We start from the raw sequence: 72089 nt of genomic DNA, 5'->3' as shown, positions 1-72089 counted from the left end.
ACTATTATGACTTTGTTATGTTTATATATATCTATGTGCAATTAAAGTAGAAGACTAAGTAATCTTCCTATACGAATGGTATATATATGCTTGATATATCTCTATCACGTATATGAAGAGGTTTATATAAACCTCATTGTAGAAGTGGGAAAAAATTTAAACTTTCCTATAAATATGACCTATGAATGTAATGATGTAACCTAAGACGCCAGTCTTATTTCTCAAAGAGGACGACGACGCCGGTTACGTCTAGGGGGTATCCTTAAATGTGACAAAGTTGATATTATATATTGACTATGAATATCTTTGAGTCTTTATGTCTTTCTCAACCACGTCTATGTATATTCGTACTCATAATTGTGAAGCCCGCCACACTTATGAATAGGAATCTGTGTGATGCTAAGGAAACTCTAACATTCTTGGAAGTCCTATATTGTGCCTTTTGAGTATTAGCTCTACTTACTTTTGCATCTAATCCTATTATTGTTATTATAGGTGATGAATACTCCAAGAAATGTGGCATTAAGATTTGAAAAAAATATTTCCAATGTGGGAGTTCCTCCCCATGGTTATAAAGTTCTTCCTCTTGAAGAAGAAGTGAATGATAACCAAGCCTCGGTCAATCCTCCTCCTTTGACAGATGAGAACATAAAGGATTCTATTATAAAAATTGTTAAAGCCAATACTACCCAAGTACAAGTCGCCACTACTCAAGAACAAGCCATGACGGCCCAAGCTATTCCGGAGGTTGAAACCCCGGCAAACCAACAAGTTGCTACCATGGCCTCTCATCGAAGGGATTTCACAAGGATGAATCCTCCTACTTTCTATGGGTCCAAGTTGAAGAATACCCATATGAGTTCATTTATGAAGTTTACAAGATCATTTATGCTATGGTGTTGTATACTAGTGAGAAGGACGAATTAGCCACTTACCAACTCAAAGATGTCGCCCAAACTTTGTATATCCAATGGAGGAACAATAGGTCGTTATGTGATGTACTGGTGACTTTTGAAGTGTTCAAGAACATGTCTTGAATGGTTATTTCCTAGAGAGAAGAATGAAGCCAACAACCCTAAAAATTGATATGATAAGTAATGCTTAATGTGTCTAGAATGCCAACGATTAGAGCGGGTTCACACGGATTGATGCGCGTAGAACCAGACCAAATACTTATGCATCTTGTATGTATTGCCAAGATCTAGATTTCGATCTTGTAGGCAACATTATTTTTGAAAATTTAATTCATGTATGAATTATGTGTCAATAAAGAATTTGGGCAAGGGAACACGATTTTCAAATCTCTTGAACAACACTTACATTTTTTAAATTCATTTTGGTTTGATCCATAAGGCTTAGGGACCCATGTTCGAGCCCCAATGCCTTCATTTTATTTTTCATTTAAAATCTCTCTTCATTTTTCGCTAAATGGAAATAAGAGGATGTGGGATCAAACCTCCACAACCTCATTTACTTTTTATTTTCATTAACTTTAAATTTCTCTCCATTGGCCGAGGGGTTGTGGGTTCGAACCCCCACATCCTCTCTTTAATTTCTTTTAATTTTTCTCCTTAAATCTGCCTAAGAGGTCATGCATTCTATTCCCACACCTCACATCTCTTTTCTTTCATTTCCTTTGACTCTCCTTCACTCCCTAGAGGTCGTGGGTTCGATTCCCACGCCTCACATTTCTTTTCTTTCATTTTCTTTACTCTCCTTCACTGCCTAGAGGTAGTGGGTCGATTCCCACGCCTCACATTTTAATTTTTTTTCTTTTACTCTTCCTTAAATTTGATTTAGAGGTGGTGGGTTCGAATCCCACTCCTCTCATTTCTTATTTTTTTTCTTTTAAGTTATATTTTCTAGCCAATACCATGGTTCGAATCCCTTTCACCATATTTCTTTTAACTTCTTTAGTTTCATGGTTTTTAACATGGTGAGGTCATCTTTAAAATCCTCCATGACCTCACTTGTTTTAATTCATTTTTTTAAACATTTTGAACCCTCTTTGCTGACCGAAATTCATCACATAGAAGCTGGAAATTTTCTTTAAATTTTTCAACATCCTTTTATCAAGTTACACCTTAGTTCTTAGGGGAATTTTGAAGTGCATTTAGAATGTTTTAGGTGTGTTTTCATGGATTCATTTAGCCAAGAGATTATCGCTCAAATCAGCCCCATTTCAACTCATATGAACATCACATATACATCAACATGTGTATATGAAATATAAAGAACTATCATGCCATTTTAAGTACTAAACCATGAACAATATCCACGACAACAAGCATATACACACTTAGTTATATTTTTGGAAACATCAACATAAGTCACATAATTCCAAACATACATATAAATACATAATAATCACGAAAACATGTTTCATCCCTAGTTTTCTACCAGAAAACATAACCAACCTATGATTCTATGGGAGCTACTGACAAGGACATGCAACGGGGGACAATCCTATTTTTCGGAATGAATATTCTGAATCATATGTAGTCTCTTGGTAAAGGGACGAAGAGAGAAGAAAACACATCTTTTTGACGTTCAAACCTTGAATTTCTGCCCAAAAAAACCCTCTAAATTCACGTCTAAATCTAAGACGTTCAACACCAACTTGACGGAAAAACCCTCTATTTGCCTAACGTGTTTGATTATTTGTTTGTTTATAATTTTCATTGTGAGTTCTTCAAGTGTGAAGAACTTTGGTTTAACCACTGTTTTTGTATGTTATTTGTCAGAGAAAAACGTGATTTAGTGTAATAGATATGTGAGAGAAAGAGATGAGCGTGGGAGAGAAGAGTTCCCGTAGGCATAGAAGTCTAGGTTAGGACTTAGTTAAATAAGATTTTTTTTTAATTATTAAAAATCTGATTTCCTTTTTTTAAAAAATCTCATAAGTAATAAATATAAATTAATTACATTAATTCAATAGCTTAAGTAAAAAAATTACTTAAATTCATTGCTTTCAACTAAGATCGAACCCTGGTGGAGCAAAACTTCACTTGAAGAGCCAAATTTCGGCCCTCTCTCCTCAAAATGACCCTACACCTTATTAATTAAATAATTTATTGTATATATAGGGTAATTACGAATACTACCCTTAGCCTGAAAAAAGACCATTTTAACCCTAGACCCTCTAAACCTATGATTTCCTATTTTTATGTCTGGTAAAGACTTCTTCGAGTAAATATTCGTATTCGAGAGACCTACATGATGTATTGATAATTATTTCTCTTACAAGAATTTTGAACGGATGGCCAATGTTAGAACTCGCCTTAATGCTACTTGCCGGACCAAGGAGGTAGATAATAGGAAAAGAATTATCAACATAGATTTAATGTATACTATCTAATAGTCTAGTATTAATTGGTACAAGGTAATAAATTTGTCAAATATCGAATACGATGTTTAATATGAGGTAAATAAAAGGGTTAGGATAGCAAAACACGTAGCCGGACCAAGGTGCGGAGTGAAATTTTCTAGATGCCGGACCAAGAATTTAGAAATATTTAACTTATCACTTTACATGCAAGACACTAGGAAACAATTGTTATAGTTAGAAGTATCAAGTTATGAACCTTTGGGGAACACATAAACCCTAGTTACTTTGATTAATTGATTAAACTCCAACATTCGAAGATCTTAAGTGTCGATTTAAATTTTGCTAGTTAGTTTCATTTATTTAGAAATAGAAACCCCCCTTTTATTGTTTTTTGCTTTCCAAGGAAGTAATTGACCGAACATAGTTATATTAGATTGAAGTTAAGTTTAAACTTTTTTCCTCGTGGGAACGATCCCAATCTCACCAGTAGGGTTATTTACTTGACACGACCGCTATACTTCTTATTTGAGAAGTAAGTTTGAGCGTATCAAATTTTGGCACCGCTACCGGGGATTATAGCTTTTAGATTAACTTAAACTTATTACTATAGTTTATTTGATATTTTCTTGATTTTACTTTGTTTTATTTTTTTTATTCGTGCAGAACCAACGTCCTTGTATGCCAAATACACGAAGAGGAAGAGAACCCTTGTTTCCCTACGATCACGAATTAGTGCGTACACTATGCAACATGAATAGATACTTGGGAATTAATGATGATGATCCAAACAAGAACATCCCAGCTCCGGTTGATGTTCATGGTCAGTTGTTACCCAATGACCCGGGTGACCACCAACAGAGGGGACAAAATCCCGCTCCACGACCCAAGCATACTACAGAGGATATGATAACATAGCAGACTCTGATGGGCCACTTGTCTTGCTTCCTCCACCACCAGGCCACACCTTTATGGTAACTAGTAGCCTGATGCAAATTCTCGCTGCCAGAGGTTTGTTTTCAGGTCTACCTTCTGAGGATCCACATGCCCATATAGCTAAGGTAAGGGCAGTGTGTAAAAGTTGTGTAGGGAGGCATGACATGGACTTGGATGTAATAGGGCTCAGAGTGTTTCCTCTCTCACTGACGGTAGAGGTTGCTATATGTTTCACTGAGCTCCCGTACAACTCAATATTCACTTGGAACCAAATAAGGGATGTTTTCTTAGCACGCTAATATCCGATCTCCAAGAATTTAAACCACAAAGATAGAGTGAACAAGTTTTTGGCACTACCAAGAGAGTCATTTAGTAGTTCTTGGGATAGATTAACCTCATTCTTGAGAAGTGTCCAAAATCACCGTAAAGATGATGAGTCACTGAAGTAATACTTCTATCGGGGACAGGATGATAATAATAAAGCGGTGTTGGACACTATAGCAGGTGGATCTTATGGGGAGTGTCCTTATGCTGAGATTGCTAAAAAATTAGAGAAAATCTCAGATGAGAACGGAGCTTGGGTTGGAGTACTAGGAAAGCAGATACCGGGAGAAATAACATCGCAGTGCAATCCACTCACAACCCAGCCACAAATGAGATTGCTGAAGAAATGGCTCAGATGAGAACTGAGCTTGGCTTGGTACTAAAACATGTAACTGGGGTACAGAAAACATAAATGCAGTCAACTACTTGTCGAAACCACCATCTAATGATGAATGCTATTATACGGAGGACTCCTATGAAGTAAATGAGCAGATGGGGGGGTTTCCGACCGAGCGCCCAAGGCTCAAATCATGATAATTGGCACCAAGGTCAAGAGAACCAAGGTAGGATCTATGGTAACTATAACCGTGAGGGTCATTATGTCCGAGATGGAAACTAGAACCGCAACAACAACTTCAACTGGGGTAACTACGGTAACAGAAATGATAGGAATGGGCCCTATGTCCCTCCTCAAAATCGTGCAGTTACTCCTAGGGATGGAGGAGATAGGATGGCGCGAGTTGAGGATATGTTGCACAAAATGATGAGGAAATTCGATGCTAGTGATGACTACATTAAAGAGTTAAGGTGTGATTTACCAAGTATTGGGCAAAAAGATGATACACATGCAATATCTATTAAGTAGATCGAGTTGCAAATGTCCCAATTATCTGCGACAGTGAACACACGGCAACCAGGCACTCTTCCCAGCAACACTTTCCAAAATCAAAAAAATGATGCGCACTGTATGACAATCACTACTCAGGGTGGTAAGCAAACCATTGACCCACCTATGCCGTCTTATGAGGAAAAGGTGAGAAAGGATGATATTAAGGTGGTAAAGGGTAGTGGTGAAGCAGAAGAGAGCAATGGAAAAGATGAAGAAGTCCCTATGGAGGTAATTCCCATGCCTAGACCACCCCCACCCTTCCCTCAGAGGTTAGTGAAAAAGACCGAGTATTGTAAATATCGACATTTTATAACAATGCTGAAGCAGCTTTCTATCAATGTCCGTTTGGTAGAAGCTCTAGAACAAATGCCCGGTTATGCCAAGTTTATGAAAGATCTGGTCACAAAGAAAAGATCGGTCACTTTCGGGGATGATGATTGACTGTAGCATTGTAGTGCTATTGCTACAAGATCCCTCGTATAAAAGAAAGAAGATCCGGGTGCGTTCATTATTCCTTGTACAGTTGGGTCATTACATTTTGTTAACGCATTATGTTATCTGGGGGCAAGCATAAATCTGATGCCCCTCTCGATTTACAAGAAGTTGGGTTTGGGTGACCCAAAACCCACTGCGATGCGGCTACTGATGGCTGATTGAACTGTAAAAAGGCCTATAGGGATACTCCATCATGTGCTAGTAAGAGTGGAGTCATTCATATTTCTGGCGGATTTTGTTATTCCTAATTATGAAGTCGATTTTGAAGTGCCTTTTATTCTTGGGAGGCCATTCCTTGCTACAGGTAGAGCCTTGGTTGATATGGAAAAGCTATAGATGAAATTTTGGTTGAACAATGAAGAAGCGACCTTCAACATTTGTAGGACTATGAGGTAGAGTGGTGAGCTCCAATCGGTATCCTCCATATCCCACAAAGAAAATATGAAGAAAGAAAATGAACAAAAAAGTGAAAAACAAGAGTTTATGGTTGGGCATTTGGTGCTTTTAGACAGTTTTGGGTTGCCTTGTCTTCCGGGCAAGCTCAAGTCCAAACGGACTGGCCCTTACTTGATTACCCAAGTATTCCCTCATGAATCAGTTGAGTTAAAAGCAAAGGAGGGAGTGCGGTTAAAGGTGAATAGAGAAAAAATAAAACTCTATTTTGGGCATAATGCATCGGTTAATGAAGTGATAGAGGCATACATTCTTGATGAAGTCTGAGCAATCAAGTTTCCTCAGTCGTGTCGCGACATTAAATCAGGCGCTTGTTGGGAGGAAACCCAATACTTATAGTTTTTTTTTCTAGTAATGGTAGCATTTTATACTAATGGTTTTTAAATTTGCAGGAATATCACCAGGAAATTCTACAGAAAATTACTCTGCAGCAGTCACTGACGGATACTGCGAAGGACCATTGCGCCTGCGACGGACCGTCGTGCAAGGTACGTCTTTCTGTTATTTTCAAACTAGGGCACACACGACGGAACCAATGACGGATCGTCACAATTGATACGGACCGTCATTGGGGAATCGTTGCGTCATTAATGAGGCATACCCGACCCGACCCGGTTGGAGGTTTTTAACAAAAGATCTCAACATTTAAAATCCCCAATCCTTTATTTCACCCCATTCCTTCACTCTTCCACCTCTTTCCCTCCCTTTTCAAATTCCAAAATCTCTCTCTCTTCAACCGATCATTGTTCCCCCAAAATTCTCCAAAGTCCTAAAAGTTATCATCTACTAGTCGGAGCTGCTGTTGTGGGTGTCTTCTTGATCACCAAGTACCTTTCCCTCTTGTTTTTCTCAAATTCTCAGGTATGTGTCTCTAATTTCTACTCATTTATATTTCCTTCTTTGTTTATCGATTAGTATTAGCCTTGTTCTTCTTGATATATTCATTTTTTAAATAAAATTCTGCTTAACCTAGGTTAAAAATATTCGAAATTTCCGTGTTTAAAATCCTAGAAATAGGTGCTTTAGCATTGCTAGTTTACTAGGTATTTGGGTTAGAAAGATGTAGGTTCAAATACTACCAATTCCATTTTGGTCATAGGGGATGAATGGGGCACTCCCAGTTCTATCACTGAGTTACAGAATGATACTTCGATGACGGACCATTGTACCCACGACAGACCATTGTTGGGTCCATTCCAAAAGACTTAATACCCCACTGTCCAATTTTATGCTTGTGTCCTCCAACAGACACATGCGACAGACCATCATCCATATGACGGTCCGTTCTGCACAAGCGTTCTGGTTGTCAGAGACCCTATTCCTAAGGGTTTCTCATTTTTTTCCAAGTGTCCTTCAACGGACACATGTGACGGACCGTCATCCCAACGACGGTTTGTCCTGCGTGACCGTTATGATGGCCAGAGACCCCTATCCTATGGGTCTCCATATTTTTTCAAGTGTCCTATGACGGACACCTACGACGGATTGTCGTACCTGTGACGCTCCGTCCTGCACACAGCGTCACACTTGTCAGAGACTCTTCTTCAGGGTTCTCCATATAAACAAAGTCTACGTACGAAACGACGGACCCCATGACGGTCTGTCATAGTCACGACGATTCGTCACCTGGCCCGTCGTGTTTTACTTTTACTATAGAAATATCATTTTTTTTTAATTTTTTTAATTTTATTTTGTGTTTTGCGTGCCTTTTTTGCTCTTTCTAGTACTAATATTAATTCTTTACAGGTACTATCTACTATGGCAACAAAACATGATCGAGTCTATGCACGCGAGCGATCAGATTCTGTCGCCCTGTCTGCCCACCTGGTCATTGGCTCTGCCGATGAGCGTGACCTGAGTACGTGCCCCCAGGCACTTCCACCCCATCTTGTGCTGCACATGCGGCCAGAGCCACACACGAAAAGATGGCGTCCAGCATAGTCACCGCCTCCATGTCTGATGATGAGCACACACTGACCGGCAAACCTTTTGGGTCAGCCACTAATGAAGAAGGAGCGTCTGGCTCATTAGGAGTTTCATGGTCGGAGGAAGCCTCCGGATCAGCTGAGGTTCCCTCACCCGCTACTGCTGCACCGTCGGCCTCGTCTGATGAGGCTGACAGTTCAAAATCCACACCCGGTTCACCAGCTCGTGCTCTCACCCCAGTTACTGACCAGCCCAACCGGTGGTTTGTCGATGGGCAGTTCCAAGTCAATTCCAATGCAAAGTTCCTGAATGACAAAGGAGTTATGACTCGGACACTTACATTGGTGCGGCGGGTTATATAGACCCATTAGTCTTGCATACGTTTAAAAGTAGGTGAACCTAAGATGTATGTAATGAAATGATGAAACCCTAGAAGGGTTAAGTACGAGTTTAAAATGCACTAAATGGCCAAGTGCATTGGCATATCATGAAATAAACAATGAAATGATGAAATGATCGATGAAATTATGAAACCCTAGAAGAGTTAATAAAGAGAATGAAACATACCAAATGGCAAAGTGAATTGGCATATGATGAAATGAACATTCACGTAAAAAGGAGTGAATAACTATGAAGAGCAAATGTGGTGACAACATGATAGGAGGCTAAGGTAAATGATAAGAGCAATCTCAAATGAGCCTAAGTAAATGTTACCAATACATACTCACCTATGACAGTGTAAATTAAATAAAGAGACTTGTCTCTATGAACACTATAATGAAAGTATTGAGATTAACACACTTAATACTAATGATGAGATGAGAAATCATCTATGATGTCCTCATACTAGAAGCCAGCTTCCATGACGTATGAGTTGACTATAATAGAACTTTATACAGAGCACCGATAGACTAGCTATGAGCGGTGATGCCTTCTTTCAGGAAGGGCGGAGGTTCATGTAACTCTCATGAGATGAGACTTTTTTACATGACATGTATGGGTCTCCTTATATCTCCTAGTCTTCGAACCTATACTACCAATAGAGGGATCTGGCGGGGTACAATTCCAATGTACGTTACCATATTTTGGGTAACTTTAGCTAGTGATTCCACCTCTTTTTGGTGTGGGGTTTCATGACACTAGATATCATAATGCTCGCATGATCTATAATCGGTAATGACATTAGGTCAGCCTCAATTGATGCACAGAATAAAACGAGTGATTCCAAAGGTGTTAGGATAGGATAAGTTATAGGTGAGTTAGATTCAAGTAATGACATTAGGTCATTCTTGGTCATTGCTCAATGAACCTGATGAACGTCTTAAACTACATCCTAGGTATAGCTGGTGTTTACAAGGGCCCATTAATGAAATCAAATGAGGTACGTATGAATGAATGAAGCAGACTCAGTAGTATTGGTCCCATATGTTGAGCCCTCATTTTGGGAGTTCTTGATGTTAAGTCCATGATACCAAGGTCTCATGGCATATCAACGAATGATATGAAAAGATATTATGTGTTATATGCAATATGATTTGTGCTATGTGTAAGATGTTATGTGTTGTGTGCAATATGATAAGAATGATGATGCATGTTAATCTCATGGCATGCCTTTCATAATCGAAATTTAGAAAGCTTACTGATTTTCCTAATCAAAATTTTGAATGGTCACTAACTTTCCTAATCCCAATTTGGCAAGTCCACTTACTTGATTTTCTAAAATTATGTTGTTAGGAAAGATTTATTCTTGCCCATGCATGTCCGTGGTGTGTGCTTGCATATACCCATACTTAGTACAAGTGTGTACTAACCCTATACAACATTAGAACTTTAGGTGCAGGAACAGGTGGACGCTAGACCTATAGGATCGACGTTGTAGTAATCCTGACGTCGCTCATTCATATGGACTTGGTAAGCCCTCATGATTTCGAGGATGCTTGCCTATTTACATTGCTTAGTTTTAGGATTGAGCTAGTGGAGTATGTTCCACTAGCATTTTCTTTCCCATTTTGTTCAGACAGTGTATTGGTGACATTTTGGCAAGTACATACTTATCGTTATAATAAATTGTTCCTTTAACTTGATGAGCTTAATTTTAGATGGTTGATGGTGAACAATCACGTATGTATTATAATATTTAGTAAGCATGTTAAAAAATAAAAATATCCACTAAAATTAACCTAGATGAAGTAAGATTGACATAAGTAGGCTTGTCTACAACCTTTGAGAGGTCAACGACCCCAGTTTCGTCTGGGGTCTAGATTTCGGTCGTGACAAAGTTTGTATGAGAGTGCTATGTTAAATTCCGAGGATAATAAGTTCACATCAACCAGATTGAGTAGTTTCAAATTCATGTTAGTGAAATGCACCACTATCCTGGATAAGAGACTGCATGATGCATAGGAAAAAATTTCCTTCTTCTAATCTTATCATGCCTTATCTAATGTCAGATTTCTTGGTGTTAAGAGCGTATCTAACATCAACTCTTGAAGTTTCAAAAATATTAACACAAGGGGAAAAGTAGGCGGGGAGATTGGAGGAGCAGCTACTGGGGTAATTCAAGTTTCTCCCAAGGCTCCAGCTGCTGGAATAAAGATGCATGTTAACTGAGCTGGGTTGACAGATGGAGAAGTAAGGACAAATTTGGTAGAAATGGCCAAAGCTTGTAGTTTACAAGCTCAGGATATTGGGTTTGATTGATGTAGAGAAGTCTGAGTTGGCATCCTACCAGCTAAAGGATGTATCTCAATCCTGGTATAAGGTGTGGCAGGATAGCGAAGCCTTCGGAGGGGGTCCTATTAATTGGGATCTTTTCAAGATGGCTTTTCTAGGGCAGTTCTTTCCCAGATAAATGAAGGAATTCATCAACCTTAAGCAGGGCTCGATGTCAGTCATGGATTACTCCCTGAGGTTCGTAAGACTTTACAGCCCAAGAGAGGCCACCTTGTAGGAAATGTGGCATACAGCATGAGGGAGGATGTATGATGGACTCTAACGCTTGTAACAGTTGTGGCAAGTCGGGTCACATAATGAAGGATTGTCCGAATTAGAGAAGTCAAGAACAAGGGAAGGAGAGAGTTAAACCTAATGGTCCAAGTGAAGAGGCTCCAAGGAAGCTACGGTTCTTCGCACTCAAGTCTAGGGGTGCAGGGGAAGGCACTTATGGTGAAGTCTTGGGTGAGTAGCCTTAATTAGTCCTTCAGGTATTTGACTGTTTATGGTGTTTATGCACTAGTATGAGGTTAATATGTTTGAGTCATCATGTTGGTTGCTTATTTGTATAACTTACGTGTTTACTTATGTTATACGCTTTGATGAGACTAGTTTAGGAAAGAGTTCCTTAGTCTATTAATGTGAAGCTACTAGTAGTTTTCAAGGATGTGCACCATCATGTTAATATGTCCTTCAAATATTCACCAATGGGGAGTATTGAATTACCTAAGTATGCATACATTCTACATTTGACTTACTAATTTTTAGTAAAGAGTAGTGTCATTCGGGGATGAATGTTCCTAGGGGGGGGGATAATGTAACAACCCTAATAATGTATATGCTAAGTAATGCTTAATGTGTCTAGAATGCCAACGATTTGACCAGGTTCACACGGATTGATGCGTGTAGAACCAGACCTCGAAACCCTTGCTACATCCAATAAAACTAACTAGGGGAGTTAGTTGAGCTGGGAAAGGTTGGGTCCAACCATGTAGGTTCTCTAATACGAAGATTTACTCAAAAGAGTCTTTACCGGACTTAAAAGAGGAATTCATAGGTTTAGAGGGTCTAGGGTTAAAATGGTCTTTTTCAAGGCTAAGGGTAGTATCTTGATTACCCTAAATATATAATTAATTATTTAAATAATAAAATGAATGGGCATTTTGGAGAGAAAGGGCCAAAATTGGGCTCTTGAAGTGAACAGTTGCTCCACCCAGGTTCGAGCCTAGGTGGAAGCAATGAATTAAAGTAATTTTTTTATTTAAGCTATTGAATTAATGTAATTAATTTATATTTATTAGTTATGAGCTAATTTAAAATAAAATGAAATCATATTTTTAATAATAAAATAAGACCTTATTTGACTAAGTCCTAAACTAGACTCCTAAGCCTAAGAAAACTCTTCTCTCCCACGCTCATCTCTCTCTCTCTCATGTCTCTATCAATCTCACTGACGTTTTTCTCTGCCAAATCACATACAAAAAAAGTAGGTAAATGAAAGTTCTTCACACTTGAAGAACTCACAGCGAAAATTCTAAACAAACAACTATTCAAACACATTAGGGAAAGAGAGGGTTTTTCCGTCAAGTTGAATTGAAGATCTTGGATTTGAACGTGTGTTTGGAGGGTTTCTTGGGGCATTAAGTCGTGGTTTAAACGTTAAAAAGGTATGGTTTTTCTTCTCTTTTGGTACATTTCCCAAAAGATTACTTAAGGTTCAGAATATTCACTATGAAAACTAGGATTGTTCCACATTGTATGTCCCTGCCACTAGCTCCCATTCAATCATAGGTTGGTTATGTTTGCTGGTGTAAAACTAGGGATGAAACGTGTTTTCGTGATGATTATGTATTTATATGTATGTTTGGATTTTTATGACTTATGTTAATGCTCCCGAAAATTTAACTACGTGTGTATGTGCGTGTTGTCGTGGCTATTGTTCATGGTTTAGGACTTGAAATGGCATGATAGTTCTTTATATTTCATGTACACATGTTGATGTAAATGTGATGTTCATATGAGTTGAAATATGGATGATTTGATTATGTTATTACCTTGTACCAATCAGTACTAGCCTATTAGATAGTATACACTATATCTATGTTGATAATTCTTTTCCTATTATCTACCTCCTTGGTCTGGCAAGTAGCATAAAGGCAAAGTCTAACGTTGGCCATCCGTTAAAAAGACTTCTAAGCGAAAGAATTATCAATACGTTCAAGACACTATTCTAGGATTGTTATTTTAGTTAGGTTTTACCTCATTATTTACCCATGGTTCCCACAACCCTAGTTATTGAGTTTACTTACCAATAGTCATAATCACAATATTCAAATCTATGGTATAAGAATTCATGTACTTACTTAAATGAGAAAGAGTAAAATCCAAAAATTTGCTTGATTAATCAACAAAAATCACCAACAATCAATATTAAGAATCGCAAAATAATCAAGAATCTCACAAAAGGTCTAAAAAATAATCAAGAGTCTAACAATGATAAAGGGTCCAACAATGATCAAGGCTCTAACAATAATCAAGCGTCTCAAAATAATTCAGGATCTCACATCAAAAACGAGGTTTTTCAAACTATTTATAAAAAATAAAGACCTAATTAAAAAAGGACACTATTAGCTGGAAATCTATCAAAATGCGGCTAGGTCGACGGAGCTCACGACGGATCGTCGTGGTCACGACGGACCGTAATGGAATCTGTCATTGCATACTTGTTCAATTTCTTCTGCTGCTCTCTCCATTACCCTCGATGGCAGATATGACGGATCGTCACAGGCACAACGGTCCGTTGAGGGTATCCATTCAAAAACACTTAAACTCTAGGAATTTGGGTACTGGGACTACTTCTCTGAACTTCATGATGAACCAGCAAGACGAGCCGTCCTGGCTATGATGGTCCATCACGCACTCTGTAACCCCACACATGGTCAGACTTCCACATCTTTCTTCAACAGCTGCGCTACGATGCCCCCTACGGACCATCACGGGCACAACAAATCATCACAAGCTTCGTAGATGGTACTTTTCTGTATTTCTTGCTCAAAAACCTCCGCATTCCTCTTTTAGACAGATTTCCTGCAAATAAAGAGAAACTTACATAAAAATTAGTACAAAAAGGCATTTGGACACACTAAACATAAGGGAAAAGTATTAATAATAACGTGAAACCACAGTATATTAACACCCTCAACTTAAATTCGTTGTTTGTCCTCAAGCGACGCACTATGACTCAATACAAAATCTTTGTACAATAGTATCCATGTTTTATCTTTAGCAATCATTTGGCTATCAATCCCGATCAATATCATCATTTTTATGTATGCTATCACTATTAGGCTTGAATTATGTGGAATTATACCATGACACAGACTCACCATGCACTAACACCTATCCTTTTCAATTTCTTATCAAGGTGCTAATATTTCTGGTACTGCAACTAGTGTCCTCACTTCAAAACCAAATCCTCATTTTCACACAATGATTTAAGTTTGAGTATAAGGATTACTTTTCATCACTCACTCTCAGAACAAATTCACACTCATTCATACATATTGCCATAAGCTTGCCCTTATTTTCACTGCTTTATGTTCCCTATACAACTCTTAGGATCACGATACAACTTTCTTAGCTTGTAACATTGGCTCTGCGTCAAGTAGGGTATATTTAGGCATACTTTAGTGACTTTTTGCCCTCCTTGACATATCGGCTAAACATACCATTTTCCATCATTTTATTTTGACCAGTATCTCATATTATTCACCTTGCTGTTTTCCCTTTTTTTCTTCATTCGTGTTAGTGGCTCTCTTTTTTTCTTGCTTGTATTTCTTGTATATTTTTTTCTTTACTTTTCTTTCAACTAATTCTTGTTTCACTTTACTTTTGTTATTTCTCTTTCTTTGTTATTTCAATCGCACTTTCAAAGCATTCCTCATAATAGCCACCCTCAACTCATGGCTTTACCATGAGTCAAAGTACACAATACCCAAAGTTGGCTTAGAGCCAAAAAAGGGTTGTTTACTGCATTATCCACCCTCAACTTATTCTTTTGGCATAAGCTGAGGTGCAAATATCCAAGGAGAGACCAGGGCCAACACATTATTCTTAGAAAATATCAGTTAGGGTAAAAAAGAAAGGTCTAGTTTAAGCTTAAATCATTTGGATAAAAGAAGGATAAATTTCATTTGGTTTTCTTTTATTTAGGCTAAACAATGGGCTATATTGAATAGTGGCCTATGATCCTTTCCTCATTGTCAATTACAACTTACTTTTAGCAGGACTAACCAGGCAAGTTCTAGCTCAGTACAAATAGTGGACTATCCAAATATTCCTCACACTCACTTGATTTCTCCTTACTCTACCAGATTATCAGACACCTAGTTTGAATTTTAGACTAAAAGTCATGCAGTGGTGTACCTCTATGTCATGCTTAGAGCCACAGATTTATCAATTACTATGCCTAGTCATGCATCATTTTCCATTTTATCAGGATATCATTTTATCCATGCCGGTTCAATAGAAAAAGTAATCAGTCTCTTGGGGAAAAAGAACACAGGCAAGAAAACCCCAAAAGAGGATAGTGAATTGGGCTACTGAGACTTCACCCTAGCACTCACTTTTCATTTACCCCACCCCCCAAAAAAATACATGCAATTTACCCCAATGCATAAAAAAATTGAAATACGAGAGTGGTAGGTGAAGCAAACCTGGGGCGCAAAGCGGTGACGATCAAAAAGATGGTGGGTCCGGTTCCCCAGAACCCACTACCTCTGTAATGTGGACACCCTCAGTGGTGTCCTCAACATCAACAACACTATTAGTAGTGCTCCTACTATCTCCATAGTTCTGGAGCTAGAAGCCCCAGCAGCTAACTCTCCTGCTCTCATCTAACGCTCCTCCTCCTCAGCAAGCGAGGCTCTCCTCACAGCCTCTATCTCACGGCGCTCCTTCTTCCGTGCTTCAGCTTCATCCTCTTCTCGACCCCTACACCTCTTGGAATTCTCTCGAGGAGGAGGTGGTTGAATATCTGAAGTGGCAAATAGGGCCTCCATCACTGTGTCTTCAGTAGGCTCTGTAGAAGAAGCCTCATACTTAGGAACCCTAGCCTCTAAGATCATATCAATATCTGTGCAATGACTGTCAACTGCAGCCTAAAGAGTGGACACATCCACCGGAAGGGCTGGACGGGCTAGCACCCGCAGCTCAAAAGTATCCTAGCACTGATGAACCTCAGCGATCTTCCGCTCTGTGTGTTAGACAATTCTCCGCCCAAGCGCTCTTCTGCCTTGGCAATAGACCTCGCATCGAAGGCTGGATATGATGCAGAAGTTTATCCATTTGCGCCTCTAATTTCTGGAACATAGAAAGCGGGACCAGAGCGGGTAAAGGGGCTAAGCGAGAGGAGCTCGGGGCAATGATACTACCCGGGATAGACTTGACCGGGGTAGTATTAGTGGAAGCTGTCTGTGCAGCCGTGCGGGCCTGTGCTACTGTATCAGCCAAATTGTCACCAAGTGGAGGCAACTCTAGACGAGGCCCTATGCGTGGAGCCAACTCATTGGCCTCATCCCTGATGAGGCAGATATCAACAGTGCCCAGAGGGGTCTTGAGATGATCAACGTGCCATATAGGTAGACCTGCGGACCTGCATAGAGAAAATATAATGCAATGGAAAGGGTAAGTAGTTAAGACCTTAAAAGCCCTCTCGTGTATGACCGCCTGTAGAAGCCACGCTAAATCCACCTTAAACAAGGCTATCATCGCCACCATCAGTACTGCTCGATCCCATGTGACTATATTATCAGCGCCTGTGTAGGAAAGGCAGTGGCAGACAATCAACCACAAAAACTTCGCCGTGAAATTTAGGTTGGCCTTCTTGATGGCCCCTTTCGGCTCGGTCACCCAGTCGGCACCCTCTCCATCAACGGACAAGTTCAGGGCCATCCATCTCTTGGTGGTCTCTCTTATCGATGGCTCACGCAGGAATTGGCCATCTTTAACAATCTGCCGTCGGTAGTCAAACTCAGCAGTGAAAGGGGTCCGATTAGCATCAACATTCTCACCATATAGAAACAAGTGAATGGCAGGCAGGGAGATATCCACATGAACGCCACATACTCGGACCTGCTCCAGCAGGGCCTGTTTGGCGGGGGCAGCCCGCCAATTAATCTGTGATTGGAGAGTCGCTACGTAGGATGCGTAGAACTCTTGGACTAGCTCTTCAGTATAACGTCCCAATGGATATGTTGTCCACTCCAATCGATATCTGGTGAAGAGATTGTGGATATTTGGCATCATCGGGAGACTTCCCGTACGGACCCGCCGCTCCAATGTAATTGTCCGAGTCATGACTCCTTTGTCATTCAAGAACTTTACATCGGAATAGACTTGATTCTACCTGTCGACACACCATCGGTTGGGCTATTCGATCACCGGGGTGAGAGCACAATTCGATGAACCGGGTGTGGATTCCGAACAGTTAGCGTCATCAGACGAGCCAGACTCTGCAGCGGTGGCGGTTGTGGGAACCTCAGTAAATCCGGAGGCTTCCTCCGACCACGAAACTCCTAAGGAGCCAGATGCTCCTTCTTCCTTAGTAGTTGACCCAGAAGGTGTACCGGTCAGTGTACGCTCCTCATCAGACTGGGAGGCAGTGACTACGCTGGATGCCACTTTTTTGGGTGTGGCTCTTGCAGCACATGCATCTCGGGATGGGGTGGAAGTGTGTCGGGGCTTGTACTCTGAGTCACGGTCATCATCAAAGCCATTGACCAGGCTGGTAGACGAGGCGACAGACTTCGATCGCTGCGTGCGTAGAATCGATCTTGTTTTGGTGTCATAATATATAGTACATATAAAGGATCAATATTAGTACTAGAAGGAGCAAACAAGACAAGCAAAACCACACAAAATAAATCAAAAAAGTTAAAATGTAATGACATTTCTATAGTAATAGTGAAACACGACGGGCCAGGTAACAGCTCCTCGTGAGTATGAAGGACCGTCATGGCGTCCATCGTGTCTTACTTGGGAATTTTTTATATGGAAAATCTTGAAGGAGAATCTCTGACAAGTATGACGGTATATGCAGGATGGACTGTCATAGGAATGATGGTCTGTCGTAGGTGTCCATCAGAGGACACTTAGAAAAAGAATAGAGACCCCTACGAGAGGGGTCTCTGACCATCATAACGCTTATGTAGGACGGACCATCGTGGGTATGACAGTCCGTCGTAGCTGTCCGTTTGAGGACACTTAGATAAATATAGAGAGAGACCCTAAGGAGTAGGGTCTCTGACAACCAGAACGGTTGTGCAGGACTGACTGTCATGGGAATGACAGTCCGTCGCATGTGTCCATTGAAGGACAGTTATAAAAAGTGAGAGACCCTTAGGAATAGGATCTCTGACAACAAGAGAAGTTGTGCAGGATGGACCGTCGTGGGAACGACGGTCCGTCGCATGTGGCCGTTGGTGGACACTTGGAGAAAATTGGACAGTGGGGTGTAAGGGAAGTTGGAACGGACCCAATGACGGTTCGTTGTGGGTACGACGGTCCGTCATCGGTGTCTCATTCTATAACTCAGTGACCGAACTGGGGATGCCCCATTATTCCCTTGTGACCCAAATCAAATTGGTTGTGTTTTAACCTACATTTGTCTAACCCAAATACCTAGTAAACTAGCAATGCTAAAGCAACTATTTCTATAGTCTTAACACGACAATTTTGAGGTTTTTGAACCTAGGTCAGACAAAATTTTATTAAAGAATGAACCTATCAAGAAGAACTAAGATATTACTAATTGATAAACACAAATGCAATATAAATGAGTAGAAATTAGAGACACATACCTGAGAATTTAAGGGAAAAAAAGAGAGAAAGGTATTTGGTGATCAAGTAGAGACCCAAAGCAGCAGACTCCGACTAGTAGATAGTGAATTTTAGGAATTGGGGAGTTTGGGGAAAATGATCGGTTGTAAGAGAGAGCGGTATGATCTTTAAAGTCGAAAAGGGAGGGAAATGGGAGAAAGAGTGAAAGAATGGGGTGAAATGAAGGGGTCGGAGTTTTAAATGATGAATTTTTTTTTAAAAAAAACCCAGCTGGGTCGGGTCGGGTACAATTCATTAATTACGCGACGTGTCCCCGATGAAGGTCCATCTCAATTGTGACGATATGTCGTTGGTTCCGTCGCGTGTGCCCTAGCTTGAAAATAACAGAAAGACGTACTTGGTATGACGGATTCATGCGACGGTCTGTCACAAACATAACGGTCCATCGCTATATCCGTCAGTGACTGCCAGAGTGATTGTTGGCAAATTTTCCTGGTGATGTGCCTGCAAATTTAAAACCCATTAGTAGCAAATGCAACCATTACAAGAAAGAAAAACTATAAGTATTGGGTTGCCTCTAAAAAAGCCCCTGATTTAATGTCGCGGCACGACTGAGGATTCTTGATTACTCAGCCTTCATCAAGATGGTATGCCTCTATCAGTTCATTCACTGATGCAATATGCCCAAAGCAGAGCTTTATTCGTTCTCTATTCACCTTAAACCGCACTCCCTCCTTGGTTTTTAACTCAACTGCTCCATGAGGGAATGCTTTGGTAATAAAGTAAGGGCCAGTCCGTTTGGACTTGTGCTTTCCCGGAAGAAAATGCAACCTAGAACTGTCTAAAAGCGCCAAATCTCCAACCATAAACTCTCATTTTTCACTTTTTAGTTCTTTATCCTTCTTCATCTTTTCTTTGTGGGATATGGCAGATACCGATTGGAGCTCACCACTCTGCCTCATGGACCTACAAATGTTGAAGGTAGCTTCTTCATTGTTCAACTGAAATTTCATCTGCCCCTTTTCCATATCAACTGAGGCTCTACCCATAGCTAGGAATGGCCTCCCAAAAATAATAGGCACTTAGAAATCGACTTCACAATCAAGAATAACAAAATCTACCGGAAATATTAACGTCTCCACTTTTACTAGCACATGGTGGAGTATCCCTATAGGACTTTTTACTGTTCGATCAGCCATCAGTAGCCGCATCACAGTGGGCTTTGGCTCACCCAAACCCAACTTCTTGTAAGTCGAGAGGGGCATGAGATTTATGCTTGCTCCCAGATCACATAATGCTTTCGCAAAATGTAATGACTAGACTATACAAGAAATAGTGAACGCACCCGGATCTTTTGTCTTTTGTACGAGAGATCTTGTAGCAATAGCACTACAATGCTGCATAACCAGACATTTGTTCTAGAGCTTCTACCAAAGGGACATTGATAGAAAGCAGCTTCAGCATTGTTAAAAACGTCGATATTTACTATCCTCAGTCTTTTTCACAAATCTTTAAGGGAAGGGTGGTGGTGGTATAGGAATGGGAATTATCTTCATAGATACTTCTGCATCTTTTCCAATGCTATCTTCTGCTTCACCACTACCCTTTACAACCTTATTATCCTCCTCTCTCACCTTTTCCTCATTAGACGGCATAGGTGGGTCAATGGTTTTCTTACCACCGCGAGTAGTGATTGCCATAGAGTGTGCATCATTTTTAAGATTTTGGAAAGTGTTGCTAGGAAGTGTGCCTGGTTGGCGTGTGTTCACAGTTGTAGATAATTGTCCCATTTGCAAATCAATATTCTTAATCGATATTGCATGTGTATCAACTTTTTGCCCAATACCTGCTAAATCAGACCTTAACTCTTTAATGTGCTCATCACTAGCATCGATTCTCCTCATCATTTTGTGCAACATATCCTAAACTCGTGCCATACTATCTCCACCATTCGTATGAGTAACTTCACAATTTTGAGGAGGGACATAGGGCCAATTCCTATCATTTCTGTTACTGTAGTTACCCCTGTTGATGTTGTTGTCGTGGTTGTAGTTTCCATCTCGAACATAATGGCCCTCACAGCTATAGTTACCATAGATCCGACCTTGGTTCCCTTGACCTTGGTGCAAATTATCCTTATTTGAGCCTTGGGCACTTGGTCAGAAACCCCCCGTCATCTAATTTACTGCAAAGAAATCCTCCGCATAATAGCATTCATCATTAGGTGGTGGTGGTTTACACAAGAAGTTAAATACATTTATCTTTTCTGCACCCCCAGTGATATGTTTTAGTACCAACCCAAGCTCAGTTCTCATATGAGCCATCTCTTCACGAATCTCATTTGTGGTTAGGTTGTGAGTGGACTGCACTGCCAAGGTGTTTCTCCCAGTATCTGACTTCCTAGTACTCCAAGCTTTATTATTCTGGGAGATTTTCTTTAATTTTTAAGCAATCTCAGCATAAGGACACTCCTCATAAGAACCACTTGCTATAGTGTCCAACACCACTTTATTATTATCATCCTGTTCCCGATAGAAGTATTCCTTCAGTGACTCATCATCTCTACGGTGATTTGGGACGCTTCTAAAAAACAAGGTGAATCTATCCCAAGAACTACTAACTGACTCTCCTAGTAGCGCGACAAAGTTGTTCAATCTGTCTTTGTGGTTTAGTTTCTTGGAGACTGGTTAGTAGCGTTCTACGAAAACGTCCCTTAGTTTGTTCCAAGTGAAAATTGAGTTGTAAGGGAGCTCAGTGTACCATATAGCAGCGTCTCCCGTCAGTGAGAGAGGAAACACTCTAAGACCTATTATATCCAAGTCCAAGTCAGGCCTCCCTACACTGCTTTTACACACTGCCCTTACCTTTGGTATATGGGCATGTGGATCCTTAGAGGGTAGCCCTGAAAACAAACCTCTGGCAGTGAGCATTTGCATCAGGCTACTAGTTACCACAATGGTGTGGCCTAGTGATAGAGAAGGCAAGACAAGTGGCCCATCGGAGCTGCTATGTTGTCATAGACTCTATAATATTCTTGGGGCCGCAGAGCTGTTTTTGTCCCCTCTGTTGGTGTTTACCCAGAGCATTGGGTAACAACTGACCATAAATATCAACGGAGCTGGAATGTTCTAGTTTGGATCATCATCATTAATTCCCAAGTTTTAATTCATGTTGCGTAGTGTACGTTCTTATTCCTGATCATAGGAAAACAAGGGTTCTCTTCCTCTCCGTGTATTTTGCATACAAGGAGGGTGGTTCTGCACGAATCAAAAACAATAAAACAAAGTAAAATCAAGAAAATATCAACTAAACTATAGTAATAAGTTTAAGTTAATCTAAAAGCTACTTTTTCCGGCAGCGGCGCCGAATTTGATACGCTCAAACTTACTTCTCAAATAAGAAGTAAAGCGGTCATGTCAAGTAAATAACCCAACTAATGAGGTTGAGATCGTTCCAGCGAGGAAAATTGTTTAGACTTAACTTGAATCTATTATTACTATTGTTCAGCCAACTATTTCCTTGGAAAGCAAAAATGATAAAAAGGGGGTTTTCTATTTCTAAATAAATGAAAATAACTAGCGAAATTAAAGGAGAAAACTAACAGCTTCGAATGTTGGATTTTAATCAATTAATCAAAGTAACTAGGGTTTACATGTTGCCCACAGATTCATAACTTGATAATTCTAACTATAACAATTATTTCCTAGTATCTTGCATGCAAAGTGATAAGTTATGTATTTCTAAATCCTTGGTCCGACATCTAGAAAATTTCACTCCGAACCTTGGTCCGGCTACGTGTATTGCTATACTAACCCTTATCTTTACCTCATATTAAGCATCGTATTCGATATTTGACAATGTTATTACCTCGTACCAACCAATACAAGCCTATTAGAACGTATATACTAAATCTATGTTGATAATGTCGTTTCCTATTGTGTACCTCCTTGGTCTGGCAAGTAGCAGTAAGGCGAGTTCTAACGTTGGCCATCCGTTAAAAAGACTTCTAAGCGAAAGAATTATCAGTACATGCAAGCCACTATTCTAGAATTATTATTTTAGTTAGGTTTTACCTCAGTACTTGCCTATGGTTCCCACAACCCTATTTATGGAGTTTAGTTACCCATAGTTATAATCACAATATTGAAATATACGGTATAAGAATTCATATACTTACTTCAATGAGTAAGGGTAAAATTCGAAAGTTCGCTCGATTAATCAACAAAAATCACCAACAATCAATTACAAGAATCTCACAATAATCATTAATTTCACAAAAGGTCTAAAAAATAACCATGAATCTAACAATGCTTAAGGGTCTAACAATGATAAAGGGTCTCAACATAATCTAGGGTATCACTTCAAAAATGAGGTTTTTCGAACTACTTATAAAAAATAAAAACCTAATTAAATAAGGACTCTATTACTGGAAATTTGTCAAAATGAGGTTGGGTCGACGGACCTCGCGATGGATTGGCGCGGTCACGGCGGACCGTAATGGAATTTTTCGTGCGATACTTATGCAATTTATTCTGCTGCTCTCTCCATTACCCTCGACGGAGGATATGACGGATCGTCACAGGAACAACGGTCCGTCGAGGGTCTCCGTTACAAAACACTTAAACTCTTGGAATTTGGGTACTGGAATACTTCTTTGAACTCCATGACGAATCAGAAGGATGGGACATCCTGGCTACGACGGTCCGTCACGCACTCCGTAACCCCACACTTGGTCAAACTTCCCCATCTTCCTTCAGCAACTGCACTACAATGCCACCTACGGACCGTCACGGGCACGACAAATCGTCACAAGCTCCGTAGGTGGTACTTTTCAATATTTCTTGCTAAAAAACCTTCGCATTCCTCTTTTAGACATATTTTCTGCAAATAAAGAGAAACTTACATAAAAATTAGCACAAAAAGGCTTTTGGACACACTAAACATAAGGAAAAAGTATTAATACTACCGTGAAACCGCGGTATATAAATAATGTCTTTCCTAAATGAATCCATGAAAATGCACATAAAACGTTCTAAATGCACAACGAAATTCCCTTAAGAACTAAGGTGTAACTTGATGAAAGTATGCTGAAAAATTAAAAGAAAATTTCCAGCTTCTAGTAATGAATTTCGGTCAGCAAAGAGGGTTCAAAATGTTGAAAAAATTAATTAAAACAAGTGAGGTCATGGAGGATTGAAATCATAACCTAACCATGTTTAAACCATGAAAATAAAGAACTAAAAAGAAATGTGGTGAACGGGATTGTGTGTTGTGTTCAATTTCATAACTATGATAATGCATGTTAATCTCATGGCATTACTTTCCTAATCCAAATTTTGGAAGCTTACTAACTTTCCTAATCCAAATTTGGAAAGCTCACTAACTTTCCTAATCCCAATTTTGCAAGTCCACTAACTTGACTTTCCATAATCATGTTGTAAGGAAAGAGCTATTCTTACTCATGCATGTCCTTGGTGTGTGCTTGGATATACCCATACTTAGTAAAAGGGTGTACTAACCTTATACAACTCTACAACTTTAGGTGCAGGCACAAGTGGACGCTAGAGCTACAAGATCGACATTGTAGTTATCCGGACGTCACTCATTCATATGGACTTGGTAGGCCCTCGTGCTTTCCAGGACGCTTACCCATTTACATTATAGCTTAGTTTTAGGATTGAGCTGGTGGAGTATGTTCCAGTAGCTTTTTCTTTTCCATTTTGATCAGACATTGTATTTGTGCCATTTTGGCAAGTACATGTTTATCGTTATAATAAATTCTCCCTTTCATTTGATGATCCTAATGTATGATGGTTGATGGTGAACAATTACGTACGTAGTAGAATGTTTCGTAAGCATGTTAAGGAACAAAAAGTTTCAAATTTTCCGCTAAAATTAACCTACAAGAAGCAAGAATGACATAAGTTGGCTTGTCTACGACCTTAGAGAGGTCAACGACGCTGGTTTCATCTTGGGTCTAGATTCTGGTCGTGACAGTGGAGTTCATCAACCTTCACTCAGGAGGTCTGAATGTTCTTGAATACTCTTTGAAATTCACTAAATTGTCAAAATATGATCCTTGTTTGGTTTCCGACCCTAGAGATTAAATGAATCGTTTTTTGACAGGAGTGTCATATTATTTTCAAAAGGAGTGTCGTTCGGCTATGCTACATGACAATATGACCATTTATCATGACATGGTTCATGCTCAACAAGAGTAAGAGCCAACGGCTTAGAGGAAGAGTAGATATTCTAATAGGGAAAGATCTTTTGATGATGGTCCTTCAAAGGGAAGGCTTGAGATACAAGAAAAGCCTAGGTTTAAGAAGAGGGTTTCTCATCAAGTTCTTTCTAAGTTCCCTAAGGCTGGTGATGATAGGGTGTCTAACCCTAAGCCTAAAAAGGAAAGAGTACTAGTTCACCAATCGAGAAGCCAACTTGTGGAAAGTGCGGCAAGAATCATAATGATGATTGTGTTAAAGGAATGGATAATTATTTTGGTTGTGGTAAAATTGGGCACAAGATTAGGGATTTTCCTAATGTAAGGGGTCAAGACAAGGGTAGTGCTCAAGCTCAAGTAAGTGGTTCTAATAATGCTCTGAAGAAGAATCGCCTCTATGCTCTCCGCTCTAGGAGTGAGAAATAGACTTCTCCGGATGTGGTGACCGGTATGGTGAAAGTATTCTCTATTTATGTATATTATTACTTTATATGGGCACTACATTATCTTTTTTTACTACCTTGATAGCTAAGAAATTTGAAATCTTACCCGACATTCTAATGAACATTTTATGGTGTCTATCCCGATTATGAGTCGCTTGTTGCAAAAAGGATGTACAGATATTGTCCTATTAAGTTTCCCAATAGAGTTACTTATGTTGAGCTAGTACAACTTGATATATTTAGTTTTGATGTCATATTGGGTATGAATTGGTTGCATGCTTGTTTTGACTCTATAGATTGTAGAACGAGAGTGGTGAAGTTAGCCTTCCAAATAAGCCTATTGTAGAGTGGAAGGGGGGAAATTCTATTCCTAGAGGTCGTATTATTTCTTGTTTGAAAGATTTTTAAAATGATCTCTAAAGGGTGTTTATACCATATTGTAATAGTCCAAGATTTAGACTTTGAAATTCCTCCCATTGAGTAGGTCCCCGTAGTGAGGGAATTTCTAGAGGTATTTCCTAATGATCTTCCTCGTATTCCTCCCGAATGGGAAATTGATGTTGGTATCGACTTGTTACCAAAAAATAACATTTCAATTACTTCCTATCGGATGGTTCCAGCCTAATTGACAGAGTTGAAGGCTCAACTCAAGGATTTTCTGGATAAAGGCTTGATTAGACCTAGTATTTGTCCTTGGGGTGCTCCGCAGTTGTGTGTGAAGAAGAAGGATGGGTCCCTTAGAATGTGTATTGATTATCTCCAATTCAATATAGTCACTATAACGAATATGTATCCTCTCCCTCGGATTGACGACTTGTTTGATCAACTCCAGGGGACAAGCTATTTTTCTAAGATTGACTTGAGGTCGGGGTATCGTAAACATAGGGTGAAAAGTTAGAATATACCAAAGGTGGCACTTCGACTAGATATGATCACTATGAGTTTTTAGTAATATCCTTTGGTCTCACGAATTCCCTGACGGCATTTATGAATCTCATGAATAGGGTGTTTCGAAGATACCTGGATTGATTTGTCATTGATTTCATTGATGAAATCGTGATATATTCGAAAAATGAGTGTGATCACATGAACCATTTGAGGGTGGTGTTACAAATGCTTAAGGAGAACCAAGTTTTTTACAACTCATTACTAAAAAACAGTGAATACCGACCTAAAAATTACCAACATCAAATTGAGTTTGTAATTTCCGACCTTAGGAGGTCGGTATTGTTAAAAAGAATAAAACTAGTTGGTTCTTATGCAAAATAAAGAGGGAAAAATGAATTACAATAAAAAACTGACCTTTTGATGTCGGTATTAAATAAAATAAATGAATAAACATATTTTTTGTTTTTTCTCAATTAAATAAAAAATAAAATTAAGAAATACTTTGATTTAATATTATTTAAATCATCTCTTGGAGGAAAGTTTATGTAAAATAAAAAACAAAAAATATAATAATACCCACATTCGAACATCGGTAAAATTAATAGTCTATAATTATATTAATTTTCATTAAAATATTTATATAATGAGTTCCATAAAATTATAAATTGATATTTTAAATTAACTTTGATAAATCAGATGACAGTTTTATATAAATTAATTTAAAATATCGACATCACCAGATTGGTATTTATCTTTCATCCAAATACCAAACTAATGAGGTCGACATTTTGATTTCATCCATATCCAAATAGCGATATTATGAGGTACGTATTTTTATTTCATCCAAATTCTAACATCATGAAGTCAGTATTTTTATTTCATCCAAATACCGACCTCATGAAGTTGGTATTTTTCTTCATCCTAATATCGATCTCATGATTCTCGGTATTTTTACTTCATCCAAATACCAACTTAATGAGATCGGTATTTATTTTCATATAAATACTGACCTAATGAGGTCGATATTTTCATATCCAAATACCGACATTATGAGGTAGGTATTTTCATTTCATCCAAATACTGATATCATGAAAATTGAATTTTTATTCATCCAAATACCAATCTCATGAGATCGGTATTTTTACTTCATCCTAATATTGACCTCATGAGATCAGTATTTTTACTTCATATAAATACTAACTTCATGAAATCGATATTTCTCTTTCATCCAAATATCGACCTCATGGGTTGATATTTTTACTTCATCTAAATTCAAAAACTGACTTCATGCGGTCAGTATTTTTATTTCATTCAAATACTGACATCATGAAGTCGGTATTTTTATTTCATCTAAATACCGACATCATGAGGTATTAAATTATTAATTGTTCAAAAACTGTAATCATTTTGTATGTTTTTATTAATAAAAAGTTAGACTTCGTGGAAAAAATAAAAAAGTATATGTAATCCATATTTAGAGTATGAAACTATATTGATATGAATTATGATATAATTATACTTATATTTATAGAGTAATGTACAAAACTATAAGTCTGTCGGCTAATCATGAACTTAATATCTCATGTTATGATGTAGAGGTGAAGAACTAACATATAATCAATTTCAGTATGAAATGCGAGATTGTATTATTATATACTTTCGATCTTGAATGTATGTCAAGTGTAGTGATCACTTCCTAATTATGATGACATGTAAAAGATAATTTATATCAGTATGAAATATGTTAATTAATTATATATGAAATACATTATTAATTAAATAAATATCGATGATCAATTTAAAGAGATTTATATATTAAATTTGATATTGATAAACTTTCATTGACCGATAAAATTAAATTTATACAATTATATATATATGCCTCCCGATGTAAATATTATTTATTTAATATGAATAATTTCATTTATCTTTAAATTTAATGTCACGAGGTCTGTATTTTTTTATTATATCTAATGCATTTTATAAAAGCTATATCCAGAAGTTTATTTGTTTAAAATATTTCCATTAATCCTAATTTTTGTTGTTTAGCATAATACTAAAATTTAATTTGAAACTTACAATTAATTGTTTCAAAAATATAACAATTTTGTATAATTTTATAAATGGGATAATGCCCAAGTACCCCGTCAACCTATGCTCGAAATCTCAGAGACACACTTATACTATACTAAGGTCCTATTACCCCCCTGAGCTTATTTTATTAATAATTTTTTACCCCTATTTTGCCTACGTGACACTATAAATAACAAGTTAGACTTCATGGAATAAATTAAAACAATATATATAATCCATATTTAGAGTATCAAACTATGTTGATATGAATTAGGATACAATTATACCTATATTTCTAGAGTATTGTACAAATCTATTAGTCTGTCGTCTAATCGCGAACTTAATATCTCATGTTATGATGTATAGGTGAAGAGCTAACATATAATCTATTCCAGTATGAAATGCGACATAGTATTATTATATACTTTTAATCTTGAACGTATGTCAAGTGGAGGGATCACTTCCTAATTATAATTACATGTAAAGTATACTTTATCTGACTATGAAATACGTTGATTAATTATGTATGAAGTACATCATCAATTAAAGAAATATTGATAATCAATTTAAGGTGAGATTTACATATTAGATTTGAATTTATATAATTAGGAAGAATATAATTTAAAATTTAAAAATAACTTGATCGATAAATTAAATTTATTAAATTAAACTTGTATTGATTATATATATATATTAATTAAATATTGTTAAGTAAAGATAATTTTTTTTAAGAATAGCGATATTTCGTAATTAATAATAATCATTCTTTCATTTCAATTTTACACAATTTTATTTCAATTTTAACAAAATTTGAACCCAAAAACCCATCTTTTAATCTTAATCATTGATCTCTTTCTATTTAATCTTGGCCCTGCATCTCTTTTGAATTGATGGTTAAGATTAAATTCTCCTATTCTTCCTATTCCTAATACACAAAAGACCAAAACCTATACTTATTTCTAACCTCCCCTCTCCAAGAGCCGCCAGCAACCCCCACTTTCTTTCACCCCCTATTCTTTTTGGTGAAAGCCGCCATCGCTGGTGAGCTCTCCCTGTTGCTTCTCCTCTCTTCTCCTCCTTTTTATTTTCCTCCTCTCTCCTATAATAGAAGGTTGCGACCAGCGGCTCCAGCAACTGGAGAATAGAAGCAACACCGTCCAGCAGCAACGGAGGCTCGCACTTGCCGACTCCTCTCTTCTCTCTTCTCCAGGAGAAGAACCGGTGAGCTCCGACCAGAGGGCGCCAGCTCGGACAGCCAGTAGATGGTGTTGCTCCATCGGCTTCTCTCTTCTCATTTCTGGCGAGAACAATAGCTAGCAACAATAACAACCATCTTCGGGGAAAAACAGGCAGCGAGGAGACACCACCAGCAGCGCAAGAAGATCAAGAACGACAATAATGAAAACTTCTCGCTGCCAATGTTCTGAACCAGAGATAAAAGTGAAGTATTGGACAAGGACTAATCTCTATAGATCAGTCCCAGGTAGGAATTTTCTTTACTTTAAAACCCAAATATTTGTGTTGGCCATTTAAAAATTAGATGTGCATGTTCATCCTTAGTATTTCAAGAGCTAATTTTATGTGTAGAAATGCTGATTCTTATGGAAAACTATGTTCTTCTTTGGCTCAAGTTTGTTTTTGTAATATGTATGATTTCTTTAAACTTTAGTTTGATTTTGTGAAAATTCTACACCCTCATCGCTATATTCTTTTTGTTGTGACTGTCTGTTCCTAATGTAGTTGCAATCGATTCCGTGGCATTATAATTCTTTGTCATGTATCTTCCTTTGGTTATATTATTTTTGGGTATATACATTAAGTATTGAATTTATTTCTTAAAAAGGGTAATAATAATTCTCTTGTCTTGCTAGAATCACGTAAATTTGTTTTAGTGGTATGATTTACTAGTTTATGGTAATTGTTGATATGATGATGTCGTTTATTTCTGTCTTGTATGGTAATCATCTCCTTCTGCCTTTGTAATGTATTACTAATCCAGGTCGACTGATTCATTTTAAATTTAATATATTTCTATAGGGTCTTTTCCTATTCCTTCTATGTCGCAGGGTCAGAACCAAAACGTATTTGTTGTTTTCTCGATGTTTTCTCACGTTTTCGATAAAACCCTCTCGTAAAAGTATTTGAACAATGCTACTATATATAGATACAGCCCGATTTCTATATCCTGCCTGCGATTATGATATTGAGTTTCTTTACCGTAACGCGATCGGTTTCAAATATCACTTCCGGTCCTAGGATTTTTCTTAGTTAGTCCTGGTAAAGCCCCAGGCTTCTTGGTCTTCCAATTCAGAAAGACTTGTCGGAAGTCACCGGTTGGGTTGGTCCGACCAACAAAGGAATGGGACTTTTGGGCATTGCTTGGGTCGAGCTAGGCTACCTAGTGATCTACGTACCCCGAGAATAGAAGCTAGAGAATCTAAGTCTGAAGAAGAGTCTTGGACAAGTGGGGAATGTTGGGGTTAACCAGAAAAGTTTGGGTAGGCCAAAATTGGATTTGAAAGAACAAGCCGGAGAAAAGAGGCGTTGAGATAATACCTTTCATCCTAATCTCATCTACTGAAAAAGGGAGCCCCCTTGATCACCTAAAGAGATTTTTAGGTAGAATTGGCATAATTATTACCGTGAGGATTGAGGTGCCAAAAGGGATAAGGAGCTGTTGAATGCGTTGTTCCACTCCGGTCCTTTTGACTCTGTTAAATGGCTAGTCCAAGGTAAAGGAAATTAAAAAAAAAGCAGAGGAGATCAAAGAAATGGAACCTAGAGAGAGAAGAAAAGCTTAGTGAGGAGATCAGGAATGAGGCGGAGATCGACGGCATTCCAAAGGTAAGATGACGACGAGATTCCTCTTAGAATTGGGTACAAGAATGTATTGTCGCCGCAGTTAACGGAAGAGTGCCTGAGGACGAATAAATTGAAAAGGCTCTTTCTCACCTGCAGCAAAGGAGGTGGTGACCAAGTGAAGACTTTTATGGCCTTACTACTATGGTATCTATGGAATAGATTTTGCTTTCCTCTCTAGGATGCTTTAGGTAATGCAACGACCTCAGTCAGGGACTACTCCGGGAGGGGTACAGTTTAGATATATGCCCCAGTTGGGTACAATGCAAAGCCTTCAATTTCGGCGGGTTACATGAATTGGTTATTCCTAAACGAGTCATGAAGGGTATAACGAACATACCCTGTCTCCACATTAGATCAAGTAGTAGAAGGTAATTGAGAAGTCTTGATAGCGCCTCGAGCATTCGAATATTTACTTGAAGAAATCAACAGAAAAATTATTGCTAATTGACCGAACTGAGGGCTCTGACCTAACAAACAGTCAATCAGTCTATTGTTTCCCCATAAAAACTGTCAACCTGAGACTGTCCCTTGGCCCGTCTCATTCGGAAGGACCTCATAATTTAATTATCCACGTCTGTTTATGTATCTAGCATGACCACTTGATGAAATCTGGATGGAAGGCCCCCTGGGCGGACCCCAACCGAAAGGCGCTAGACGGACTAAGGGCAAGAGAGATAAAGCTCTCACAAGGATTGTCTTTCCAGATCGATTGATTAACGTCAAAATCCCTTTTTTTTAATATTTATGAAAATAATAATAAGAAATTACTGCTTAAATAATGAAAACAAAACCTTTTTGAACTCTATTCCTTAATTGAGTATAAAACGATTTAGTTACAAGAGTTGAATTCGTGGAAAGTAGAAAATATAGGAAAGACTCAGGTTAAATAAAAAAAACTAAGACTCTAAACTCAAATAAAAAATAATGAACCTTTAACCTCAAAATCCTATTTGAACAATTTTTTATTGGTATTGATCGATTTGAATCATTACTAGCTTACTCAATCTCGACGATTGCTTATTCATAGGCTATTATTAGTTCAAGACAAGCCGCTATGGTGGAATTCGTAGACACGCTGCTCTTAGGAAGCAGTGCTAATGCATCTTGGTTCGAGTCCGAGTGGCGGCTAAAAAAACTTTTGAAAAATTCTTTTGAATCTTACCTTTTCCTTATTCACACAGCGAAGAAAGGCCGAGTGGAAGGGGGCATTTAAATTTAATTAAATTAAATTGATAAGATGCTGATTTGTTTATACTATTAGAATTAAGTTATGACTAAATTAATTAGACTTAGGAAGTTGCTAATTGTTTAATAAGTTAAATTAGTTAATATAGTATTGGAATTAAGTTAAAACTAAACCAATTCGACATAGAAAGTTAGTAAGTTGGTTAATAAGTTAAATTGGTGAAGACAATGTTTGAATAAAGTTGAAACTAAATTAATTAGACTTAGAAAGTTGTTACGTTGTTTAATGAGTTAAATTGGTGAATACACTGTTAGAATTAAGTAAAAACTGAACTAATTAGACTTAGAAAGTTGTTAAGTTAAATTGGTGAATACAGTGTTAGAATTAAATTAAAACTAAACTAATTAGACTAAGAAAGTTATTGCTTTGTTTAATAAGTTAAATTGGTGAATATAATGTCGAAATTAAGTTAAAACTAAACTAATTAGATAGAAAGTTGTTAAGCTGGTTAATAAGTTAAATAGGTGAAATATATTATTGGAATTAAGTTAAAACTAAATTGATTAGACTTAGAAAGTTGTTCAGTTATTTATTAAGTTAAATTGGTGAATATAGTGTTGGAATTAAGTTAAAACTAAACTAATTAGACTTAGAAAGTTGTTAAGTTAGTTAATTAGTTAAATTGGTGAATAATTTATTGGAATTAAGTTAAAACTAAACTAATTAGACTTAGAAAGTTGTTAAGTTGGTTAATAAGTTAAATTAGTGAATATACAATTTTAATTAAGTTAGAACTAAACTAATTAGACTTAAAGAGTTGTTAAGTTCTTCAAATAAGCTAATGTGATTTAGTTGGTTAATATAGTGTTGGTATTAAGTTAAAACCAAACTTATTAGACTTAGAAAGTTGTTAAGTTCGACAAATAATTTAATGTGGTTTAGTTGGTTAATTTAGTATATAAATTAAGTTAAAACTACGGTAACTAGACTAAGAAAGTTGCTAAGTTCTTCAAATAAGTTAATGTTATATAGTTTGTTCATATAGTGTTGGAATTAAGTTAAAAATAAACTATCTAGATTTAGAAAGCTGTTAAGTTCTTCAACTAAGCTTATCTGATTTAGTTGGTTAATATAGTGCTGGAATTAAGTTAATACTAAATTAATCAGACTTAGAAAGTTTTTAAATTCTTCAAATAAGTTATTGTGATTTATTTGGTTAATATAGTGTTACAATTAAGTTTAAACTAAACTAATTAGACTTAGAAAGTTGTTAAGTTCTTGAAATAAGATCATGTATTTTAGATGGTTAATATAGTGTTGGAATTATGATGAAACTAAACTAATTAGACTTAGATATTTGTTAAGTTCTTCAAATAATTTAATGTGATTTAGTTGGTTAATATAGTGTTGGAATTAAGTTAAAGGAAGTAGAGAACAAGAGATATGCAACGCTTCAAGCCCAACTAACTTTTCTTTTTGACTCAGGAAATATTCTTCCTCCATGTCCGGGAAACAGTAATGATAGAGATAATCATGAGGGTGATGAAAATGATAAGGGGGATACTAAGAGTTAGGGTGATGAAGAGTAGTTGTATTGGTTTGACATTTTAGACTTCTATAATTTTGGAATTGTTTGATCGTATTTTAATTTATTTTGAAGTTGGATGAACTTTATTTTGAAATGGTTTAGTGTATATGTTGAAAATATTGTGTTGTTTTGGTTGGATGAAGTTTATTTTAAAATACCTCATTTGGAATTTTTTGTGTTAGATGAAAATTATTTTGAAATAGTTTATTTGAAATTATTTAGGTCATTTTGATATAAATATGCAGGTGGATACTTAAATTGCAGCTCAATGCTTCTAGTTTTGTAACAGAAATATCGACCCGCAGAGGTCGTAATATCAAAAATAAAAAATAAAAATATTGACCTCCAGAGGTCAAAATCTCAAAATAAAAATAAAACTACCGACCTTTGGAGGTCAGATATCTAGAGGTTTGATGCTCAAAGGAAGAAATAAAAATGCCAAACTCTTGAGGTCGAAATCTAAAAAATAAGAAATAAATATATCGACCCCCGAAGTTCAAAATCTCAACAATAAAAGATACTGACCTCCGGAATTGGAATATAAAGAATAAAAAATAAAAATACTGACGTCTGTAGGTTGGAATCTAAAACAAATGAAAAAATATCGACCTCCATAGGTTGGAATCTCAAAGTATGAAATAAAAATATCGACTTCTGAAGGTCGAAATCTCAAAAATAAAGAAATAAAAATATCGACCTCCGGAGGTTGTAAAATTTGAGAATTAAATATTCTGACCTTCGGAAGATAGATATAATAAAAATATCTATATAAGTGACTTCCCAAAGTCGAAAAATAACATAATAAATTTTACCGACTTATATTGAAACTGACCTCGAGAAGTCAGTAAATACCGACCTCCAGATGTCCGAATTGAATAACGACCAAGCTTTTTCCGCCCTAAGCTGGGAAGTCATTTTTTTGTTGGTATTTCAGGAATACCGACCTCTGGAGTTCGGTATTTTTAGGTCGATATTCACTGTTTTTTTAGTAGTGACTATAACAAGTGTAAGATTTGATTGAGGTCGGTGGCGTTTCTTGGTCATATCATCTCTAGTCAGGGAGTTGAGGTTGATCCAAGGAAAACAAAGGCGCTGAAAAATTGACTTAAATCATTGCCTCCAAACGACATTATGAGTTTCGTGGGTGTAGCGGGTTATTATCAGAGCTTTGTGGACCATTTTACGTCCATTGCATCTACCTTGAATACTTTGACCCAAAAGATTAAGAAATTTGAGTGGATGTGAGAGAAGCTTCTTAATCTTGAAGGATAGACTTACTTCTGCTCTAATGTTGACTTTATCGAATGGTGCAAAGGGTTTCATTGTGTATTGTGATGCATCCCGAGTGGGTTTAGGGTGTGTGCTTATGCAACATGGGAAAGTGGTAGCCTATAATTCTAGGCAACGTAAGGAACATGTGAGAAAGTACCCAAATCATAATCTTTAGTTAGCGGCCGTGGTATTTGCCTTTAAAATATTGAGGCATTTCTTGTATGATGTCCATGTTGATGTGTATGCCTACCACAAGAGTCTCTAATATGTGTTTACACAAAAGGAGTTGAATCTCCGACAAAGAAGGTGGTTGGAATGGTTAAAAATTATGACATTAGTGTTCTTTATCACTCTGACAAGGCAAATGTGGTTGCGGATACCCTAAGTTGGTTATCCATGGGTAGTGTGTCTCATGTAGGTGAAACTAAGAAAGTCCTAGTGAAAGATGTTCATAGGTTTGCTAGATTGGGTGTGAGGTTGGAAGATTCTCCGAATGGTGGTTTTATGACCCATCATAAGTCAGAATCATCTTTGGTAGTTGAGGTGGAGTCCAAACAACTCCTTGATCAATCATTGATGAAGTTTAACGAATCGGTTCTTCGTAAGCTTAATGATTCATTTTCCTTAGGAGGGGATAGTGTCTTGAGGTATCAAGGAAGGTTGTGTATTCCCAATGTAGATGGGTTGAGGAACTGGATCCGTGAGGAAGCCTATGGGTCCCATTATCACATTTAGCCGGGTTCGACAAAAATTTACCATGACATTAGGGAAGTATTTTGGTGGAAAGGTTTGAAGAAGGACATAGCGAAATTTGTTCCTAAGTGTCCGAATTGCCAACAAGTGAAATGCGAACATTGGAAGTGGGGTGACTTGCTACTAGAAATCCAAGTTCCTACTTGGAAGTGAGAATACATCAATATGGATTTTGTAGTAAGGTGGCCACTGACTCAAAGGCAATATGACTCTATATGGGTGGTTGTGGATAGGTTGACCAAGTTCGCTTATTTAATTCCTGTCAAGTCTACCTATACAGTGGAAGATTTTGCAAGGATTTTCATAGATGAGACTGTGTGTCGCCATGATATTTCGTTATCCTCATATCAGATAGGGTGCACGATTCACATCTAGGTTTTTGAGGTCATTTTAACAAATGTTGGGTACTAAGATGAAGCTAAGTACAACTTTTCATCCTCACATTGATGGTCAAGGGGAGCGTACTATTCAAACCTTGAGGATATGCTTAGAGCTTGTATTATTGATTTCAAGGGAAATTGGGATAAGCATTTGCCTTAAGTGGAGTTTGCTTATTAGTAGTTTTCATTCATCCATAGCCATGACTCTGTATGAAGCCTTGTATGGTAGGATGTGTAGGTCTCCTATTTGATGGTTTGAAGTGGGTGAGAGTTTGCTTCTTGGTCCCGATTCGATTTATAGGACTTTGGAGAAAGTTTATATCATAAGGAACAGGTTGCAAACAACCTATAGTCGGCAAAAGCCTTATACCAAACATATGAGAAGAGACTTAGAGTTTGACGAAGGTGGTAAAGTGTATTTGAAAATTTCGCCAATGAAAGGGGTGGTTAGATTTGGCAAGAAAGGGAAGTTGAGTCCATGTTGTGTGGGTCCATATGAAATCTTGCAAAAGGTCAGTAAGGTTGCATATGAATTGAAACTTCCTAGTGAATTGGCTTCGATTCATCCGATTTTCCATGTTTCAATGCTTAAGAAGTGTATCGGTGATCCCGAGTCTATTCTTCCTATTGAGGGTCTTTGTATGAAGGATAACCTCTCCAATGAGGATGTTTCGGTTCAAATCCTTGATAGGGAAGTGAAGAAATCGAGGAATAAAAAGGTGGTTTCAATAAAAGTGTTATGGAAGTATTACCTAGTTGAGGGTGCAACATGGGACGTCGAGGCCGACATGAAGTCCCGTTAGCCTCATCTATTTGATAAATAAAAATATTTGTTATTACTACTAATGAAAATAATGACTAAAAATTGAAAATTCTTTATTTTTGGTGAAACTTTGAAAAATGTGCATTTTTGGATGTTGTTACAGTGATTTCCAGTGAAATGTGCATTTAGACTTGAAAAATCGCAATCCATCTTGTTTTGAGTCATGTGGTGCATTTTGATAAGGTGGGTCCTTATAAAATGATATGTAGCATGTCGATAAGTTGAACTTTGATATAACTGACTCAAAAATGCTATGTTGAGCTGTTGTTGTTGTGAGTCGGATATTCATAATTATGTAGTGTTGAGCCTTATTGTGATAATTGAAGTTTTGAATTTCCATGTATAAGTGATATGGTTGATGTTGTTATCTAATATTGTTGGCTGGGCTGCTAGTCTTGAGTCTATTCCTTCCTTCAAAAGAATTTAAGTGTCATCCTCGGACGAACGTTCCTACTGGGGGGGGGGGGAGGGGGGATAATATAAATCTTCAAAAATCCAAGACGTTTCCTAGAGCCTAACATAAGTGACATAAGGTTTAGGCACTGTTTTAAGGTACATTTTAATGAATATAAGTCATTTAGGGAGTCCTAGAAACCAAAATGTCCAAGAACGTCCATGATTTCCGACAACTAGTTCAATGAGGTGCTAGCTTGCCTTAGCTTATTTGATTAGCCTTTGGAAGTCGAAAAATGATGAAAATTGGTGGAAGGGTGTCTATCATACTTTTAAGTTTATTCATGGTCATAACGTCTGGGTACGACTCTCCAAGGACCAACCAAGGGCCCTTGAGGAGGACCCTTGCATTTTGGGGTCAAGGACTGTCTGGGTAGTCTGCACCCACGAAGGGAATCGACATGGCGTGTGTGGATAGACGGGGCATTGATGTCATCCGTCGACCAACACTTATCAAAATCCTTGAAGGACCTGTTTAGGCAGGTCTCTGAACTCATCTATGGATAACCAGCACGGAAGGAGGGGCATGTCGTCGACTTATAGACGGACCGTTGGTCGAGGTCTCGTTTGTGAGGGCCTGACTTTGTTGCATGTTTTTAGTTGGTTCCAATTAATTAATTATGGGGTTAGATAATTAGTTAGAGGTTAAGGGAAGTCTAATTAAGTTAGTTAACACCCCATATAAAGACCCCAGCCCCAGTAAACTAATCTAAACTCTTATGACTCACAAATCCAAACTCTCTTCCTTCTCTCTTCTTTCTCACTCTAGTGAGAACACCATTGAAGAACAAGCTAGGGGAGGGTTTAAGGGATGCAAAAAGTCAAGTTAACCATCAATCTTCATTGATTAATAAAGTATGATATCTAATTCACCTTTGAAACCTCTTATCTCAAAGGGTTCCATCAAATTGATTTCAAAACTTGAGTTTTCAAGTGGCTTTCATCCAATCTCGAAGTTGAAGTTATGAATTGATTCTTGTTTGATTTATTTTTGATATTATGAATAGATTAACATGTATTTTAACTTAATTATGATATATCTTTATGGTTTGGTCTAGTTTGAAGAAGATGACCCTTAACCCTTAACCATAGGTTATGATCTTGATATGAATTATGGTGTATTGTTTCAATTGGCTTGATTATTGGTTGACTTACTACTGTATGATATTTTTCTACCAAACATGAATGAATTAGGGTGAATTTTAGTCTTTTCATGCAACTTCTTGATAATTCCTCTAGGTTAAGAACTATGTTGTGAATTAACCTAAGTATCTTGTCTTAAGCTGTGATCTAGTATTGAATTGTGATGAAGTAATTCTTTTAGCTTTGGTGTGATGTTGGTCTTAGGATTATGATGATGTTATACCATAATTGGGTTGAATTAAGGGTTGATTGTAAGACCTTGATGATGAATTGTGAAGGAGACTTGGTAAGTCTTATGATCCCTATTGTTTATTTCATATTATGATTAATTTTGATTACGTCATCATATCATATTGGAGTATACCTTGTATTATAATTTATAGGGTTTGTATGATGTTGAATATAAATTTCTTGATTATGGTATGTGAGGTGTTCACTAACATGTAAATATTACAAGTATGGTGAATGATTTACCAATGTGCCTCATTATCAAGTAATACATAAATGTTCTAACCTCACTTATATAAATTGTAATGAAAGGATTTTACTCATACAATTTCTATTGAGCTCTGATGATGATGATTTTATACAAGGGTTAGACCTTATGACTTACAATAAGCTATGATGATTAATAAAGACATTGAAGACATTTAAAAAAAGGGTCTCTAGCTTAGCACCGAGTGAACTAGAGTGAGCAGTGTCCTTCCTACATAGGGAAGGTAGGATCACTAATGTATATTTGAGATTGGAGACTATATTGCATTTATCATAAAGAGGGTCCTAATTATATCTCTTAATTCTTGAACTTTGTTGCCCCCATAGGAATACTAGGTAGTTTATCCACGTAGTTGCTATTTTCATGTTTTGGTACTACCTTGACAAGTACTCTACCTTCTTTCGGTGTAGGGTTCCATGACATTGGATTCCACATTAGCTCATGTGGTCTACGTCGGTTAGGGCAAGATGTTCCCGAAAGGTAAAATGAATTTAAGGAATGAACTCTAACTAGGATGACCTAAGGGATTCCACATTAGCTCATGTGGTCTATGTCGGTTTGGGCAAGATTTTCCCGAAAGGTAAAATGAATTTAAGGAATGAACTCTATCTAGGATGACCTAAGGGTTTTAGATTAGTTTAGTAGTCGTATGAGACTCTACCGAAACATTGCACTTGTTAGCCTTGAAGGGAGTCTTAGGATATGATTATAATGCTACATGACATGCATATGGAAAACTTTCGCATTGTTGATACTATATGTTGATTGGTGTAACTTATGAATATGTGTTGGTCAATATTGTTAATGTATGATGCTATGTACTCTTAAATGTTTTGATATGTCAAGTGTGATGTTGGTCATGATTCTTGTTGAGTTACTTGATTGAGTAAGATTATGGGACATTGCTTGGTCACTGGACTTGTTCACTTGATAAGGGTTGTGGGTAATTGTCTTGCTTGGGTTATTCATGCTTGTTGAGGTAATGGCTTGAGCTTTGACTATATGTCTAATCACATGATATGCATGTTGACTTGACTAGTTTTGATGTTGTTGGTCTTTTTATGTACATGTCAATGACTTAATGAATATGTCTTATTGATTTGGTATGGTCTCGTATAATATGTATAAAGGTTTTTAAAGTAAATTTTCATACTTGATGAAATGTGCTATTTTACCATGTTTTCATGATATGTCTGCATATGGTCTCATTCTTAGTACAACTGGTCTACTAACTTCATTTCTTCCTTTCCCCCAATAATTTAGGTTCCAGTTGTTGAAGGGCTTCTCGAGACGACTTGAAGAAGACTCGAATCTCTTATTCATCCAAGTAGGGTAGGTCCTCAATTCCGAGGGAGATTACACTTAGTTAAAAACTTTTATGGTTCTTTCTTTTCCATTTAGTATGAAATTGTATATCCCATGTGAGGCATTCTTACTTTGATGTATGGGCTAGGACCAATTTTAAATACTCTTATTAGATGGTTATGAGATGAGACGACTATTATGACTATGTTATGTTTATATATATCTATGTGCAATAAAAGTAGAAGACTAAGTAATTCTCGGGTCTATGTATGCTTGATATATCTCTAATACGTCTATGCAGAGGTCTATATAAACCTCAATGTAGATGTAGTAAAAATTTTAAACTTTCCTCTAAATATGACCTGTGAATGTAATGATGTAAGCTAAGAGGCTAGTCTTATTTCTCAAAGAGGACGACGATGCCGGTTACATCTAGGGGGTGTTCCCCAGATGTGACAAAAGACTAATGGTTCAAGGATATAATTGTGAAATTTAAGTTAAGTATATGCTTCAAGTATAATTTAGCTTCTATTCTCATATACCTTGTATTATGTTGACTTGTGATGTTATGATACTTATTGTTATGTTATGAATTTGTTATTATGTCTTATGTTTACTGACCTCTTTTGGATGTTTTATGTTGGTATGTTACCTTTCAGACTTGGTATATTTTGTAATAATGCATATTGCCTACATTCAAACCAAGTTTATGGTTGGAGTCTTGAGTTGATTTGGAGTCTATGTTTCAAGGATATAGAAGAGTTGAAGATCTTGGTGCGTCCTCATAGCTTTTAGGAAAATATCAACTTCAGCTTTATGTTTTTTCATCTATGATTTTAGACTTGGTACGGGCTTCGTCCCAAAGATTATTATTCATGAGTATTATATAGATGGTTTGAGACAAAGGTTTTAGTAAAGTCTTCCACTTTACAATTTATTAAGATGACTTCAATTGTATTTCTTAAAAGTTTAAAAATTTCCCCATAATTCTCTATTATATTATTTATTATTATTCCAATGTCTTGTATGAGACCATTCAGGGTCAAGTACGCCGTGTCACGTCTACGGGGTGCTCTTGGGGCATGATAGTCAGGGTCGCCTACCTCTTTGTCGATACACCAAGCGGGTCATTGCTCGCCAACCTTCACCTTCTAAACACTTTCCACACTTTAACCCACACATAACACACCATTATTTATAAAACAAAAATAAAGAAATAAAAAGGGTCTTGGTTTGCCTCCCAAGAAGTGCCTTAGTTAACATTGCAGCATAACAAAAGTCTACACTTAAGCCTCATTCTAGGGGGTAGGTCTTAGTTTCACTAGGCAACCCTTCTATAGACTGTCATTAGAGGCACCACATCACTTGGTTCATTTAGGCGTCGAGTAGCTGGATAATCATGGAATGAGAGGTCTTCATCTGATTCAACATTTCGATATTCGCTTTTATCTCATTCAAAACACTATCCTATTCGTCGATCTTGTGTAGAATGAGAGTGAGTACATCCTCATTTTGTCAACCCTCATTATTCTTTGTATTTTGACGCTCGCGAGGGGGAAAGTGTCTGTTCTCTTTCTTGGACCGTGCCTCCGATTCTATGACTTTCTTCGATAAGACATCTAGCTAAGTCAACAATGCGGCCAATTCTTAGAGTTTCTCTATTCTTTGTTGGTCTTAAGGATTCCGTCAACAAATTGAGATATTGCTTCATAGGGTGGTTGTATCAAACCATCCACAAAGAGTTGGTCTGCAGTATGCCTATTTTTGGGACCAAGACCCCTAGAAGCATTCTAGTAGCAATTCATCGGACATTTTATGAGGTTCGCACGACTATAGTACTTCCTTAAATTTCTACACATTTCATCGATATTTATGCTTGAATTTTAGAAGGCTCTCCCTAAGATTCAACAATTTTATAAAAAGTGTGATCCAGTTGGTCCCCATAGTTACTATTCACACTATCTTTCATGTTGCAACACACAATCAAGCAAAACAAAACTAAAATTACCACTAAAACTAACATGAGAAAAAATCAGCTTAACCAACAATTCTCAAGTAACACCACTCCTCGACACCAATGCCATTTTGACTTTTCACGGTTATCAAGACAATATTTCCAATTTTAGTGTCAATGATCGTGAGTAGTAATATAATTCAACCAAGGGTTGGGATCGTTCCCACATGGAGTAGTTTCGAGAATTAGTAGCCAAGTGTGAATAAGTTCAAGTTAGTCATAGCTAAATATAATTATAAATAAAAGTATAACTAAAGTTTTGGGTGAATCAAATGCCAAACATCAAGGGGGTTTTGATTGTAATTATCAACTAAAAAAGAAAATAATATGAATAAATAAGTATATAGACACGATTCCTTTGATGTGATAGGATATGAGCTACGGTAAGCAACCTGGTAATTGCAATTAAAAGTGAATAGTTGTAAATCCGTAAATAAACTAGATTTAAGTAGGGATAAACTTTCTATCGAGCAGTTTACCCTGAATCAAATTAGTTTCTCTCGAACACCAATAAGCAGCAATTAAGAATAGTCTTTGCTTTAGTCCATTCACACTCTCGAACTGAATTTGTGGAAAAGGCTTTATGATTCACTCTCTTAAGCTAAAACCATGAGAACCCAATACCTATAAACCATCAATCTAGTAATTTTTTTTAAAAAACATCTCTCTCGAGAAAGCCAAAAACATGAAGGTTGAGATGCATTTCCAACTATAATATTTTATATTAAGCCACATTTACTAAATTAAATCATTTATAAATAGCATTTACACTACCAATCAACATCCAACAATTAAATCAACCTACAATCACACCCCAAGAGTTGCGGTTTTAGCTCTAGACATAGTGAAAACCAAGAAATCAATACCCAATTGTGTTTTTATTGAGTTGGTAAGATTAATATTATCTTTACAGAGGTCTAAGATGAAGAATCTTCAGCACCCACTTCAAATTTCTTGCAACTAGAAATCTTTAAAGCTAAGGAAATATTGTGTCTCAACTCTGTTCTTGGATCTCCAACTTGAAAAATGAACAAAAAAGAAAATCTAGATTCAAGATAATATATGATCACTAAACTAAAAATTAAAACAAGTATTTTGAGTCTCCAAAAATTTTACTGCAAAGGTCCATTCAGTGCAATTACTCGGGATCACCGATCCAATAAGTGATCCACCCTTTGGTCATTGTCATTGTCGTTATGCTTTGGCCTTCACCATCTTCCAGTTCTATCACATTGGAAAATAAGCCACTGCATCATAGAATCATGCGGTGGCTCGTCTACTTCTCCTTTTCATCTCTCATATTATTTCTTCTTCCAAGTGTTGCACACTGGAACACTAGGCAAGACCAGGGTCGTTTGGCAACTCGGCCAATGGTTTAGGCAATACTTAGGCGTTCATTACTTATTCTTTAAGCTTTCTTGTTCATTATTTCTTAGTAGTGACCATGTTTTGTTCGTCGGTCAAAATCCATGAAAATCAAGGATTTATAAAAGTTATTGCCACAACATATGCATTTGAGAATACTAAATCTATGAAAACAAAGACCTGAATGAGTCCCAATTCAGGACTCATCAAAACCCTTTTTAATATAGCATTTATATTTGTATTAATCAATACCCATAATCTAATTCAATCAAAAATTACATAATCACACCCCAAGAATTGAGGTTTAATCTAAATATTATGAAATATAAAAACATTTACCAACTAAGTCATCCAACAACTGGGTAATAGTATCCAAGCCTTTACAATGTATTGCAAAAGATAAATTCAAAAACCCACTAGCAAATCATCAAGATTGATCCTCCAAAAATCTTCAAAGTCTACAGTGAAACTCTAAAACTCCAAAGAAAAGACTTCTTAAAGTTAGCCAACTGCTCAATTTTATAGTTCAGAATTAAATTTATATGTTTCGAAAATGTGTCTTTAAAGTCCATAAGGCGAGGTAAGTCGGGCTTGCCAAGTGGATCACCGATCCACCGATTTTCCTCTTCAATAGCCACTTTCCATTGTCCTTCAGCATCTTAGGTTTTGTTTTTTTAGGGAAATCCATTTTTCATCCCTGAACCGATTATTGATTCACCGACTGTCCATTCCTATCACATAATTGGTTTGTTCCCTTAAACCTGGCACACTGGGACTTTAGGTGGCCTAAAGAGCCACTCGGTGAGTCGTTGAGTGGTCTTGGCGATCTCTAGGATCACCTTTCTTCACTTCTTCAGCTTGTTATGCCCTTTTTGCCTATCAGTGTTCTTCCTTGCTCCTTATCTCACATACTTGAAAATCAATACTTTAGCATTGGGTTATAGCTTAAATTAGGCATTTTAGGACACTAAAACTGTCACAACAAAGCCCTAAATGAGTCCAAAATCTCGGACTCATCAACACCCCCAACTTCAGCTTTTGTTTGTCCTCAAGTAAAACTCAAGATTAGTATTTTAATAAGGATTTCTCAAGTAGTGATGCATGATACTCAAAATTATTGCACAATAAAACCTCAAGCTATACATCCAATGCCCAATCATGCACTCAAAGATTCAAATTGTGACTCACCATTATCAATGATACCTATATTCACAATACTTGCTTTAAATGCAAGTTCAATCTCAACAAATGTACTCGGATTCCCTCACAAAAAAATGATTCTATATTCACACAAAATTGTTCAACAATTTAAATTACCGGAATCACATGCAACAACTCTCATGCTCTAGTCAATATTCGTTTCAACTCCCTCAAGATCACAAAGGTCGTTCCAAAGTGTGTAAGTCGGTTGAGTGTAAATGTATGGTCATTTAGTCTTAGAGGCGTCTACCTTCATGAAGTATTGTTTGAGCATCACTTTCCTCCTCTTCTTTGATATTTCAAACATGCTCATAATTAAACCCATTATTTAACGTCATATGAAAACACTGATTCCCCAGTTCTTTTGCAATTTTCACTACTTCATTCACAACTTTTTTGGTCTTTTTATTTTCTTTCTTCATGTTCATTTCCTTTTCTCATTTTTTAAGGTGGAGCGGTTTTGTCTTTTTCAATGAAATCACACAAAGGTAGATTTCTCACACTTCTTCACTTTCCTTCTATTTTCACCACACCACAACTTAGGATTTTATCATAAGTCGGCTATTCAAACAAACCATACTTCATGAATATTATGGGTGAACTGATAAAGAGAGGCAAAAATTTCTCAAGTTTATTCCAAGGAAAGGGGTAAGGAATAAAAGGTTCTAAGCAAGGTTCACACATATCACAATGTTGGCAATAGTGAAGGTATATTGTCAAATTGGTTCACTCTTCAAACTTCTTGCCTAAGCTAATTTCAAGTGTTTGCATCACTCAATCAACCAGACAAATGTGGAAAACTGTAGGTGTCATCACACCAACATTCAAAGTAATCTTATCAAAAAATTTATTGGTACCAATATAAACAAAGACTCCACATTTTCTAACTAGCTAGCAATGCTCATCACAAGAGTCGCATTCGACAGTCGGCTAGTCAAAATGAGATGCTAAATGTTGACATGTTACCTACGTAACTTAGTCTGCCTCATTGTAGCCGCACACTCATTAAGTTAAATTAAAAGCACTATTTGAGTCGTCAATATTGATCACATTTTACACTCAAATTCGCACAAAAATAGCCACATTCACACAAAAAAGAGGTTGCAAATTTTTTTAAAATTTGGGTCAATACCATTTTCATTCAAAACAATGGGCCATAAGCTAAAACATCCACAAAAGAATTCAACAACCAAGAAATATGTCAAAACTACTAAGCTCAATATTCACAAAAACATCATCAAGATAAAATCAATATTCACAACATAAACCAAATAAATGGGGCAGTTATGGAAATACCTCACCCTACCCAACAAAAATAAGCATTTGTCCTCAAACGGAACTAAAACAAAACAAACAGTGCATTAAAAGTAACAGAGAGGGAGGGGGAAATTATCTTTCCAGACCAAGCCTAGGTGAAATGTGCATCTTGGTCGCTCCATCTATCTGGGCATCAATGCCCAAAGTCACACTCTCATTAACCTTGGATCCACTGGATCCTACCAGGGATATGTCCCACAAAGGTGTATGAATAGCTTTCTCGAACATGGCACCCTTTAGGTCCACCAAGTCTTTCTAAACAACATCCTCTATAACGACCGGGGAGAACCCCTTAGAATTTATGCATCTACTCAACCTCTTGGAGGTCATACACAAGTCCTTAGACATGTTTAATCGCATATATATAAAAAGTAGTGCGGTATTAAAACTTTTAACCAAAATAGTCAAACTCTTTTATAGAAACATAGGAAAGAACTAAGTATAAACATAAACAATCTAAGAGAAAAATCAATAACATAGGGTCACAACCATTTTATTAATTTAAAAACAAACTTATATTCTATTAAAAAAATCTTTAGAAAAGGAAAACTAAACTATAATCCATGTCTTCGAACATATGAGGACATACAAATCTTGATAGAATGCTACTTCCTAAGATTAAACTTCTAGGATAATACTCACTTGACAACTACACTTTTAGACATATAGAAACATATGGAATTACCACGTTGAATGCACTAAGTATGGTGAACATGCAAGAAAACCATGCAGAAGGACATTTACTTTAAGATACATTTTCTTGCTATTTTTGATAGAAACCATCATTATAAGAGTTCAATAGACATAATACAAAAAGTCAACATTCACATATAAGACATATTCCACATTCAAAAATTTATCCTTTTCATCACATTAGACCTCCACCTAAAGTTACTCTAAGACTTACTTGAGTAAGACATGAAGAGACTGCCCATATCCCCTCTTCAAGCACACCTAAGTGACCCTCTATAAGACCCTCAAAATTGAAATAACGTAGCTATATCCTCACAAGTGCCTTAAAGATTCAATAACATGTTAATGAAGTGTTTTACAACTAGTATATTTAATTTGAACAGTTTTGGAAGTCAAATGTTCAAGAACAACCAAGACATTATGAAACTAGTCGAGTTATGTGCTAGTGCACCTTTCCATGTTTTATGTATGTTTTTGGTGACTTAAATGATAGGTTTCGACCCTAAAATCTATATGATCATATTTAGGGTCGAAACATTTGGTTACGACTCCATAAGGATAAACTAAAGGATCCTTGAGGAGGACCCAAGACCTGGTAGTACATTGCCTTGGCAGTGTCAATCGACGCCATGCAAACGAAACCCCGTGCATTGACCAATGTTTTGTCGGTTGGGGCGTTGATCAACACTTAGACGAGGGAGCTCAGCCCCAAAATTATGAGCCTCAGTCACAAACAATGGATGTGTAGGACAGCGCCATCGTTCTATCAACGCTTCGTCACTACCATCCGTAGTTTGGACATGCAATTCTGTCTAGGCTCTGCCAATTTAAGGGGTGAATTAGGAAATTCTTGTCATTCTCGATATGTTATCATCATGGCCTTGAAATAAAACATTCATTGGATACCAAGCTCAAGAACAACCTACGGGATGGATTCTAGTTCTTTCTTCTCATGTTTTTTGTGTCTTCTCATGAATTAAGGTATGGTAATCCTTTATTTTTAGTTAATATTTCATCTAAGGAGTTCTTTCAAAGGTTTTTGAAAGAGATTTTATCATTCTAATTATTGTCTTTCAATCTATCCATGGATTCATTGTCAAATGATTTCAAAGCATTCTAATGATTAATTTATGATTAGCTACAGATTTTATGATGAATTTGAATCCAATTCCATGAAGAACCCATGATCCTCCCAATTTCTCAAATTGGCCTATAATGTTTGTATTGTGACAATGATTCCATGTCAATTGAAATGAGATTAGATGAAAATTCCCATTGCTATTATTCTCAATATAAATTGAATATTAATTGGGAAGGAATGATTTAAGGTTATCATAGCTTGGGGAATTAGGTGAGTTGACCTACATTCCTATAATTAGTATAGAATTTACCTAAAATGCATTATGTGGTATGGTCCACTTATAGTGGCGGTGTTTACATTCTTGTCATGCTCTATATGTTATAATATGCATGATGGTTGTCTTATTGGCTATATGATGAGGGTTTTACTTGATATGAATGTAGTTATCTATACTTGTCTTGTTGAGGTATGAATTAAGTGATAATACTTATGGTTTCTTTGTAATTTTGTTTAGTATGTGTGAGGTTATGGGGCTTCACACGTACATTGCACTAGTAGGATTAGATGGGGTTATGAGTTATGTTTTATGATGCATTAATGAAATGAAGTTGAAATATGCATTTGATGACTATTGTCTGCTTTTGATGATATTGGTACTATTGACTTGAATGTTTTCTTAGAATGAGTCTTATATGTGGGTCATGAGATGCGTTAGTTCATATATGAAGCATATGTTTTATGATATGCTAAGCTTGTATGAATTTATATGTTTGATTTAATGAAGGTTGTAAGAATGTTCACCTTGGTGACCTTAAGGTGATGTTTGTATTGACTTGTATGTTATCTTGGAATGAGTCTTATATCTTGTTCATGAGATGTGTTAGTTCATATATGAAGTATGTGTTTTATGATATGCTAAGATTATATGAATTTATATGTTTGAGTTAATGAAGGTTGTATGAATATTCACCATGGTGACCTTAAGGTGGTGTTTTATTGTGGATTGTAGAATGGGACACTATTCATTCATTGCAGCAAGTATTACTAAAGGGTTACATTGGGTTTAAATATTTAAGGTATAAAAAAATATATATGAAAATGTCCATGAGGGAGAACCCTTATAACTAGTTGGTTAGTTCCCTTATGAACCTATTCTAAGAGCGGGAAAAAAGGGAAGAAAGGATCTTATTCCATAAGTTGGGACTGTTCTTTTACCTAAAGGTTACTAGAGGGATGTATGTACCCCTTAAATATTGAAGAAATGGAGGGAATTGATGTTGACCTACTTTAAAGTGGTTAGTTTCCTTTTCGGATTAAATCAAAGTATGGTAATCCAAAGAAAGTGCTTATATTAAACTTTGTAGGTTTGGTTTTGACTTTTCTTGGCCTTGGTGTTTAAAGGCATGATGTGTTTAGGCTTACCCCCAGTGGGGGGATAATGTGCCTAGATTGTAAGGTTTCGCATGCCCTCAATGTTCCTATGTTGAGTTCCCTTGAACCTCTCTATGTTGAGAATCACATGGAGGTGATACTAATGAAAGGTGTTCTTAAGCTTAAAACCCGAGAGAGATTATATGCTTAGTTATTAAGGTTTATAAGCTAAGGTTCTCTTAAGGTTGAGATAAGTTGCTCTTAAATGGGTTTACCCTAGGTAGGGGATGTTAATGTGAATAGTAAGGTTGTTGATATCCCTATCTTTTTGTTCTATTCTTATGCAAGCTTAAAACCAAAGGATTCCTAGTATCTTGTCTAGGATAGGAGTCTTGCATATGAATACAAGTTGCATGTTCTCCATATACTATGCATGTCTTAAAAACATTGTGCTATGCAAGTTCTGAAGAATTCTTATTGCATGAAAACGGATTTTTGATCAAATTCATGTTTCTCATGTTGTTATGCATCTTGTTATGTTAAATGTGCATTTAAATTAATGAGATGACTAGATGGACATGCCTGATAACACTTATAATGTGTGGTGTTTTGGCCTCACAATGCGAAGTTGAATTTTTATTAATTAATCAATGATGAGTCCCTTTAAAAAAAATTTAGCTTGGAAAGTGTTAATAAAGGCTAACTTTTGAGGAGTCATGATATGCAAAGCCAATGTCATTTATGTGTGCCTAAATTGTAATAATTTCCCTAGATGATGCATGTTTGTTAAGACTAGTGTCATGATATAAATTGAAATGTATGTGAAATAAACTTCAATTGTTGTAATGTGTTTGGTTTGATTTACAATTTTGACTTCATAAGGAAGAGAGTATAAGAATGCCTTAGTTAAAAGTGGAGGAATTCTTTTTAAAATGAATTGATAGTTGTATCTGAACTTTATGGTAACATTTGAGTATGTTAAGGATAAAGGTGTTCCTCCTTAAACATAACTAAACATGGTAATGTTATGTGTGACCTTGATGGTATTGTTTCTAGGTGATAAGGATCTTTGTTGATCTACAATACTCATGAGCTTGTGCATTAGTATGAGTTACTTAATTGCCTCTTGAGTGATAATGTTCAACATGTCTTTGTGTGATTTATATGATATTGCATGTTGATTTCTTAATGAAATGAAATGTAAAGACCATGTAAAGATTAGGAGAAATATGTTCCTTCTATGAACATAAGAAATGCCTATGTGTTTGATGGATTAAGGAGTGAGTGAATGAAGGTTTTACTTGCTTGTGTTTCATTGAGTGCATGATAGTCAGGAGTTAGTTTTCCTTGTAGTTTTTGTGCATTGACTATTATGTGATGATATTTGGAATGTTGTGACCTCCTATATGGGTCATTGAATCCTTGAAAGTGTTTAAAATGTTCCAAGTGTCATTCAAGGATGAATGTTCTCGAGTGTAAGATATTATAAAACCCTCAAAATTGAACTAAGATAGATAGAGACTAACATTTGAATTAAAGATTTAATAACATGTTAAAAAAGTGTATTACAGATTGTATTGTTAATTTGAAGAGATTTGGAAGTCAAATGTCCAACAACGACTAACACGTTTGGAAACTAGTCGTGTTATGTGCTAGTGTGGCTTTGCATGTTTTATGTATTGTTTGGTTCCTAAAATGACATGGTTAGAACCTTACATGTATACGATTGTATTTAGGGTCGAAACATCCAAGAATGACTCCCCAAAGACCACCCAAAGAAACCTTAAAGAGCATCCAAAAGTTGGTAGTACACTTCCTTGGTTGTATCAATCGATGCCATGCAAACGACGCCCCGTGCATTGACCGACGTCCCATAAATTGGGGGCATTTCTCCACACTTTGACATGGGAGATGAGCCCCCAAATTATGAGCCTCTGTCACACACGAGGGATGTGCTGGACGGTGTCGTCATTCCATCAACTGTCCATCACTGCCATCCGTAGTTTGGACCTGCAATTTTGTCTAGGCACTACCAAGTTAAAGCGTAAATTGGGAAATTCACCTACTTTAGAAATAAGGTATAGGCGGTTATATTATTCATTTTTAGGTATATTAAGTTTTTATATAACAGTAAAACCCCATTCCCAGTTCATTGTTCAAAATAAAAAACCTTTCCTTCTCAAAACAAAACCTCCATTGGACACCAAGCTCAAGAAAAGCCTAGGGGATGGATTCCAATTCTTTCATCTCTATATTTTCGTGTCTTCTTAAGGTATGGTAATACCTTATCCTTAGTTAATATTTCATCTAAGGAGCTTTTTCAATGGATTTTCAAAGGGATTTTATCATCGAAATTGTTGTCTTTCAATCTAGCGATAGGTTCATTGTCAATTGATTACAAAAGAATTCTAATGATGAATTTATGATTAGCTATTGATTTTAAGACAAATTTCAATCTGATTCCATGAAGAACTCATGATCCTCCTAATTTCTCAAATTGGCCTATAATGTGGGTATTGTGATATTGGTTCCTTTTTAATTGAAATGAGATGAGATTGAATTTCCTATTGCTATTGTTATCTATGTAAATTGAATAAGAATTATGGAGGAATAATCTAAGGTTATCATAGCTTGGGGAATTTGGTGAATTGACATAGATTACTATAATTAGTATAGAAATGACCTAGAATTGTATTGTGTGGTATTGTCCACTTATACTGTTTGTGTTATATTCTTCTCATTCTCTATATGATATGATCATGGCCTTGAAGGCAAATTCATGTATTATGAAGTGTGGTTATGATGATCACACATGTGACGTAATATGCGTACTCTTCCATTCTAGGTTATGATCTAGGGTGTATTGATAGTGTTATGAACATATAAATGAAGATATTAGGGTTAGGTATGGTCTATATGTTTAACATTGATAAAGTAATATTAATGAAGGACCCCTACCTATGTACCTCTATATGATTGTATGGTCTTATATGCATGATTAGGAGTCTTTTATTCAAATGGTAATTATGTTTTTGTTTCTATGATATAATGTGAGTGTGTGTAGTTTATTGTCCTTAACAATCTATGTGTGTGTGACTTAAGACTTCAGGGATGTTGTACATGTGTTGTGTTCTTTAGAGGGTGGCTTCCTCATTGCCATGTTGTTGCAATTATGTGACTATGTTGACTAATACACACACACACCTCATGCTTTATTACAAGTGTAATATGTTCATGAAAGTATGAAGAAGGTACATAAACTAGGATGACTTGATTGGTGGACTAGTGTAGGTAAGGGTATGGGACTTTACCTATACATTGCAGATGTGTACCTTGATAGGATAATTCATAGGATGACTTCTCTATGCACTTGAGTTATGAAAGTATGATGAACCTATGAGCATGGTAAATATGAGATGATGATAAATGCATGATTGTGAGGGATTAGAAGTGTAATGACCCGCAAGTACACTTTAGGAGAAGGGAGCACTCTTGAGTCATCACAAGGCGTACTTGACCCTTCGGAGATCTTGTACTAGCCTCTTAGCTATCATTCATTACGTAAGACATGAAAAATAGTGCGGAATTAAAACATTTCACAACATTAATAAAAATGAGGATATATGTTTTATAAATTACTAAAGTGTATGTTTCGTTGTCACAAGCCAACTTAAAGACACATCTTAAATATCTTAGGGACACGACCCTTCATATTAATTGAAAATACATAATAAGTCTTATACAAGTTTTAGTGAGAAACAAAAGATACATAGACTATGTCCTCGAATATATGAGGACATACGAATCTTGAGAGAGTCGATTTCCAAGATTTTCCTTCTAGACTTCCACTTGCTTCCAACCTATACTTGTAGAGTATAAAAAATTTAGTGTGAGTACAAACATTGTACTCATTATGGAATATGAAAAAACATGCAAAAGCGGACATTTTAGTTGAAACAAGATTTCATGCTAATTAAGTAAAACTTCATGAGTAAGAAGTAAAATAACATATAAATCATCATTTATCAAATAGAGTAGTTAACACAAAGATGCACATTACAGTGAACTCAAGAATATTTACAATGAATTTTTTTTCATAGAAACTCATAGTGAACTCATTTCCTTTGAAGTTTCCCGAATCAAGGTTATCCTAAGACTTATTAAGGTAAGACATGAAGGAAACACCCATACAATCCATTCGATACACACCTAAGTTATCCTCAAGGCTACCAATTATAGGCTTACTTTGTACGGGTAACAAGTCCACATTCTATAACTACATAGTAGAGAAACATGCTTACATTTAAGGATTCACATAAGAAACCTTCTCCAAGGCAACTCCCAATTACACATAGTGCAATGTGAGATTGGCATACCATACAACTACTCCCACCTAGTGCTCCTTGAAGATTTTCTCATTTTAGGAACACCATATTCATCATTCATAACCTTCATTATACAAGACATGACTTTAACTTGCTTTCATAACATAAGGCATTAAGTCACCTAAATTCATTCACATCACATAATAACCCATTCATACATTGTATAAAAAGACACACCAAGAATCCCCTTTCAAGTGCCTACTTGTTCAATGAATAGATAGCCTCCCACAACACTACCTACCCTAAGTAGCGTCGACAAAAGCAAACCCAAAAAAAAACTAAAGTGAGTCAATTAAACTATAACGAAAAAAGATCACAATTAAACTTCAATAAAAAAATTTCAAACAACACCACTCCCACGTGGAAACTCCATTTTGATTAACGTTTCAAGAATATCTCATCAAATTCTAGGTGCAAACGATCGTTAAGCACTATAAAATCCAATGAAGGGTTGGGTCAAACATACTAGGAGCAGTACGTGTTAAAATTCAGTTATGCGGTACAAATATGATCTAAATAGATATATGAATGGAAATTATTAAAAAATAACATATTAACAAGTCAAAGAGATTGACACAAATGACAGATGGGGTTTTTTATTTGCAACTATCAATTGCAATGCAATCAAACAACAATGAAACAACAATAAAGAAATAAATTCTCAGGATGGGATCAATTATAGGAAAATTTTGCGATATGGGTAGTTGAAACTACTAATAAATAGCTAAGCATCAGTGGGAAGGCTAGACTATGATTGAAATATTTTTCTCTCGAACAACTATCATGTTTAAAGGGATTTCTTTCAAACGTCGACAAGCTTATCAAATAAGAACAACCTATAACCTTAATTCATCCTCCCTCTCCCTCTCTAGCAAGATCGGTACAATCCGTTTTTGGATTCACTCTCTTCATTTGGACCCATATCAACCCAATACTTAAAAACCATTAAACAAAAGCTTTGGTTCAAGACCCTCTTTCTCAAGCGAGCTAATAACTAAAAATTAAAAACGCATTTGCTACTACTATTCATAGATAAAACACAGCAAATGAATAAACCCACTTGAATATTGCATTTATATCGGTAACAATACATACCCAAATGTTAATCCAACCCAAAATCACATAATCACGACCCCAAAATTAGTGCAAAAGATAAAAACAATGACCAAATCGATTATATATCAACTAAATAATACTCTTCAAGCCTCTACAACGTTTTGAAAAAGTCAAATTAAAAAATTCACTTTAAAATCTTCAAGTTTGAGCCACAAAAAGCTTTAAAGTTTGCAATGGAACTCTAAACTCCCAATAAAAACCTTCTCATAGGTATGCAACTACTCAATTTTACAATTAAAAATTCAATTTATGATTTCCCAAAATATGGCTTGAAAGGACATAAGGCTAGGTAAGTCAGGATCGCTGAGTTGATTGGCGATTCACCGACTATCCACTTCCATATCCATTTAGCATTGGCCTTCATCATTTAGATTCTTTAACTCTGGGTGATCCATTTTTTAATCACAAATTTGACCGACGATTCACGGATTGCCCATTCCTGTTGTAGACTTGGTTTCTTCCCTTACGGTGGGCACACTGGAACATTAGGAGAGATGAAGAGACACTGGAAGAATTATCAAGTGCTCTTTGTGATCTACTAGATCGCCTTTCTTCACTTATTCAAATTGTTATGCTTTTTTTTATTGTTAGTATCAAAAACTTGATTCTTATCTCACATTCCTGAAAAACAAGGCTTTAATAACAGTTTATAACATAAGTTAGGAGTTTGAGGACACTAAAACTATACTAGAATATCCCTAAATGAGTCAAATCTTGGACTCATCATAATACATTACCAAATCTGTTCAGCCTCTAGCGGAAGGCAATATACACCCTTTCATAAACATGAATGATTGCAAAAGTGACACAACCCTAACCAAGTAAACATAAGTACAATTAGTCATATTTTATTACTTAAAACATTCAAGTTATCTTCCTTTAAATAACTAAACATAGCATGTAAGATGCTCATGCATTTCCCAAACTATTCTTCCCCCTTACCATTAAAATTTCCTCAAAATGCATCATGAACTACAAACTCACTAAATCTCTTCAAATAGAAGAACATTCCATGTCTTACTACACATCATTTACATAAATCTATCACTTTTGTATTAGTACCAGATCTAACACAAAACCCCCATGATGACATCCCAATTGCACACACGATGAACCAAACATGCGTCATAAATATAAGTGAGAGAATTAAATGAAGCAATAGTAATCAGGTTCGATCAATGAGGCATTAAGTTAGTCAAAAAGTGAAGGTTTTTACAAAAAGTAACCATACCCTCTCAAAGATAAGTAACGAATACCTCTACATTGATGGCATAACTCAAGGTAGACCCTAAGTGTAACATGGTGTGTAAGACCTTGAGAGGCCCCAAACAAGCCAGTTAGAATACATCATACAAGATAATATCAAATAAAGAGAATTTAAAAGACAATTCATATTATAGAATTTTACAAATGACGTGAAAGTTTACAAAGTCTCAAAGCCATCTATTACATCAAAAGTTATGTGGAAGTAACCCTGGCATCACATATAATATTTGAAAACTAAAGACTGAAAGTCATAAAAGGTTTGGTCCTCAGAATATAAGGACTCACCACAAGTCAATATAACCAAAGTGACTTCTACCTACGGGGATGAGAACCTGAAACATCGAACCCTACAATTATGAAAGGTGTAGGAAAACGTATGTGATAGTACAAAAAATTACCAAGTATGATAGAAATGCATTAAGTATGAAAATCATGTAAATAGGGACCTTTTATAGTGGCCAAGCTAAAATATGAGATAAAAGAGTTAGAAAACATGAGTTATAAAAACATGGTCAATGCAAGTTAATATCTTAAATACATTTGAGCAATACTTCTTAAAGTAACCTTGATTCATTATTGTGGGAGATTTACCTTTAACAAACATGTAAGACCATGTGAGCTATCAATATAGATTTTAGTGTCTACCCCTCACATAAAAGAGACGTTGTTACATGCTAAGATAAGAACCATGAACTTATACCTTACATGGATCCACTAGATAATGTCTATCTAGACAAACCTATGTTGGCACATAGTTTATGGGACATGGGTAATCTCCATTTGTCCACTCGGTTCTAAGAATAAATCCCACTAAATATTCTTTAGTCTATTCTTATCTAAACATTTATGAGACATGAGTAATCACCTCTTTTCATTATCATTGGATCTCATGGGTAATTGTATCTTGCCTCCCATTAGAATAGCTCTTTATCTTCGATTCATTTTAGGTGAGAAGACATTTCTAACATTAGAATCCTTTATGTGATAAAACCTTTCACATTCATGCTTTCATCTGTGCATGATGAATCATCTTACAACATCCAACAATAACACTGATACTTCACATTAGAAACATCCTTAAGACATTAACATCAATTCCAAGAACAAGCATAATTTCATAAACTCTTTTTTCATAGTTAAAACCCCACATTATATCATTATAGCTTGGAAAACATGGGTAAAGCATATTTTTATGAGGATTTATCTTAAAACATGAATTATATCAATTCATGCATAAAAGTTCATAAATCAATCAAATAAATCAACATTGGAAGGAACCATGACATAGAAGAAAACCTAACATCAATTGGGAATTTCTAAATTTAAAATTTGGGAATTTAGGAACTAAGTGGAAGAATGGGATCCATAGATGAAGATTACACTATATTTTTTTCATAAGCTTGAATTCAATGGGAATCAGGAGACTTGTTCTTGAAACCCTATCTCTCATCTTCACACATCTAGAGAGAGAAATATTTGAGAGGATGAACTTGCTCTTCTTTTGAAAATAAATTGGTTTGGGTGATTTTTGGTGTAAAAGCTTTTTATAGGTTTTGTATTAAGGGTGAAATGACATGGCATTGAATTAAAATAACCAAGAATAAAGACACAAAATCCCTGACTTAAAAGTTGACTGACTCATTAGTTGGTGTCCTTTACAGCCCGTCGTATGGACAATGTCCCATGGACTTGGGTCATGAAGAGGCTCTTTCCTTAAAGCCTTTTTGTTCTACTTCCATTGAGGCCCTAACGGCTTGATAAGGTTACCGCAAACCATTTATATTTCCTTTATCCTTGACAAACGATTGGGGAAAAACCCCTTCCTGATCACATTTCTTGACAATGTGTCATGACCCAAGGTACCCCCTAGGTACAACATGATGTATACGACCCCGAGAGGACCTATAAAATCCACTTAGCATTCATAACATAAGAAATAGAATGAAAAGAGCAAAAGTCTAATCACTTGTCTAAAAAACAATCTAATACAATAAAATCTGAGGACCTAACCGATATATCAATAAAATTCAAAATGTAAATAATATAAGGAAAAAAGTAGTGGCCAATCCTCAAAATAATGACGATTCACCAATCTTCAACTCTTCTTATACTATGTATCCTCACCACGAGGCGAGAATTTGAAATGCTAGACTCTGCATTTGGTAAGAAATGTAGGCAAAAGTACTTTTTAGTACAAAAGTGTACTAAATATGATAGCATGCATAAACATAAGATAAGATTTAATCAACATTGTCACGACTTGGGAGCATCTCCTAGAAGTAACCGGCTTGTCGACCTCTCAAAAGACTTGTGCAAACTTCTTAGTATTCATTCATCGCATTTTTCATAATATTAGTGGAAAATTTAAAAACATTCCTAGCATAACAAAATGCTAATGCATACTTCATTTAAAGACTATATGTACATCATTAAGACACTAAGTCTCATCTTTTCATCTTAAGACACAACTCCAATAGAATAGAACAGAATAGGGACACGACCCTTAACATAAAAGAATAATTTATACTATTAGATGAACTTAATTAACATCTTGACATGAAAGTCCTTGTATCATAAGGACACACTTGAACTTCAAAATAGCTATCCAAGCTCTTCATTCTAGGAAAGATCCTTCAGCCATCACCATCTACACGTCTTGTTAAAGTATGAAGATGAATTGTACTTGTACAAGAATGCACTAAGTATGATAACAATGAAAAAATACGATTTAAAGAATATATTTAGTTAGAAACAATGCATCATGTCTTTATAGTTAAACTTCATGAACAGTGATACAATAACCATAATATAGTTCACATACATCATATAGACATGTATATCACTCATAAAAATACTTGAAGCAACTTTATCACATTTAAGGGACATTCAATAGGGAACAATCTATAAATAAGAACTATCACCTAAGACAACCTCCAAATCTGAAGGCACATTAAATAAGGAACAATCTACACATGATAACCATCACCTAAGACAACCTCTGAATCTCACTTGTGCAATGTACAAGTAGAATCCCATAATACAACTCACACCAAGTTATTCAAGAAATTCAACCTAGACATAGGCACATCACATAAAATAATAACAACACATACATTTAATCATTAAACATAAGACCGATATACTTTATTTATGGTCATATATGAACAATTTCATTCATTACATCTTAGTCATAACTCATTTAGTTCATATCATTGGTAAGCCATCCTTACCACCCCTTCACATGCTTACTTGTGCAATGTACACATGGATTCCAATACCCCCACATATACCAGGAAAACCCATTTAGAAGCCATAAGTGAAATTCACATGCATAATCGTAATTCATGTCTTGACATAAGTAAAGTAAACCTTAACATGCATTCATATTACATTCATGAACCATAATCCTTATTTCATAAAGGAACCTAATCATAATTTCCATTAGAGTCCACTTGTGCAATGTATAAGTAGGGTCCATAGTCCTACCTACACAAAGTAGCTCTTCCAAAGAATCTTGACTAATGATCATAATCTTATATTAGTTCATTTCTTAACTTTAGGGAGACTTTGCCATAACCGACATAGATCATGAGATAGATGGAATCCGGTGTCATATAACCCCACACAGGAAGAAGGAGTTCTACTTGCCAAGCTAGAAGCTACATGATAGCTATCTAGGTTGATCCACTAGCTAGAACCTACGGGGTAACGTAGTTAACGAATAGTGACACTACTTCTAGAAAACCAACCTATTGCATTAGTGGAGAGGCTTTCATCTCATGAGTATCACTTAGATTAGCCAACCTATTGCATTAATAAAGGGGTTTTCCCCTCATTGTAAATATCCCACTAGGTGGTAAGCTTGAATTTCCTGTTTAATATCTTTAAGTCTTTACTTATCATTAGTTCATAACATAGGATTTAGGGACTTGCTCTCTAATACGTAATATATCTCAAAGGTTTCTAAGATGAGAATGAACTTTCATCATAGAACTTACATTATGTGAGAATGTCCTCTCAAATAATCATAAAATTCATAAAATAACCTAGATTAGATTACAATTGAGGAAGCCCTACAAAAGACTAAATTTCACTAGATTATCATAGCCTTTAATCATTTCTACATTCATGTGCGTCTTTACATTTGTCAAAAATCCTTTCACATAAACACCTCTAGACAACACCTGATCATACATCATTAATCATATACATTACATGGATAATAATAGATAAAGGTGCATATGAGAAGTATCCTTTCAATTGACACCATGAACATATCATACTTATAGTTATGCATGACATGTGTGTGTGTACATATTGGTCATCATGATCACATATGAGAAACAACCTACTTACTGAGGAAAACTCCACAAGAATCACAACACATATATAATATATATCCCTCAAGTCATGAACTCCTCAGCCATGGAACATTTAGGGAATATAGGCTACACACCCACATTACATTGTAGGAGACAAGAGCATATTCCACATTTGAATAGAAGACTCCTAACATACATTAGATCACACATTAATATAGGGTTATATAAGTAGAGGTCATGCTACAATGTAAACCATACCTTACCCTAATATCATCATTCACATAATACTTTACATTATCAATACACCTTAGTCATGGTAGTAGAATTGAAGAATACACACCTAAACTTCCTAATAATGCTAACCATAATATAACTCCTCTTTAAATTATTGCCCTCAAGTTCATGATCCCAACATGTATACATAGACAGGAATGTAAAGATAGTCACCATAAGTGGTCCATACCATACAACAACAATTTCAAGACTATAAACTAGGAATTAGTTCAACTTACCAATTTCCAAGCCATGGTCATCATATACAAATCCTCAAGAATTAATAATTAATTGATATGGATGGAAATAGCATTAAACAATACATCACAATCAATTACAATTCTATCAACATCTAATCAAGATTACAAGACCCAATTTATAGGCTAAAATGAGAAATTAAGGAGATCATGGGTCTTCATGGGATTAAATTTAATATCATCATAAAACATTGATTAATCATAAATTCATAATTAGAATGATTTTGAACACCATTTGACAATGAACCTATGTTTAGATTGAAAGTTAGGAATTTCGATGATAAAAACTCTTTGGAAAGTTTTGGATAGAACTCCTTAGATGAAAGGTTAACTAAGGATCAAGGGTGACCATACCTTAATAGAATAAAAAACTTCGAATCCATCCCCTAGATTAATATTGATCTTGGTCTCTAATGGGGTTTTTGGAGAATCATATTTGAGAGGGAAAGGTTTGATTTAAAGAATAAATTCTAATTTGCGGTTTTATGATTTAAACCAAATTAAAATACAATAAAATAGGTAAACTAACCATCCACTCTTTAATTGCAACATGGGGTGAATTTGCTAATTCACTCCTCGCATGGTCGAGACTTAATAGTAAGGTGCAAGTACATTTAACGGTTGCAAAAATGACGAACATCGTCTATTTGACAAGCCGTTCTTCACTTCTTGGTTTGTGAAAGATTCCCATGATTTGGGGGCTAAGCTCCCATTAGTAAGTGTGGAGCCACACCTCAATTTGAGGGGGAGCCGATCAACCTACTGAGCATCGACAATGGGCGTGGCTAGACACTGTTTTGGCCGTCTCTAGCCAACCTTTGTGTCCACCTCAAGCACCCTTAGGGTGGTCCTTGGGGAGTTGTACCCAGACAATTCAACACTAATCACGACATCTACATACTAAGGTACACCCTATAATTTTAGACTCCAAACAACACTTCAACACAACGTAAACATAAAAAGGTACACTAGGAAACCAACAACTAGCTTCTGGACTTCTTGGTCGTCCTTTGACATTTGACCTTAAACCTCATCAAACCAACCATTAAAAATTGTGAGTCACCTTACAAATAAGTTATAAACTTTTAAGTCACATGTGAGGCTCTAGTTTATCGTAGTTTGTTTTGAGGGTTATTACATTATCCCACACTTGGGAACATTCATCCTCGAATGATGCTTAAGACTAACTTTATACAATCATGCATTTAAAGCACATAAGAACACATGCTTCCTCATACTCCTTTCCATGTGGAGGAACTACCTTCTCCAACTTAAGGCATTCTTGTCTCTTCATCATAAGGCCTAACATGTAATAACTTTCAATTCACACATAGGAATGATCAACATTACAACTTATAAGGCAATTAAGTAACTCATGCTACTACACATAGATCGAGAGTAATATAGATCAATAAAATCTTTATCATTTTGACATAACACCATCAAGGCATACATAGGATTTCCGTGTTAAATAAAGCTCAAGGAGGAACTACTTTCTCCTAGTCATAACATACTTCCATGTCATCATAAAGTTCATATACAAGCATTTCACAAAGGTCAATTCATTTAATGGAGAAATTCTCAAATTCTAACCAATGTATGCTTGTAATCCCTTCCTCGTGAAGTGAAAATGGTATATCACACCAGACACGTCACAACATTAGGAAGTTATTTCACAAAAATTTAAATTTCTTGCATAACACTAGTTTTCATGAAAACAATAATTTAGGAAGATTATTAAAATTCATAGGCACACCTCAATAACATTGGCTAGACACACCATAAATTCTCCAGAGTGAGCCTATATTAACTTTTTCCAAATTACTAAAGTCCCACATTGTTAAAGGGACCCATCTTTTCTCATTTAAGAAAAACACAATACCTCATTGTGGGGACAAACACCGTTGCATACAAAGTGTTAGCAATCATGTTCATTAAATTGTCTCATGAAGTAACTACACATTTATCATATCAAGTTGCACAACAACATGAGAAACGGGATATGTATCAAATATCCCTTTTCATGCAATAATGATTTTTCATAACATGCATAACATATGGAGAACGTGCAACTTACACTTATATGTAAGACTCCATAACATGGACAAGCTACTAGGAGCTCTTTTGTTTCAAGATTGAGTAAAAATAGATGGAAAAGATAGGGATATCAACAACCTACTACTCAAACCATCATCCCTCACTTAGAGTGAACTCATCAAAACGTGATTCATCTCCTCCAAGGGAACCTTAATTTACTAACCTTACTAATCAATAACAACATCCCCTTCTTGGGAATAACTTTATGCACACTTTTCTTAACATCACCTCATTCAATATCTCAAGAAGGAACCATGTCTTACTAGATATTCATTCACACTCCACTAGGTGAGATTTCAACAGATCCTAAATGAGTATCTAAGTTATTCCACTTCATACATACAACTCGAAGTGATTTCTTACATAGATAAGTTCAAGGAAACTCAAAGTAAGAACATTAGGACCCTGAAAACCTTACAATTTAGGAATATTATCCCCCACTTAGGGAAGCCTAATCAATTATTCATCACATCATGCCCTCAAACACAAAGGTCAAGGCAAGTCAAGACTAAACCTCCATACTCCTATCACAATGTGATTCTACACCATGAGGATTTAACTCCTACCCTCATAAGAAGCTTACCAATTTAATCATCAAAAGGTACTAATTAAGCACCACTATTCCTCCATGTCCAACACCTAAAGTAAAATCATAATAATTCATGTTTGTTCATACTAACCAACCATATGAGACCTTAAATATTCCATCAATACAAAGGTTAGCTCCATATTTCATAAAATTCTACTACCTAGTCATAACAAGGTAAGTAGTTCCGGATTTCAATCTTAGAAGGTTCATCACCTTATGTAGTTCATCTATAGCCTTTATAAAATTCTCCCTCCAACTTAGGAATATAGAAATCCAAGATGCTAACAAAACATATCACACATGGTGGAACTCTCAAGATCCACTACCAGTTTTCTACAGACTTAAGGTAACCATCCTCTCCAGGAATAATCATAGAGTAACTTAGAAGAGATTTGTCCTTAGAAGCCTCCTTATTTTTTTAATACTAAAGCAAGATAACTTCTAGACCATTTCATCCCCTATCATCACTTTTGATGGAACCTTCCAACAAAACCATTTTTACGAACAATCTAAGCACTTCCGTCAATGACCATACTTACGATTAATCTAAAAAGGTAAGCGACCACTTTGAAGTAGGTCAACATCTATTTTCTTCTTCTCCCCATGAATTAATAGGTACATGATATCCTCCAAGTCAACCTTAGAGTATAACATAATCCCAACTTATGGAATAAAATCCATTCTTCCCATCTTTCAACCGTTAGAATAGGTTCATATATGAACTAATCAACTAGTCTTATGGGTTCTCCCATTAACTAGCATACATCAGAATTACATCACTAGATACTACACACTATCTTCCATTCTTAGGAGAAATCCTATACAAAAGACTCCCAATCCACACAAGGACAACTACGAAGCATTACTCATATAAAAAGGGAAACTTTCCATTCTTACCACATTTTTCTACAACTTTTCAAGACTATACCATAACAATATACTATCATCCCTTATAACCATAAAGCAACCTATCATTCCCAAATTGACTTCATTCTACCATAATTACTCTTAACAAATTAGATTTACATCACAATATAACTTTTTAACATAACATCTCAATTCTCATAAGACACATATAGCAAAAATCGGCATCACATCAAAATATTCCAAATTCACCTTCACAAGTACTTCTATAGTCACAAATCCATAATAAGAATCAAAACTCACCTTTTGTCCCACAAACCTTGGAACATGTGTAACACTTCAAAAATTCTAGACGTGTCGTAAAGTTTAACATTGGTGTAACGAATTCTAAGTACTGTTTTTAGGTCAATTTTTATGAATTTCGGTTGTGTAGGAAGTTTAAGAACCAGGACATTTAAGAATGTCCATGACGTCTGGAAAGTTGGTTCACAAGGGTGCTAGTGTGTCTTAGCTTGTTTGACTAGTTTTTAAGAGTCGGAATTATATGGAAATTAGTAAAATTTTGTGTAACATGTGTTAGGGATGTTTCATGCTCAAAACGTCCAGGTACGACTACCCAAGGACCAACCAAGTTCCATTGAGGAGGACACCTACATGTACGACAACACTGCCTAGTATTGTGCAATCGACGATTAAGAGGACGGGCATGTGTGGACAAATGAGGCGTTGATGCCCCTGTTATTCCACACTCATACATGTGGGGAAATACCCTCACCTTCATTGTCTCTGAACTCATTGACGGTGTGAATTATGAGAAGGGAGTGACCTCGTCGACTCACAAGCGGCCTGTCGATCAGGGTTCTGTCTGTGAGGGGTCAAGTTCTATGATATTTTAAGTGTTAAGTCAATTAATTAAATAAGTGATAGGGGTTATTTAGGGATTGAGAGGTGAATAATTAACTAACTAATAATTCATATAAAATCCCCAACCCCCAATTATACTAATTAGACTCTAAAAATTAAACTCTCTACCTTCTCTCTTCTTTCTCTCTCTAATTGGAAGACTCCATAGAAGATAAGTTTGGGAGGTGAATTAGGGGCTGTAAAGGGACAAATTCATTACCGAATTGTCATCAAACATTAAGTTATGGGATCTATTCACCCTTGAGACTCTTCCTTCAAGGGGTTCCTTCAAAAATAGTTTTCAAAAGTTAAGTTTCTTATGGTCTTCATTAAATTAAAAATTGAAGTTATAAATTGAGTTGTTAATGAATTCTTTAGGTTGTATTGAGTATATTTGTATGTGTATTAACTTAATTGTGATACTTGTGAATGGTTTGACACAAATTGAAGTGCATGATCCTCAATTCTTAACCCTAGATTGTAATGTTGACCTATATGGTATTGTGGTATTCAAATTGAGCTAATTATCAATTGGATAACTTTACTGTAGTGTTATTATGGATAATTTAAGATGAATTATAGACCTATTATGAAAATTCTTGAGATTTTATTTAGGTCATGAAACCTATAGTGAAGTTTGCTTATGTATCTTGTCTTAGACTATAATCTATTGTTTAATTGTGTTATAGAGATGCTATTGACCTTGTTATCTTATTGTTTATCATTGTTTGATGATGATACTTCCCTAGTGGGTTGATTTGTAGGTTGATGGCAAGTCCCTTGTGGTGAATGGAGGAGGCTTCGTAAGTCTTTAATTTCCTATTTCCTATTTCAACTTGTGATTAGTTATGGTTAAGTCATGATATTATATTGGAGTGTGCCTTATATAGGGTTTAGAAAATGGTATGATGATTGCATTGAAAAGTCTTAATCGTTGGTTGTGAGGTTGCTTAGGGTGTATATGTTTTTAGGATGATGATGTGTATGATGATGGGATGTGTAAAGTGTTAACCTCCTTTAAATGAATTGTAGTGAAAGGACTCTTACTCATGCAATTCTTATTGAGTTATGATGATAATGCTTATACAATGGTTAGACAATATGACCTAACTAATCTTATGACTATAATAAGATTTAAAGGCATTTCAATGAAAGGGACTTAGCTTAGCACCGAGTGAACTTGACAATGGGAGCTGATGACTTCTCAAGGAGAGGTTAGGTTCACCCTACAGTTGCCCATGTGAGGTTGACTTCCCTTTCTAGGGATATTTCATCCAAGGGATTCACATGAAAAGAGTCCCAATTACAACATGGTATTAAGAGGGACACCTATATCTTAGCTCTTTAACTATGTTGCCACCATAGGATACTAGCTAGTGGATCCACCTAGAAAGCTATGTTTATATTAGGTTTTACCTTGGCCGGTATACCACCTTCCACCGGTGTAAGGTCTTATCACACCAGATTCAACATTTATCATATGTGGTCTATGTCGGTTAAAGCATGTCTTCCCTAAACTAAAAGGAAGTAATGATGTATAAACTAACTAAAGTGAATTGAAGGGTTTGACTTGGCTTAGGTAGGGGTATGGGACTCTGCCTATGTCTTGCACTAGTTTACCTTGATAGGAGCTTTAGGAAGTTGATATTATGTATATGGATGATGATAAATGTAAATGACTTTATATGATGATTTTGATGCTTATGAACATGAAATTTGTCTTGATTGATAAAGTATGAAATTAGGAGTATTTGAAGGATATGTGGTGTGAAGTATGATACTAATTATAGTTCTTCTGGGGTAACTTGGTTAAGTAGGGTTATGGGGCTTTGCTTAGTAATTTCACTTGTTGTATCTATGAGGATTTATGATTAGTTTCCTTACTTTGCTATTTGTGTGATAAACACTTATTCATGTTGTGATGCTATTACTTGGTGATAGGGTTATATGAGATTATGGGTTCTAGTATGATTGATATGCATATGATTTATTTGACTTGTTCAACATGTACAATGGTTGTATGGTTTGATAATTAGGCTTAAGTCTTTAAGAGGAGTAAATTGGCATGATTTAAACAAAATGTCCTGTTTAGCATGTTTCAGTGTTATATGTGCATATGGTCTCATACTTAGTACATGTGGAGTGCTAACTCATTTTCGCCGCTTTTGACCAAAATTTTAGGTTCCATTTGTTGAAGGGTTTGGGAGGCGACTTTGTTGAAGGCTTAGATATCTCTTTCATCCAAGTGTGTAGGTCCTCAATTTCCAAGGGCTATGCCAACTATCTTTCTTATGAAGTTACTTGTTATGAGTTTAAGACTCCTTTATGTTCATTCTATTTCCATTGTGTACCAATTGTATAAGCCTATATATGGCTTACTTTTGATGTAGGGCTATGCCCATATTTTGATAATCGATTAGATGGTATGAGATGAGACAATCATTAAGGGTTTATTCTATCTTATATATATATGTGCAATCAAAGTAGAAGGCTACATAACCTTCCTATACGAAGGGTATATGCATACTCGATACGACTATATATTATGTGTATGTAGAGGTCTATGTAAACCACCAAGTAGATGTTAATGAAAAAGTTTTAATTCTTCTGAATTTTCGATAGATGAATGTCATGATGTAAGACTAAGAGGTTACTCCTAGTCCTCAAAGAGGACGACGATGCCGGTTATGTCTAGGGGATAAACCCGAATATGACATCATCATCCCTTCCATTCAATCACATCAAATACCACCATACAAGGAAACATAAGAGAGACATCATATAGCGTTAAGCTCTATGGCATGGCACAAAAGTAATAAAGATAGTGAAACTGTCCTATAGCCTCTCACTCATAGATGTGTCGCGACTCATACCGATTAAGAAGACTCTACTAGACGTGACATTATGATACTTTGAAACCTAAAGACCATTCCCAAAACCTTATGCTCTGATACAATGTTTTTCATGACTGGGGAGCACCTCCTACAAGTATCCAACGTCGTAGACCTCTCAGAGGTCTAGGACAAGCCTCTTAGCATTCATTCATTGCATTTCATAATATTAGCGTAATTTAAGACTTTTCATAGAATAACACAATGCTAAAACATCATTTTATTTAAAGACTCTAAGTACATCATTAAGTTTCATCTTGCCATCTTAAGACACAAATCTAATATAAAAGAATAATCTATACTATTACATGAACTTAATTAACATCTTGACATGAAGATCCTTGAATCATAAGGACACACTTGAAATTCGGAATAGCTATCCAAGCTCTTCATTCAAGGAAAGATCCTCTAGTCATCACCACCTACACTTTGTGTAAAAACATGATGAAGAATGGTATTATTACAAGAATACACTAAGTATGAAACCATACAAAAACATGATTGCAATATGACATTTAGTCAGAAACCATGCATCATGTCTTTATAGTAAGTCTTCATAAACATTTATACAATAAAAAAATATAGTTTTCATACATCATATAGACATGGATATCACTTATAACAATACTTGAAGCCATTTTATCACATTTAAGGCACATTCAATAAGCCACTATCTACATATAACTACTATGACGTAAGACAACTTCCAAATCTCAGTAGTGCAATATACAAGTAGCATCTCATAATACTTCTCACACCAATTGATCATAGGAAGTCACCCTAGACATAGGAACATCACATAAAATAAGATATAACACATACATTTAATCATTAAACATAAGACCAACATACTTCATAATAGTCATATAAGAACCCTTTCACTTATAACATCTTAGTCATAACTCATTTAGTTGATATCATAGGTAAACTACCCTCGCAACCCATTCACAAACTTACGTTTACAATGTACACATGGAGTCCCATATCCCCATATATACCAAGCAAACCCATTTAGAAGCCAAAAGTGAAATTCGTGTGCATAATAATAATTCATGTCTTGACATAAGTAAAGACAAGCTTAATATGCATTCATGGTTACATACATGAAGGATAATCCTTTTTTCATAAAAGAACCTAATCATAGCTTCCCTTGGAGTCCACTTGTGCAATATATAAGTAGGGTTTGCAGTCCTGCCTACACTTAGTAGCTCTTCAAGGAATCATGACTAATGTCGATAATCTTATCTTAGTTCATTTATTAACTGTAGGGAGACTTAGCCATAACCAATATAGACCATGTAAGCTAGATGGAATCCGGTTTCATATAACTTCACACCAAAAGAAGGTGTTCTACTTGCCAAGGTAGAACCTACATAATAGCTACCTAGGTGAAACCACTAGATAAAACCTATGGGTTTAGTACTTAAGGGATAGTGACATTGCCTCTAGAAACCCGACCGATTGCATTAGTAGAGAGGCTTCCATCTCATGAGTATCACTTAGATGACCCATCCTATTGCATTAACGGAGGCTTCTTTTCCTTATTGAACATATCCACTAGGTGCTAAGATTGAACTCCCTCTTTAATATTTTTAAGCCTTTACTTATCATTAGTTCATAAAGTAGGCTTTAGGGACTCGCTCCCTCGTACGTCGTATAGCTCAAATGTTTCTAATATGAGAATGAATTTTAATCATAAAACCTACATTATGTGAGAATTTCCTCTTATGTAATCATAACATTCATAACATAACCTAGATTAAATTACAATTGAGGAAGCCCTACAAAAGACTCATTTTAACTAGATTATGATAGCTTTACTCATTTCTACATTCATGTGTGTTTATACATATGTGAGAGCATTTCACATAAACATCTCTAGACAACACATGATCATAATTCATAAATCATATAATTACATGCACAATAAGAGATAAAGGTGCATATGAGAACTATCGATTCAATAGACACCATGAACATATAATACTCATAGTTATGCATGAGATATGTGTGTGTACATATCGATCATCATGATCACATAAGAGGAAAAACCTAGTTATTGAGGAAAACACTTTACAGAGATCACAACATACTTACAATATATATCCCTCGTGTCATGAAACACCTTACACATGGAACATTTAGGGAATATAGGCCACACCCACATTACATCATAGGAGACAATATCATATTCCACATCTGCACAGAAGACTCCTAACATGAATAAGATCACATATTTATAGAGGGTTACATAAGTAGAGGTAATGCTACAATGTAGACCATACCTTACCCTAATATCATCATTCACATAATACTTCACATTGTCAATACACCTAAGTCATGATATTAGAATTGAAGACTACACACCTAAACTTCATAATCACACTAGTCATAATATCACTCCTATATACATTTATTCACTTCAAGGCCATGATCAGAACATGTACAGATAGACAAGAATGTAAACATCACCACCATAAGTGGACCATACCATACAACATTAATTCCAAGACTATAAATTAGGAATTAGGTAAACTTATCAATTCTCCAAGCCATGATCATCATAGACAAATCATCAAAAATTCATAATTAATTGATATAGATTGAATTAGAATTAAAATATACATCACAATCTAATCACAATTCGATTAACATCTAATCAAGATCACAATACCCACTTTATAGGCTAAATTGAGATGTTAAGGAGATCATGGGTTCTTTTAGGAACTTCATTGAAATTCATCATAAAAACGTTAATCAATCATACATTCATCATTATAAACACTTTGAAAACCAATTGACAAAGTAACCATGTTTAGATTTAAAGTTAGGATTTTGGTAATACAAACTCTTTGGAAAATATTTTATAGAACTCCTTATATGAAAAGTTAACTAAGAATCAAGGGTCACCATACTTTAATAGAATAAAAGCCACGAAATTTTGAGAATAAAACACTTGGAATACATCCCCTATCTTGATCTTGATCTTGATCTTGGTCTCCAATGGGGGTTGTGAGAGAATCATATTTGAGAGAGAAAGGTTGGATTTGAAGAATGAATTCTTAGTTGGATTTTTATGATTTAAACAAACTTAAAATACCCTAAAATAGGTATACAAACCTTGAAAACGTTAATTGTAATGTGGGGTAAATTTTCCAATTCACCCCTCACTTGACTGAGTCTTAAAAGTAAGTTACATGTCCATTCGAAGGTTGCAAACAACGGGGCGTTGTCTAGTTGACGAGACGTCCTACACTCCATGGTTTGTCACAGAGTCCCTTTATTTGAGGGCAAATATCCC

General features: G+C 36.0%; 1 long non-coding RNA gene across 1 annotated transcript; it reads left to right on the top strand.

Annotated features, from left to right (window-relative positions):
* Nucleotides 1–29453: 29453 nt before the first annotated feature.
* LOC104646903 (uncharacterized) lies at nt 29454–41771 on the top strand. The gene is made up of 3 exons (XR_741054.4): nt 29454–30006; nt 40743–40811; nt 41444–41771. It is a non-coding gene; the product is annotated as an uncharacterized lncRNA (long non-coding RNA).
* Nucleotides 41772–72089: the final 30318 nt, after the last annotated feature.

The sequence above is a fragment of the Solanum lycopersicum genome, chromosome 1 (assembly GCF_036512215.1).
Source record: "Solanum lycopersicum chromosome 1, SLM_r2.1".
NCBI lineage: Eukaryota > Viridiplantae > Streptophyta > Magnoliopsida > Solanales > Solanaceae > Solanum > Solanum lycopersicum.
This window is presented reverse-complemented; position numbering and strand designations above follow the sequence as displayed.